Source organism: Carya illinoinensis, chromosome 4 (genome assembly GCF_018687715.1).
Source record: "Carya illinoinensis cultivar Pawnee chromosome 4, C.illinoinensisPawnee_v1, whole genome shotgun sequence".
Lineage (NCBI taxonomy): Eukaryota > Viridiplantae > Streptophyta > Magnoliopsida > Fagales > Juglandaceae > Carya > Carya illinoinensis.
Window position 1 is genome coordinate 12,581,657 of NC_056755.1, and position 70,827 is coordinate 12,652,483.

At 37.9% G+C, this 70,827-nt stretch overlaps 6 protein-coding genes and 1 pseudogene across 11 annotated transcripts; 1 reads left to right on the plus strand and 6 right to left on the minus strand.

The window, feature by feature from the left end:
* Positions 1-9,905: 9,905 nt before the first annotated feature.
* On the plus strand, positions 9,906-14,437 carry LOC122307585 (linamarin synthase 2-like). Of its 4 annotated transcripts, none has more exons than XR_006241783.1 (4): positions 9,906-10,621; positions 10,840-11,771; positions 13,421-13,833; positions 13,925-14,437. XR_006241783.1 is itself a non-coding variant. In XM_043120539.1 (3 exons), the coding sequence occupies exons 1-2, from the start codon at positions 10,108-10,110 to the stop codon at positions 11,763-11,765; spliced, it is 1,440 nt and encodes a 479-aa protein (XP_042976473.1). In that variant the 5' UTR covers positions 9,906-10,107; the 3' UTR covers positions 11,766-11,771; positions 13,421-14,437. The 4 variants fall into 4 exon arrangements, 2 of the variants coding, with proteins under 2 accessions (XP_042976473.1, XP_042976472.1); XR_006241784.1 differs by having other exon boundaries at positions 13,443-13,833; XM_043120539.1 differs by having other exon boundaries at positions 13,421-14,437.
* On the minus strand, positions 13,835-14,433 carry LOC122307586. The gene has a single exon (XM_043120540.1). The coding sequence runs from the start codon at positions 14,431-14,433 to the stop codon at positions 14,050-14,052; it is 384 nt and encodes a 127-aa protein (XP_042976474.1). The 3' UTR covers positions 13,835-14,049.
* A 4,967-nt stretch (positions 14,438-19,404) lies between the features above and the next one.
* LOC122307795 (linamarin synthase 2-like) lies at positions 19,405-21,340 on the minus strand. The gene is made up of 2 exons (XM_043120891.1): positions 20,712-21,340; positions 19,405-20,493 (listed from the first exon to the last, which is right to left on the minus strand). The coding sequence occupies exons 1-2, from the start codon at positions 21,223-21,225 to the stop codon at positions 19,568-19,570; spliced, it is 1,440 nt and encodes a 479-aa protein (XP_042976825.1). The 5' UTR covers positions 21,226-21,340; the 3' UTR covers positions 19,405-19,567.
* Positions 21,341-30,337: 8,997 nt separating this feature from the next.
* Positions 30,338-34,056, minus strand: LOC122308339 (haloacid dehalogenase-like hydrolase domain-containing protein At4g39970). Of its 2 annotated transcripts, XM_043121610.1 has the most exons (11): positions 33,618-34,053; positions 33,437-33,530; positions 32,619-32,663; positions 32,456-32,506; positions 32,176-32,250; positions 32,042-32,075; positions 31,619-31,674; positions 31,479-31,538; positions 30,889-30,948; positions 30,716-30,762; positions 30,338-30,625 (listed from the first exon to the last, which is right to left on the minus strand). In XM_043121610.1, the coding sequence occupies exons 1-11, from the start codon at positions 33,992-33,994 to the stop codon at positions 30,577-30,579; spliced, it is 948 nt and encodes a 315-aa protein (XP_042977544.1). In that variant the 5' UTR covers positions 33,995-34,053; the 3' UTR covers positions 30,338-30,576. The 2 variants fall into 2 exon arrangements, with proteins under 2 accessions (XP_042977544.1, XP_042977545.1); XM_043121611.1 differs by lacking the exon at positions 31,479-31,538 and having other exon boundaries at positions 33,618-34,056.
* A 2,008-nt stretch (positions 34,057-36,064) lies between these two features.
* On the minus strand, positions 36,065-37,223 carry LOC122307037 (EPIDERMAL PATTERNING FACTOR-like protein 1). Its single transcript, XM_043119639.1, has 2 exons — positions 36,735-37,223; positions 36,065-36,637 (listed from the first exon to the last, which is right to left on the minus strand). Exons 1-2 carry the CDS (start codon positions 36,867-36,869, stop codon positions 36,368-36,370), a joined length of 405 nt encoding a protein of 134 aa, XP_042975573.1. The 5' UTR covers positions 36,870-37,223; the 3' UTR covers positions 36,065-36,367.
* A 2,233-nt stretch (positions 37,224-39,456) lies between these two features.
* LOC122307589 lies at positions 39,457-44,522 on the minus strand. Of its 2 annotated transcripts, none has more exons than XM_043120547.1 (3): positions 43,638-44,518; positions 40,196-40,306; positions 39,457-39,929 (listed from the first exon to the last, which is right to left on the minus strand). In XM_043120547.1, exons 1-3 carry the CDS (start codon positions 44,292-44,294, stop codon positions 39,861-39,863), a joined length of 837 nt encoding a protein of 278 aa, XP_042976481.1. In that variant the 5' UTR covers positions 44,295-44,518; the 3' UTR covers positions 39,457-39,860. The 2 variants fall into 2 exon arrangements, 1 of the variants encoding a protein (XP_042976481.1); XR_006241785.1 differs by lacking the exon at positions 39,457-39,929 and adding an exon at positions 40,433-40,838 and having other exon boundaries at positions 40,197-40,306; positions 43,638-44,522.
* A 16,759-nt stretch (positions 44,523-61,281) lies between these two features.
* On the minus strand, positions 61,282-61,391 carry LOC122308647 (annotated as a pseudogene).
* Positions 61,392-70,827: the final 9,436 nt, after the last annotated feature.

The following is a 70,827-nucleotide window of genomic DNA, read 5'->3' on the forward strand; positions in this document are numbered from 1 at the left end:
TCTTGTATTGTTATTTGTTTGTATCAATACTCTATAGAGAAACAGAGAGATATAAAGAAGAGTTTCTAATTTGAATGAGATGACTCACACACCAATTTCATTTACAAAGTAAGAATATATACACGTTGAAAAGCTTGAGTTAAGCCAGAAATAAAGCTATTCTATAACTGCCTAATAAGTATATATTTACAACTATAAGCTGTACGATTTACACATTAAGAATTTGATATTGTAGGATCAGTTTTGCCAATTAGTTGCTTGAGCTGTTGTGCTTGATTGCTTAATTTTGGGAAGAGTTACAACTTTCCTTATATACCCCCGCAAGATGGAGGTGTCATCAGTAACTCCAATCTTGGAGCGTAAATTCTGAAATCGTTGTCGAGATAGGGGCTTTGTGAGGAGATCTGCAAGTTGGTCCAAGTTGGTCTAAGGTGTGAACATGATTGACAGTTATACGACCCTTCTTAACAAGATCACGGACAAATAAGAGATTAATTTCAATGTGCTTCATGCATGTATGTTAAACAGGTTTAAACTGAACTGAGTAGTTCCAATGTTGTCACAGAAGACTTGTGGGTATTGCATGAGTTTTATACCAAGTTCATTGAGGAGGGAATGGAGCCAAACTGTTCCATATGTTGCTGCAGCTAATGCACGAAATTCAGCTTCTGTTGATGATCTAGAGACAGCTTTTTCTTTGCGAGCAAACCATGAAATTGGGTTGGAGTCAAGAAAGGTGATGAATGTCGTGGTTGAGACTCTTGTATCAGTGTTGGCAGCCCAGTCGGCATCAACATATGTGACTAGTTTTAATGGACTATTCTGCTAGATGAGGATGCCATGGAACAATGTATTCTTGAGATATCTTATGAGTCTTTTTGCTGCAGTCCAATGAGAAGCTATTGGTTTGTGCATGAATTGTGAGAGCCTGTTGACTATAAAAGCAATGTCAGGTCTAGTTAGGCATAGATATTGCAATGCTCCAATTATGCTTCGATATTTAGTGCTATCTGTAGGTCGGATCCATCATTTAGAGCAAGCTGCTTGCTTGTTGACATGGGTGTTTGAATTTCTTTTGCCCCATCCACTGAAGTCTTGTTAAGTAAATCTCGGATGTATTTGTGTTGTGAAAGGAAGACACCTTTTGGTGTAGGAACAACTTCAATACCTAGAATAAAGTGTAGATTTCCCATGTCTTCCACAGAGAAATTGCTGCTGAGTTTTTCAATGATGCTTGTAACAAATGTCGATGTATCTCTTGTGATAATTATGTCATCAACGTACACAAGCCAGTAGCACAAGACATTGTTAGATGAAAAAATGAAGAGAGATGTGTCTGTAGCTGAGTGCATGAAGCCAAAGTTGAGTAGTGCATCTCGAAAAGCCTTGTACCATTACCGTGGGGCTTGTTTCAAGCCATAGATGCTTTTGTTTAGTTTGCAGACAAAATGTGGCTTGGATTTGTCTTCAAAGCCTGAGGTTGATGCATAAACATTGTTTCATCAAGGCTGCCATGAAGAAATGCATTGTTGATGTCGAGTTGCCGAAGTGACCATCCATTCATTACTGCAATCGAGATTATCAGCCTAATGGTTGTTGGTTTTACAACTGGAATGAATGTCTGGGAGTAAACTATGCCTGGTCTTTGGTGGAACCCTTTGGCAACTAAGCGGGTTTGTGCCTACTGATGGTGCCATCTGGATTTCTTTTGATCCGAAACACAAACTTGCAGCCTACAAGGTTTTGTCCAGAAGCAGGAGGAACAAGATCGCAAGTTCCATGATTGAGCAATGCTGTAATTTCTTCAGACATTGCTTGGCGCCAAAGGGGATCTTTGAGTGCTTGACTAACACATTTGGCTTCAACCAATTCAAGTAATGGGTGTTTGGTGGTGGTATGAAATTGTTTTGAACAAAAAATATTGTTCATGGACCTAGTAGTCATGCTATGAGTCCTTTGAGAGACAACGGGGGGTGGAGAGTTTACCTGAGTTGTTGCTGTATTGTCTGGATTCACAGGAGTGAGAGAGCTCTCTTCTTGAGATGGTGTGATGCTTGGCGCTAGTGAAAGTTGGTTGTCAGGTAATACCAAATGCAGTAGTGGTCCAGAGAGGTAGGGAGTGGATTCGTGATGGGCCCCAAGGTGGACCAAATTGTAAAGATCTTTTGCAAGTTTTATACGGGACAATTACAAGATCAAGAGATAGGGAGATCAAATAAGCTATGCATGGATGGGGGTGGAATCCACTTGAGACATGTTTAGCAAGAGCTCAATATTCAAGATGGGCTTGAGAGGAGGAGATCCAGTTTTCATCCATGTAATATGATACAGAAGACACGATTTGGGCCTATTGTTATTGAAGGCCTTTGACTTATTTATTTCATTAAAAGAGCTTATTTTATTAGTTTAGAATAAGTGGGCTTGAGGATGTCAACCCACATATATGTCTTATTTCTCGTTAACTATAATTTTTGGGAAGGTCTTGTATTTTGGCCAAGAGTTTATTTGGAAAGTTATTATTTTATGTGAACTACAGTTTTAGAAGTTACTATAGCGGCATTGTTCACGCTACAGTACTGCGGCTCACTTAGGATTTTGGGAGATTGTTTATTTAAATCAATTGTATTATCATTTGAGCAGATTAGATATTATTGAAATTGATGAATTTTATTCATTGTGAGTTGAGTTTATCTCCTCTTGTTCTTGATTAAACGTTTGAACTTATCAAAAGTAAATCACAACCTTTGAGACGCTTCTCTTTTGTAATTTGATTTCTTGAGACGAGTTCTTCAACGGGTCTAGATTTTCATATAATCTACGTTCTTGAAACGATATCTCATCAAGTCTAGATTTTCCATCCATTGACTTGAGTTTGGATTTCTTGGGTTTATTTTTTCCAATATTGTTGTTGGGTCTCAAGGCGAGTCAATTGGGGTTCACATCATTTAGTATCAGAGCAAGGTTTCTAACCAGGTCTGATTCTATGTTTTTATTCTTGTATCTTTAATTTTAATTCTAGGGCTTCATTGTTTTAGGGTTAGGAAAAAAAAAGTCCAGAAATTTGTTTTTCCTAACGCTGCCAAAATTACTCTATCATTTTGGTTTCGTATTCATTATCATAGGGTGGCTAAATTCCTTGTTTGAGAGCTGCCAAAATTTGCACCATCTGGGATTTGAAACTTCTAGGGTTTTATTGATTCCTTTTTATTTCCTTGTCAATTTTTATGTGTTTGAATTCAATTGTTTGATTATCACAATTGAATATTTCCATTTGTGGTTGAATTGTTGAGAAAAGAAGATAACATGAAGAAAAAAAAGAAAAGAAAGGAAAAGAAAAGAAAAGAAAAAAAAAAGGAAAAAAGAAAAAAAAATCCAAATTTTTATTTTATTGATTGAGCCTTATCATAAAAGGGGCTGAATACATATCATTATAGTTGGTATATTGTCTTGTGATTACTCTTTCCCTCGTATCATTTTCTTGAGTCTTGTGTTATTTTATTCTTTCTGTGTTTCTCTTATTCTTGTTTCTTGAGCCTAATTACTAGTCAGAATAAGATAAGGTTGTATTGTCTTGATTTAGTTTACTTAGTTCTGAAAAAACTTGAATGGAAAAACTCTAGAGGTAAAAGGTAAGAGAGTGTGAGATCATTATTGGGAAATAATCAATTAAGAGTGAAACACGAGTGGAGTGCCATTATTTGAGTGTAAACACATAAGGGAGAGTGTGTGAGGTCTTTTTCTAATAACATTCTTTTTTGTGTAGCACGTACAATGTCTCATTAAAGTGACTTATAACTAAAGGGGATGTCAAATAATTCCTTTGTGTTACAAGCCATGCAACAACAATTTGAGTGGTTGAACATAGTGTTGGGGGAAGTGAGGGATAAGATGGATCAACAAGGTGCATTGATTAAAAATTTGCAAAGTATGAGAGATTGGAGACGTGGGCCTAGTATTGAACATGAGTATAAGAATGAGGAGTATGGTGAGTCTCTTGTTGTTAGGCGTGCTCTCAATACACAAAGTAAGATAGATGATATAGAGTAGCAGAGAGAGAACATTTTTCATACTAGATGCCACATCAACAACAAGGTATGTAGTATGATTATTGATGGAGTGAGTTATACTAATGTGGCTAGCACTACTTTAGTTGAGAAATTGAATTTACCTACCTTGAAACACCCTAAACCATACAAGTTGCAGTAGTTGAATGATTATGAGGAGGTTAGGGTAAATAAGCAAGTGTTAGTTTCTTTTCCAATTGGGAGATACAAGGATGAGGTACTTTGTGATATAGTGCCTATGCATGCTGGCTATATTTTGTTGGGGAGGCCGTGATAGTATGGTAGAAGGGTGATCCATGATGGGGTCAAGAATATATATAGTTTTGTAAATCATGGTAAAATAATCAAACTTGCTCCTTTAACCATAAAACAAGTCTATGAGGATCAACTGAAGCTAAAAAAATGAGGTTAGTCAAAAAAGAAAGAAAGAAAGTGAGGATGATCAAAAAAGAAAGAATGAAAGTGAGATTGAAAAAAAGAAAATAGTGAGGCCAAAATCTCAAGAGAATGAAAGAGTGAAAAGAACGAAGAGAGTGAAGAAAAAACAGAGAGTGAAAAGAAAATAGAGAGTGAAAAGAAAAAAGAGAGTGAAAAGAATAAAAAGACTGAAGAAAAAAAAAAGAGTGAAAGGAAAAGAGAGAGTGAAAAGATAAGAGATAGTGCAGAAAATGAGAGGAAAACAAAAAGAAAGGTGAGTTTTTATGCTAAGGCAAGTATTAATACTAATGAACTTGACGTACCTTTACCTAGTATTGTTGTTTTTTTGTTACAGGGATATGAGGTCATAATTCCTAGCGGTGTGTGCTTAGTGGATAGCCACCTATTAGAGAGATAGAGCATTACATTAACTTTGTACCAGGTGTGACAATCCCTACCCAACCTTTCTTTCAAGAACATGAGTTCTTGATACATTTGAAGGGACAAGATAAGTTGTTGACTAGAATGCATGCTAAATGGAAGGAATGTATTGAGACTTTCCTCATGAAATCCAATACACACATGGAAAGGAAAATATTATATTTGATGCATTATCAAGAAGGTATTATCTTCATTTTGGATGCAAAGTTATTGATATTTGAATATGATAAGAAATTGCATGCTTGTTGATGACTTTGATAGTGTGTATGGAGTATGTGAGAAAGCATCATTTGATAATATCTATAGACTAGATTGTTACGTATTTAGAGATAATAGACATTTTGTGCCTAATAGTTCTATGTGTGAGTTGCTTGTGCTTGGAGTACATGGAGGTGCTTTGATTGGACACTTTGGTGTAAAGAAGAGTTTAGGTGTATTGCATGAACACTTTTGGGCGTGCGGTTTTTCATTCATTGAGATCGCATATAATTGGAGTAGTCATTTTAGATTTTAGATGTGTTTCATGAACGTTTGTGGGAGTATCATTTTACATTCATTGAATTGTTGTATGAACGTTTGCGAGAATATCATTTGTCATTATTAGAGTTTGCATATAATATTACCATGCATACTACTATTTCTCAGTCATCTTTTGAAGTTATTTTTGGATTTAATCCAGTTATTCCTTTTGATTTAATACCTTTACCTATTGATGATAGAAGTAGCTTGGATGGACATTTCCAAATTTTTGATAAAATTAATGATACTTCATATCTAGTAAATCTTCCAGATAAGTATCATGTGTCTACTATTTTCAATGTTACTGATATTTTTCCCTTTGATCCAAATGGAGATTTGAGGACGAATCCTTTTAAGGAGAGGGGGAAGGATGGGCCCCAAGGTGGATCAAATTGTAAAGATCCTTTACAAATTTCATACGGGGCAATTACAAGATCAAGAGTTAGGAAGATCAAAGAAGTTATGCATGGATGGGGGTGTAAGCCACTTGAGACGTGTTTAGTAAAGGCCCAACATTCAAGATGGGCTTGAGAGAAGGAGATCTAGTTTTCATCCACGTGATACGCTACGGAAGACACGACTTGGGGCTATTGTTATTGAAGGCATTGGACTTATTTATTTCCTTAAAAGAGTTTATTTTATTAGTTTAGAATAAGTAGGCTTGAGGATGTCAGCCCATACATATGTCTTATTCCTATTGAACTAGAGTTTTGGGAAGGCCTTGTATTTTAGTCAATGGCTTATTTGGAAAGTTATTATTTTATTTGAACTAGGGTTTTAGAAGTTACTATAGCGCGGCACTGTTCACGCTACAGTACCCGTGGCTCACATAGGGTTTTGGGGGATTGTTTATTTAAACCAATTGTATTATCATTTGAGCATGTTAGACATTATTGAAATTGATGAATTTTATTTATTATGAGTTGAGTTTATTTCTTCTTGTTCATGATTGAACGTTTGAACTTATCAAAGGTAAATTACAACCTTTGTGGCATTTCTCTTTTGTAATTTGGGTTCTTGAGACGGATTCTTCAATGGGTCTAGATTTTCATATAATCTAGGTTCTTGAAATGATTTCTTATCGAGTCTAGATTTTCCATCCATTGACTTGAGTTTGGTTTTCTTGGATTTGTTTTTTCTAATATTGTTGTTGGGTCTCAAAGCGAGTCGATTGGGATTCACATTAATTCGGTTACTTTGAACTCTTGGGTTGTCTATTTTTGAGATTCAGGATATATAGTCTCATCAAAGGTGACATGCGAAAGACATATAGACGCTGAGTTGGTGTATGGAAGCAAAGATAGGCACTTTGTGTAGTCGAGTAACCCAAGAACACACATGGAACAGACATGGGTTCAAGCTTGTTCTTTGTGTAAGGCTTAAGCCAAGGGAAACATAAGCAACCAAAATATCTGAGTTTGAGATAATTTGGTGCTTCATTAAACAAGATTTGAAAAGGAGATTTTTGGTTAAGAACTGGAGATGGCCACCGATATATTAGGTATGTGGTTGTAGTAAAGGCATAGGACCAGAATTTGGAATGAAGACTTGCTTGACTGAGGAGAGTTTTACCTATTTCCACAATGTGTCTATGGCATTGCTCGGAGACTCCATTTTGTTGAGGAGTGTGTGGGGCTATGGTGTAATGGCTGATGCCATGAAGTGTCAAAAAAGATTGAAGTGCAATGAATTCTCCTCCATTATCAGAATATAGACTCTTGATTTTAGCATTGAATCGATTTTCAACCATTTTGTGAAATTGAGGAAAAACGATTCTCACATTAGATTTATTTTGTAGAGGGAAAAACCAAGCATACTTGGTGAAATGATCAATGAAGATCACATAATATTTCTGACCGTGAATGCTAGTTTGTGGGAATGAACCCCAAACATCTATGTATATTAAATCAAAAGGAGCTGAGCTTGTGAGACCATATTTATGAAAAGGTAATTTGTGAGATTTATTGATAGAACAGGAACTACAAGCATGAGAAATAGAAGTGTTGCTGACAAGAGGAAGTGAAAATGACTTTATTAGTCTTACAACTACTTTGGGGGAGGGATGGCCAAGGCACTGGTGCCAGCCAATTATTGATGTGCGTTCATGAACCATTGCAATGGGTTTGAGTGCACTAACTTGTGGTAGGGGGTTAGACGCCATTCTCACACTTGCCTTGAAGAAGAGTCTCCCTCGTCCTCTGATCCTTAACAAAAAAAACATTGGGATGAAATTCAAGAAACACGTTATTGTGTTTTGTAAAGTGGTGAACTAAGATTAAATTTTTGTTAATACTCGGAACACAAAGAGTGTCTTGAATTTGAAAATTTCGTGTAGGAAAAGGCAAAGTGAGAGAACTTGAATGAGTCATTTTCAAATCTGAACCATCCCCGATAAGCACCTCATCTATGCCATCAAATTCCGAGTGCAATTGCAGGTTTGACACTTGAGATGTGATGTTATGAGAGGCTGAAGAATCTATTAACCACCGCTAGTCTGGGCTGGAATTTGTGGTTGTGCAGTGAGCCGAGACTTTCTGAGATTGTAGCTGTAGACAATATTTGAAAACATGTCCAAGTTGCTCACAATATTGACACTTTGGCATGTATTTCTATTGTTTGAAGTGTCAGGGTTTAGACTTGGAATCATTTTTCTGATTGAATGAAGTGATGATTGCTGTTTTTTGGAAGGCCTGAAGTCCTTAACCTGAGTGTTGTTCGCAGTGATCACCAGTGATTGATTATTGTTGTCTAGCCTCTTGAGGTAAGACTCATGGCCTATGAGAATATCATGAAGTTCTTCAAAAGATAAAGAGGATTCTCGAGCACGTATGGGTGCTACCATTTCTTTGTACTCATGGCCTAAGCCATTGAGAACAGATAAGGTAATGTCATCAGCAGAGAGACGAGCATCAATGAGAGCCCATTCATCTGCAGTGACTTTTATAGAATGTAGGAATTCTGTAACTGTGCGTGTACCGCGCTGAATGAGAGTAAGATCCTCCTTAAGTTGCATGACTCGTGTTCTGGAACGACAGGCATATAGCTTGGTCGGTTTGCTCTAGGCTTGAGAGGATGTTTTTGAGGCTGCTATGAAGGGTATCACAGCATCTGACACTGAAGTGAGAATGATATTCAGAATTTATTTATCTTGTCGAAACCATAAGGTATAAGCAGCACTTGCTGCTGCATCAGGATTCGTGGGTGAAGGTCGTGATGGGCATGTGAGGGTTCCATCGACGTAGCCATATAGATTATAGCCAAGAAGAATAGATTCAAATTGTGCATGCCAAGAACGATAGTTTGTTGGGGTGAGTCTGGTGGTAATCTGCTGATTGGCATTGATGGCCACAGGGGAAGGTGCAAAGTTTGCCATTTGTGGAAGGTAAAGAAGGATTAGAATTTACTTGTTGGAGAGAGGGCAATCTGATACCATATGGAGAAACAGAGAGATAGAAAGAAGAGTTTCTAATTTGAATGAGATGACCCACACACCAATTTCATTTACGAAGTAAGAATATATACACGTTGAAAAGCTTGAGTTAAGCTAGAAATAAAGCTATTCTATAACTGCCTAATAAGTATATATTTACAACTATGAGCTGTACGATTTACACATTAAGAATTTGATATTGCATGATCAATTTTGTAGCAATTAGTTGCTTGAGTTGCTGTGCTTGATTGCTTAATTTTGAGAAGAGTTACAACTTTCCTTATATACTCGATGCTCTTGATTTTTAAAATAATTTTGTAAGTGACATTTGAGATTTGATACTGAGTTGCAACCTGAAATTGTCCCACATATCAGCCGGTAGGGGTACTACTTTGCCGCCTGAGTAGCATAGCACTGCTCGTTTATATCGCTAGTTGTTTTTGTAATTTTTTTTCATATTTTTATTTATATTTTTTAATATATTTAAATATTTAAAAAAAATTAAAAATATATACTAATATACTTAAAATCACATATCAAATCATTGAAAAAGAAAAAATTTGCCGAATAATATACTGTAGCGGTAACGGGCGGCATACGAGGTTTATTCATCGGCCGGTAGGCTCTTTTTCACTATGAACATCCAGTACATGTTAAAACGTGCAGGTTGTTTGTTAGTGCGCGCCAAATGATGTGTCCATCGGTTCTGGAGCCAATGAATTTTCTGAGCAGCATAATTTTGAATTGACTTTAGTGGTGCCGTCCTAGACAGCCAATGAATTTTCTGAGCAGCACAATTTTGAATTGACTTTAGTGGTGCCGTCCAACTTTGTCTAGGTCTTTACATCTCCGGGAAATTTATAGCATTGGGGAGTCGGTGACCACTTGGCTGTCACCTTATAAGCAGTAAAGGTTATAACCACATGGTCATGGTCATTGGTGACCATTATTTATTGAAAACTACCAAAAATATAAAATAATCTCATAAATAGATTTCTACAAACTAACGTGGCAGTGCCACATAATTTATTTTTTATTTTTTCAATTTCAAACTCAGCCCCACGTCTCTCCTCTGTTCCCAACAGCCCCTGCGCCCCCAAGTCTCCCTGCATTTCCAAACCCCCAACTCCATCAACACTATACCATCTCGCACCTCCACTGCTGCCAAGTTCCATATTCCTCTTCCATCGTTTCTTTTCTTTTCTCTTACACAATTGGCTGCAGGCTGCGATAAAGATGGGTTCAGTAAGAGTAAAGAAACCCCATGCAGTATGCGTTCCATTCCCAGCACAAGGCCATATGAACCCCATGATGCAATTAGCCAAGCTCCTACACTTCAAGGGCTTTTATATAACCTTTGTCAACACTGAGTTCAACCACAAGCGCTTAATCCGGTCCAAAGGAGCAGATCACCTCAAGGGCCTGCCAGATTTCAACTTCGAAACCATACCGGACGGGTTGCCGCCTTCTGACCGTGATGCAACCCAAGATGTCCCTGCCCTTACTGATTCCATAAGAAAGAACTGCTTGGCACCCTTTAAAGAGCTAGTGCTTAAGCTCAATTCTGTACATGAGTCTGAAGTGCCTCCTGTTAGTTGCATAATATCGGATGGGATTATGGGTCTTGCAAGTAAAGCTGCTGAACAATTAGGCATCCCGGAGGTACAATTCTGGACTGCCTCGGCTTGTGGCTTCCTCGGACATCTGTCCTTCACTGAACTCATCAAAAGAGGCTTTGTTCCCTTCAAAGGTACTTGGATTATTTTTGTTTTCAAAGCTTCTTGCATGGTGCTAGAGGCTGTCATAAGATTTAATAATAATAAAAAGGAGTCATATATATAAGCACCTCTGGCTAGATCAATCATAACTGAAGGAAAGAGAAGCCTCCATCAAGAAGTGACTGAATTGTAATCAATTAATTAGTTTTAACAACTTATTTTATATCGAGATCTCTTTCAAGTGTTGCAGACAAAAGCTTCATGCATGATGGAAAGCTTGACACACCAATCGACTGGATCCCAGGCATGAAAAACATCAGGCTCAAGGACCTCCCTAGCTTTATCAGAGTCACGGACACTAAGGATATCATGTTCGACTTTCAGGGGTCAGAAGCTCAAAATTGCTTGAGTTCTTCAGCGATTATCTTCAACACATTTGATGAGTTTGAATATGAAGTACTCGAGGAAATTTCGGCCAGATTCCCTCGCAATATATACACCATAGGCCCGCTTTCCCTGCTAAGTCGGCAGGTCCCTGATAGCCAACTAAAGTCTCTAAGTACAAGCTTATGGAAAGAAGACTCGAAATGCCTCCAATGGCTTGACAAAAGAGAACCCAATTCAGTTGTTTACGTGAATTATGGCAGTGTGACTGTTATGACAGAACAACATCTGAAGGAGTTTGCATGGGGGCTTGCAAATAGTAAGCACTCATTTTTGTGGATTGTTCGGCCTGATGTAGTGATGGGAGACTCGGCAATTTTGCCTGAAGAATTCTTTGAGGACATAAAGGACAGGGGATTGATAGCAAACTGGTGCCCCCAAGGCCAAGTTCTGGCACACCCATCTGTGGGCGTTTTCCTAACACACTGCGGGTGGAATTCCACTTTGGAAAGTGTTTGTGGTGGTGTGCCTATTATTTGCTGGCCATTTTTTGCAGAGCAGCAAACCAATTGTCGATACGCTTGCACTAGTTGGGGGATTGGCATGGAAGTCGACAATGATGTTAAACGTGATGAGATTGAAGCACTCGTTAAGGAAATGATGACTGGGGATAAGGGAAAGGCGATGAGACAAAAGGCAGTAGAGTGGAGAAAGAAAGCAGAGGAAGCTACTGATATCGGAGGCTCATCTTACAAGAATTTTGAAAGGTTGATTAAGGAGGCTCTCCATTAGTCAATGGTAAGTGTAGGGAAAAACAATAAAAGTTGAGCTATTGTCATAGAGATCCATCTGGTCGAGTGGGAGGTATGCGCCCGTGAATCGTTACATTATTTGTTGCTATTATTGTGGATCGTTACATAATAAGTAAATATTGTAATATTGTAGAACTTACTCCGTATGTCGACTGTCTTTCTCCTACCTAATCTAGGGGTGCAAGTTTATTAGTCCGGACCGGATTGGATTGATAAGTATATCGGTCTAGCTCAGTTCGTATAATCTTAAAATTTCGATTTTCAGACCGATCTGATGTGTGGTTCTTTTGGAATGTATTGGACCGACCAAAAGATATATATAGATTTATAAAAAATTATATATATATATATATATATTACTTTATATAATAGTTATATAAGTTAATTATATAATTTTTATATAATTTATTACAATTGATTATATATATTTGGAGCTTTGATAACATTACATTTTTCATTCATTTTTTCTATTTTTCGTTTTTAACTTTATCATGATGATTTTTAATTCTTGTAAATGGATATGGATAATTTTGATAATTTTTCTAACTTTTTTAGGCTATTTTCAAGTACAAAATGTACAAATAAAAATAAATAATTGATGTTTAAAAGTGTAAACATTGTAGACTAGATGGGCTGAAAATAAACATGAGAAATGATTTTGAGTTTTTTGTATGATTGACCCATTTTACATTGGCCGGATCGAATAGGACCGACGGAGTCAATAGCTAACGGTCTAGTCTGGTTTATAGGAATAATTGGTCCAGAAAAAGAGCAGATTGAAATTTTCCAGTTGGTCTAAAACTAGACTAAACCAGACCAATTACACCCTTTCTGATCCATTAGTCACGGTTTATTTGTCGGCAATTAATTATCATTATTTTTTAGATTCAATTATGTTGTGTAATTCTTGAATTGTTTTCAAGTAATATTCAATTACTTTTTTGGTTTTTTACTTTCATTGTAATGAATAAGAACCAAAAGAAGTGAAGAGGAGGAGAGAGAAAGAAATGAAAGAAGAAGGCAAGTGAAAAAAATAATGAATTCTAAATAATTAGTTGGGTCAAAATATTTGTTTGTCTAAGATAAAAATTAGATGTTTTTTTTTTTCTGAAATGATAAAAATTAGATGTTGAGTGAATCTTTTTAATAAATTATTTTTTAAAACTTTGCATTAACTGAATGCTGATGGAGAGTAGACTTTACCGATTATAGTAATTTAATTAGAAGTGATAAACGACGAGAGATAAGGGAAAGACAAATGTTACTATTCGTAATTATTATTTTATTTTATTCTTATTAAATTAATTGAGTTGTTCTATTTATTACAAATTTGTTATAAAAAATATAAAATAAATAAATATCATGTATGATGTACGAAGATAATAATTAATTAATAGAATTATTCTATAATTGAACCGAGTTTGGAACCCTATGAAATCCCATTGTATATGGGCTTAGAAACAACAAAATATGATGCTTGAGAAAGAAAATTGAATTGGAGTGAATATGATTATATTTCTTATTATTAATAAGTTTAAACTACAGTTTTTTTTTTAATATTTTTATTTTTAATTTTATCCTTAATTTTATTTCAAAATTACGGACAGTTTGTTTTTATTTATGTTTTCTTTCAAGCTGAACCTCTCTCTCTCTGAAGCTCACGAACCCAGCTCTTTGCCAAAGCCTCAAGATCCACTCCCTCTGCAAACAATAGGCAATGAAGTGCCGAAACTCTCTGGAAGCTGTGGGCGAGACATCTACCTCCGCTCTGTCGTCTCCGGCCTATTCCACTCTGTCGGTCTCTCCCGATTCAACCCAGACAGCGCCGTAGACGATGGTTTCGTGGCCGCCGTTGGGTCGGGCCTCACCGGCCTAATCGTCTTGGCCAATCAGCTCAACCTCAACCGGGTGTTTTCCTACCAACATGTCCAAATACACCACAGCAAAACTCAGAAGAAAACAAGCACCTGGGAGTTACAGAAGAGGATGAAGGTCATGAAAAGGAGACAAAGTTAGAACTACTTGGCCGAGCCAGCAGGCCATTCTGGGTACGTCTGATCATATTTTCTGCATTAATATTTCTTGAATATTTGCATGCCCAATTGACCTATACATGATTTTTTCAACTTCCTGGACCAGTTTCGCCGGTACGACCGCTACATATCTGTTATACCCTCATATCTTATCGCTGGCGAGCTAGATCGTTGCAGGCTCTGGCTTTTGCTTGTAGAATAAGTCCACAATTATATATGTACACAAGCTGTTCAAGTAAGGCCTTTTGCTATGATTTCCAGTCTCTCAAAGAAAGATGCAGACTTTTCCATCAAGTTCCCCATCTTTCTCGCCTTCTCGCCAGTTTCCACCAAGCTTTTCAGCTCAGCCTTTGACCTGCTTTCGAGTTCCGCCTCGAAGCGTCTAAACTCGTCCATGGCGCTCTCCAAAACCGATTCAAGGTAGTCCTCGGCTTGTTGCAACTCGGTCTCGGCCTCTTCAACTTCCTTTTGCTGTTCTTGTTCCATGGCTGCCCATGACTTGTATGCTTCGATCTCGAAGAGTTTCATGAGATCTTCAATGGTGGATGGATCAAAGCTCTTGTCTTGCAAGGCTTGATCTGAGAGGAGGGTGAAATGGTAGATGAGAGCTTCCATCTTTCTTGTTGGTCTGAATTGTGCAGATCTAGCTTCAGTAACGAGAAAGGCTAAAAGCTGGATGGTAGGCGAATCATATAAAGCAGGGGTATTTTTGGTCCTTTAAAAAGTATGCCACCCACACTAAAAATAAATAAATAAACTTTTAGAAAAATATATAAATCACCTGAAATTAAAATGAAAGATACTATGCTTTATATTAAGTATATAAATATTATATATTTTTTAAAAAAATAAATTAATTTTTAATAATAAATTCTGTTATTTTGTATTAAAAATACTCGATTTATAACTGTATGCATGTGGAGGACAGCTTATTTTCCTTACGTTATCATCTCGTTCAATGTGAGGTTTATTATCAACTGTTGTCCTTTTGAAATTTGAAGAGAGAGAAACCTTTTGAGAGAGGTCATACCATCTTTTCTCTTCATAAATAATAGACACTCATAATTAGAGGTGTCGTGTGTTAAAATATGTATAATTATAAAAGAACGGTAAGGATATCATTATTTTATTATGATTAGACTTATCTTATTGGATGTAACTACGGTAGCTATCTGTATGGTTCGAGAAAGTTAGGAACTTATTCATCAAGCAGGCCGAATCCATGCATCATTTATTGCAGTGGATAGGAATAACGTTTAATAAAAAAATTCCCATCCGTCAAAAAAAAAAAATTTTTTAAAAATTCCTTAAAGCATTCCGTAAATAACGGTGGAATCAAAATCATCTTGCTCTTCATCCCCTCGAGACTTTTATTACCATATTGTATTATTCCAAATTATCGATGCCAAGTACGTACTGCAGTGATCTGACCTCCAACGTCTCTGAAATTAAATTTAATATTATATAGATATATAATTTGAGGAAGTGGGCATCATTGTGTCATGGAATTAAATATGCTAATGACATGGAATGATGAGAATATATATTATTATATGACCCATAATGCTTCTAATAAAGACAAAATAAATCGCCGAAAGCATGCCATCAAAAGTACTCTGCAACTAACTAATTACTTATCAAATTTTTTTTTTTTCAAAAAAAAAAGGAGCGGATCACGTTAGAAGAGAAATAACTTTTTACGACTAAAATTTTATAATTAAAAAAATTATTTCTGACAATTTTTATAAAAAATAATCCTTTCAATTACAAAATTTTAATTACAAAAATCCATTTATGTTGTAAAAATTGGAAGCATGCATGAATTTTGTTTTCACCCGTTTGACAAGATCCATAACCGAAGAAAACCAAAAGTCTCTTATAAAAACACAGTAATTAGATGCATGTATTGACTACTTTCACCTTTTATCCAAGAAAGAAAAATATAATATTGGACAGACGACGTGACTCGATCTCTAGGTTTAGGGGTGTCCCACGTTGGCTATTGAGAAAAGGAATGAAAATTGCAGTATTAAAGGGACACATGATTAATAATATTTGATGCATGACCAAATGAATGCTACAAATTAGGTTTCAACGTCTTTTAAGTGACAAGTGAAAGGGTAAGGCCAAGAAAGAAGATATTCAAAGATATCCCGTACTCTGTATATATACCTACTATCTAACTTTTTGTCGAACCAAATTATGAATCAAGACCACCCTGCTTTTGCTGTACGTTAATTAGACAATTATCTTTCTTTCTTCTTCATTTGCTTTGTCTCTCTTCGTTTTCTTTTTGCCCTTTTAGGGTTGTTGCTCTCTCTCTCTCTCTCTCTCTCTCTCTCTCAACTTCAACCAAATTAACGTCACTTTGATCAGTACTGTCAATTACTTTGTGGGGGAGTTTACCACTTAATTTCACATGCATGGACGTGATCGTGAAGAAGAAAGTTTTATTTTTATTTTTTTTATTCGCACGCCATCTATTATGTGAGTAGACAGAACTATCTTGGCTATCTTGGCTATCTTAGCTTTATTTGACAATTACGGTGATTTGTATATATAATAGTATTTGGTTTGGATGGAAAGTGGGCAAGTTGAGTGTAGTAGGTCGATTCATGACGCTCATCTAATCTCTATCGAATAAAAAAGTTTACAGGGAAAGTTGGTGCTAAGTCCCTTTCTCGAAAGCTCCCTCCTACCGACACATCTAAGAGCTTTCGCTCGGATTTGGTTTGGAGGAGACAAAGACCTATTATATTTGTTAGTTTTAAAAAATAAAGATAGACAATTTCAGAAAATATAATAAACGGGTAGCATAATGTATTAAATATGATGTTATATCATGTTCATAGTGTTGCGAGTAGAGCAGTTAATCTAACAATGTAACGGGTCGAAGACAGATTTAGTTGAGCATCCAAACAAGTCGTAATTCACAAAAAAAAAAAAAAAAAAACCAAAAACCGTTTTAAGGACGGCTGGTTTTCATTTGGTGGGACAGAATCCACTTCTGAGCACAAAAATATTGCATGTGGGTTCCTCTTGTGTGTATTGTCACGTACACAAACATCCCACATTCCTCTAACGAAATAAAAGTAGTAAAAATATAGTTGTAAGCACAATTGTGTACTGATCTGTACACCAATGTGATGTGATTGATCAAAAAGTAGATTTTATTGAAAACAATGTTAATTTAAATTTAAAGTATAAATGAATCAGTATTGGTACACAGATTAGTACGCGACTGTGCTTGCATATAACAAAACTCATAAAAGTATTCCCCATTGAGCCACCCCGACTTCTATCATTTCGCTCCTCACCTTCTCTTTCCTCTCACTTCTTTTCTCTACTTTTTTTTGCCCTATCTCATAGGGTTTTCATGTCCTGGTAGTTTTGTTACTCTCATGAACTCCTGGCCTAAAGCTCTGTACAAAGAGATTTTGGCCGTTGTCTTCTTTGGGTTTCTCTTTTTTGTTTTCTTTGGAGGGTTTTCTGGTGGAAAACGGTGCGGATTCGACCTCCTGGGTTTTTTCAGCCGTACCCATGTCTAAGATCTTCGATTTCAGTGGTAAGCTCTCGATTGCCTTAGAAAAACATAAGCGATATACTTTAAATATTCTTCTAAATGACATAGTTAGTAGAGAATTCATCAAAATTAAGCCGTTACCTCTGTCTCTCTCTCTGTTTTTTTCAACAAAAACGGTGGCCCTTTGTTTTAGACCAGCTAACTCTGATCCGTAGAATTTTTACAGGCCTTCTATAGTTGTCAAGCGCCGCAACTATGATACTACGTTGCTCTTCTGTAGTTGTCAGGCGCCGCAGCTATGATACTACGTTGCTCTTCTGTAGTTGTCAGGCGCCGCATAGCTATGACACTACTTTGCTCTTCTGTAGATGTCAGGCACCGCAGCTATGATACTACATTGCTCTTGTCTTTTGTAGAGAAATACTTCACAAGAGATGAGTAGTCATAATTTTCTCTATAAAAGAATTATTCAGTTCATCTTCTTTCGCATCTCATCTTCTTCACTTTTCTGAAATTAGTCTGCATTCTTACTCTGCAATCTCTTTCTGCTTTCTCACTTTGCAATGGCTCAGCAATCTTCTCATTACCACTACATGAGGTATCCTGCACCTCGTTCACCAGTTGTTTCTGCTTCTTCCGTAGGTGCTATTATGCAATCTAATAATGATCTGACTAATAAGTCAGATAATGAACTTATCTACGAGCTTGTGAGTCTCGGTACCCGATACTCATCAGCCATTGTCGTATATTCTCAGCGACTACAATCCAGGACTGGTGGGGTTGACAAACTCCACGAGAATATTGCTATCCTTCAGCGGCTTCTTATGGAGTCCAACATAAAGATGGAAGCACTAAAGCGAGATAACAGAGATTTAAAATTTTTGCTTAAATCTTCTTTTCGAGTGGCTACTCCTTTAGATAGGAAAGGCATGCAGATTTTTGAAGAGCAAGAGCGTTTAAAGATTGAGGCGAAAAGCCTCAAATTTCTGTAATTTTGCTTCGACATAATAAAATAATACTTCACAAATATTCATATTTGTATTTCTATCTTCTGTTAGATCTTCTATGTGTTCCATTTTATTTTTCCTTTAATAATGCACAATTTCTTACAAAACCGTAATATGAATCTGAAATACTAATTGTATTTAAGATATGGTATTTTAGATCTAATAATTTTATTCATCTCCTCCATGAATGTTCTCTAAATCCCAATTGAAACTTGTCATTTTATAAAGTTTTTAGTTACAATTCACTTGTAAAATCTTTACTTGTTATTTGAAAAAATTCCAGTGGATCAAGATATCAACAATCATGACAGTGTTGCTGCTCTCCTCTTAAACATGTTGATTCACATGAATAACCTCAATTGCTCCAGTATACTGAATGAGATGTACTTATTTCTTTTGTTCTTTATTTTAGGACATTTTGAACTTTTGCCATTTATTGTAGTAATAACATAATTAAAGATGAACTGATGACTACTGCATAATATGCACGGAATTCTACCTGCAGTGTACTAAAATGAAGTAATTTGTTATGTTATATGTAATCAACACATTTCCTAATCAATTTGTGCTATTATCTGCTTCTACAAATTATTGATATGCTTTAGTGTTTCCAGAAGAGCAAAAGCACATAGTGAAACAGTTTCTGAATTTCAGGTCAATGATAGAGAATCCCTCATTTCTCATTAACTTCTAACCGACACTTACTTATCAAATGACACCTAGACAAAAAAATAAATCCATAACTCATTTTGTTGTTTATATCTGTGCAGTGTAATATTTTGTTGTTTATATGTTTATTATGAAGAGGAAGAAAATTGTTAAAATATAGATGAAATTCTATCTATTTATAACTAAATTGAAAAATTTTTAAATTGTTACACTTAATAAAAATATCAATTTGGCACACGTGGATCGCACGTGCTGCTTTACTAATATATATATAATCATGAATATATTTACAGGATACATATACAACCTGAGATACAGATAAGTACCAAAACTAAAGGAGGATATTGAGAGAGAGAGAGAGAGAGAGATAAGTATGAGGCTATAAGATAAACTTCCACGGTAGGAGAAAAATAGTCGATATCCATAAACTCCACAATAATAGCAACAAATAATGTAGAATCCAGCTCACAAGCCCATCCCTCCCACTCGACCAGATGGATCTCTATGCAATAGCTCAACTTCTATTGTTTTACCCTACACCTACCATTGACTAATGGAGAGCCTCCTTAATCAACCTTTCAAAATTCTTGTAAGATGAGCCTCCAATATCAGTAGCTTCCTCTGCTTTCTTCTTCCATTCTACTGCCTTTTGCCTCATCGCCTTTCCCTTATCCCCGGCCATCATTTCCTTAACGAGTGCTTCGATCTCATCACGTTTAACATCATTGTTGACTTCCATGCCAATCCCCCAACTAGTGCAAGCGTATCGACAATTGGTTTGCTGCTCTGCAAAAAATGGCCAGCAAATAATAGGCACACCACCACAAACACTTTCCAAAGTGGAATTCCACCCGCAGTGTGTTAGGAAAACGCCCACAGATGGGTGTGCCAGAACTTGGCCTTGGGGGCACCAGTTTGCTATCAATCCCCTGTCCTTTATGTCCTCAAAGAATTCTTCAGGCAAAATTGCCGAGTCTCCCATCACTACATCAGGCCGAACAATCCACAAAAATGAGTGCTTACTATTTGCAAGCCCCCATGCAAACTCCTTCAGATGTTGTTCTGTCATAACAGTCACACTGCCATAATTCACGTAAACAACTGAATTGGGTTCTCTTTTGTCAAGCCATTGGAGGCATTTCGAGTCTTCTTTCCATAAGCTTGTACTTAGAGACTTTAGTTGGCTATCAGGGACCTGCCGACTTAGCAGGGAAAGCGGGCCTATGGTGTATATATTGCGAGGGAATCTGGCCGAAATTTCCTCGAGTACTTCATATTCAAACTCATCAAATGTGTTGAAGATAATCGCTGAAGAACTCAAGCAATTTTGCGCTTCTGACCCCAGAAAGTCGAACATGATATCCCTAGTGTCGGTGACTCTGATAAAGCTAGGGAGGTCCTTGAGCCTGATGTTTTTCATGCCTGGGATCCAGTCGATTGGTGTGTCAAGCTTTCCATCATGCATGAAGCTTTTGTCTGCAACACATGAAAGAGATCTCGATATAAAATAAGTTGTTAAAACTAATTAAGTGATTACAATTCAGTCACTTCTTGATGGAGGCTTCTCTTTCCTTCAGTTATGATTGATCTGGCCAGAGGTGCTTATATATATGACTCCTTTTTATTATTATTAAATCTTATGACAACCTCTAGCACCATGCAAGAAGCTTTGAAAACAAAAATAATCCAAGTACCTTTGAAGGGAACAAAGCCTCTTTTGATGAGTTCAGTGAAGGACAGATATCCCTGGAAGCCACAAGCCGATGCAGTCCAGAATTGTATCTCCGGGATGCCTAATTCTTCAGCAGCTTTACTTGCAAAGCCCATAACCCCATCCGGTATTATGCAACTAACAGGAGGCACTTCAGACTCATGTACAGAATTGAGCTTAAGCACTAGCTCTTTAAAGGGTGCCAAGCAGTTCTTTCTTGTGGAATCACTAAGGGCAGGGACATCTTGGGTTGCATCACGGTCAGAAGGCGGCAACCCGTCCGGTATGGTTTCGAAGCGGAAATCTGGCAGGCCCTTGACGTGATCTGCTCCTTTGGACCGGATTAAGCGCTTGTGGTTGAACTCAGTGTTGACAAAGGTTATGTGAAAACCCTTGAAGTGTAGGAGCTTGGCTAATTGCATCATGGGGTTCACATGGCCTTGTGCTGGGTATGGAACACATACTGCATGGGGTTTCTCCACTCCTACTGAACCCATCTTTATAGCCAATTGAGCTTAGATATTGGTGGAACCAGAGTTCTAGGATGATGATACGTAGCTTAGTTTGCTCCTTTTATACAGAAAAAAATGCTTTGGTATTAGCCCTAAAACGGAATAAACATATCTCATAAAGTGTTAAGAGACGTAACGAAAATAAATGCATTTATGGAACATGACAAGTGACAGCTAATATCAAGGAGTTCTCAGTCAACCATTCACCTCGAGGTTTCCACAATGACAGAATTTCACAGGAACTTAAGCTTAAACATGATAGCTTTGTTACATTTTGAAAGATGCTTGTAAACATTAACGAACAGTACTTCTCTTTTTTTTTTCTTCGCGAACAGTACTTCATGATGTCACTTCCTTTTTTATATATTAATGTGATTAATGCATATTCAAAAGTATTCCGGTGGAGTGTACCAAAGGGAAAGAGCATGTGCCACATAATAGTTGGCTGAGCGGATTGTCAGGACCGAAGTATTAATTAATTGCGTATCTGACCCTTGTATTGTTATTTGTTCGTATGAATACTCGATGCTCTTGACTTTTAAAGTAATTTTGTAAGTGACATTTGGTATTTGATACTGAGTTGCAATCTAAAATTGTCGGGCCGGTAGTAGCACCGCTCGTTTATATCAATAGTTATTTTTGTAATTTTTTTATATTTTTTTAAATATCACTTCCTAATCATTAAAAAAAAAAAATTGCCAAATAACATACTGTAGCGGTCACGGGCGGCATTCGAGCTTTATTCATCGGACGGTGGGGATCTTTTTCACTATGAACATCCAGTACATGTTAAAACGTGCAGGTTGCTTGTTAGTGCGCATTGTGCCAAAAGATGTGCGCATCGGTTCTTGTGCCAATCAATTTTTGAGCAGTACAATTTTGAATTGACTTTTTCGGAGCTGGCCAACTTTGTCTGAGGATATTTAAAAGACCAATCCGGAGTTGTAGGAGCGAAATTTATGGATAATGCTTTATCCACATAAGGTGACCACATTCGATTGTACTTTTTTTTTTTTAATATATATTTTTTTATTTAATAATTAAGAAAATATTTTTAAATGATATTATGATTTTTATTTATTTTTAAAAAATATTTAAATATATTAAAAAAATACATATAAAAATTAAAAAAAAAAAAATTGTTTTACCTTTTCGGTAGCCACCTTCGGTGGCGTTTCTTTGTGGCGTCCGAAATTTATAGGATTGGTGAGTCGCTGATCGCTTGGCTGTCACTTTATAAGCAGTAAAAGTTATAATCACTTGGCTGTCATCTTATAAGCAAATCAAAAAATAAAAATCTGAAAAAGAAAAAGACTTACTTTTAGAATCTGGTGATGAGCTCAAAGGTAAATATATAAGATAGGGCTGAGAATTAGGAGAGAGAGAGAGAGGTATGTATCAATAAAATAACTGGTAGTGTGGAAGTGGGTTGGCAATGACGTCAGTGTCTACCCCGTCGATAAGAACTGGCGGCAAAGCTGGGTGACTTTGAGTCTAGGGGTTGGGATTCGGGACAGGGAGAGGAGGGGGACTCGAGGCTAGGTGGAATGCATGGATAAAAATGGAAAATAAAAAAAATAATAATAATTTAGATGATATGACATTCTACTATCAGTTTATGAAAATTTTTTGTAGGATTCTTGGATGACTCTGACAACCCTCTAAAAATAATGATAACCAGTTTGTTAGTATCCTTTATAGAATTTTTGTGTGGCTCTAGCAATCCCTCTTATTTATTTGCTTGTTTATTGACATTTCAAAAGGATTAATATTGATATGGAAACATTTCACTTACCATAAAAAATATTGATATTTTAATTTTGTTTAGTCTGTTAATGAGTTTTATAAAAATTGTTATGTTTTGCATCCGCGTCTTATAAGCGGTAAAATCTTTTCATGGTAAACTCTTCTTTTTTTTCTTTTTTTGAAGAGGACAGCACCTTCATATCTTCATTAGAGACCATCACTTTTAGTAAAGAAATACAGTAAAAGCATCAAAATAGTATAAAAAAAAAAAAAAAAAAACTGACAAATAAAATCTCTAAAAACAAAAAAAACTAACCAACCAACTAAAGTCGAATATTTGGTAGACCCAATTTCTCCATTTTAAAAGACCCTTTGAGAGGCCTTGGTAGCTAGGCAACATTAGCCGTGCACCCCTCCGCCCCTAACATAGCAAGAAAATTTGCCCATGTTGAGTGCAATGACTTTTCCTTATCTTCCTTCCTTGCTTTACATCTCCTATTCCATAAGTACCAAATCAAGATACAAAGAATAATACCAAAAAGAGACTCTACTTGTGAATTTTTCTTAGCCTTAAGAAACCAACTCTCTACTCGAATCCGCCACCCACTACCTCACATGGATGTCGTACCAACCGAAAAAAAGGCCCACTCCCACATCTCCAAAAAATTCCCTTTAGCCAAAACATAGTTCAAGTCTTCATACCCCCCGTGTCACAACAATTATTTCTGGAAACAAGCAATATACCAAGCTTACAAACTTGATTATCGACACTCAAGACACTGATAAAAGCTTTCCAGATCATAACTGAATTTTTTTTTTTTGGTAAGGACAAATGCCAAACCCAGTTAAACCAGTCCACCTTTAGGACTTGAAATTGAATATGACTCCAAGCACTTTTAGTTGATAAATTACCATCCACATTATCAGTCCATGCGAGAATATCATACACATGTTTATATATTCCTAAATTGTCCACCACAGCCATTGCATTTTCCGAACCCACCAGTCGAAAGATAACATTGATATCCCAGCCATACTCCAGTTTGCATTCTCTAATGGTAGTTTTCGGAAATGGAACATTGGAATGATAGTTAATTAAATGGCTCCCATTCGACCATTTATAATACCAAAAAAATATTTTACCCCCTCTAACCCTCCAACGAGAAAGATTAAGAATCAAAGAGGAAGGTTAAGAATCAAAGGTAAACACTTAGCAATCATTTGCCAATTCCTATATCCCTTATTTGTATCTACAAACGAGACATGGTTATTCTTCACATATTTTGCTCTAAAAAAGAATTCGTCCATAAGAAATTCTCATGAAGCAATTTCCAAGAAAATTTTACATATAGAGACTGTTGAATCTCATCCAACCTCTTAATTCCCAAACCACCTTCCTCTTGATCTGGTAGACACATTTTATCGCATGCTCTCCAACTAGGTTTATTCTTTCCTTCCATGGAGCCCTAAAAAAAATTCCTAAAGTAGGTATTTAATAGTTTGAACACTATCCTCAGTACCTGAAGAGTAGATACCAAATGAATAGGCATACTTGATAAAACTTGTTTGATCATGATCAATCGGACGCCTTGTGAAAGCAACTAAGATTGATAGCCATCAACTCTTTTTCGTACTCAAACCACTAGGTCCTCCAAATGTACAGCTTTCAGTTTTTTTGAGATAATTGGAACTCCCAAGTATCAAAAAAAAAAAAAAACTGTCTCTTTAAAACTATAGACTGAAGAAGAACATGCCGATGAGCAAATGTAATATGTTTTGAGAAAATGAGAGAAGATTTCTCCACACTTACAATCTATCCCAACCATGACTACTCATATGTTGCAAAAATTCTCAATATGTTTCAAAGGGACTTGAGATTACCACTTGTAAAAATAATTATGTTATCCATGTATAAAAGGTGCAAGATAAGCGGAACCCCTCTTGGATGAGCAAAAGATTCAATTTTACCTTCCATAAATTCCCACTTTAAAAGCCAAGATAAGATTTTCATGGTAAACTTTTGTTTGTACCAAAACCATTGAATCATATGGTTTCGAACTCTCCAATCTTAGTTTCACAAATCTTTCAAATCATCTCGTCTCAATATCTAAACACCATTCAAACACAGATATTTTACAATTTCAAAATTTCAACTTTTTTATCTAATCATTACAACTTTTCCAAACTTTAAAAAAACTTATATTTTAACCCTCTTATAACTTTATAATTTCTTTATTCAACTTTTTTTCTCTTATTTTCACAAATTTCAAAAAAAATCCTAACTTAAATTATTTCACTACTATATACAAATTATCTCATTACTATTTATAGATTTCTTATCTTATCTTATCTAATTTGTGTAATCAAACGAGTCAATTGTGTTGCTATTTGTGTTTGTAAGTTATATATATATATGTACCATTTCCAACAAGGAACTGATAGAAAAGATATTCACATGTCAAGGCCTTGAAACCCAATTATAAGTGAGGGTTTGGATAGTGAATTAAGATGAAAGTTGAAAGTTGAATAAAATATTGTTAGAATATTATTTTTATTTTGAGATTTGAAAAGTTAAATTGTTTATTACATTTTGCTTAGAAATTTGAAAAATTTGAAATAATTAGATGAAATAAAATAAAATGAATTAAAGTCTGAATCCAAACAAGACCTTAAAGGTTAATTATAGAAGATCCTAAAACCAAGTTATAACTGTTATATGTGGTGGAAACTAGACCTATATGGATTGAGCAATAATCCTAAATTATTTATAAAATGCAAACTTATTTTTTTTCTTCAGGGTTTAGTACCAAGGATGAGCACCTTAAAATCTTTGAAGTATTCTACTTGGTGTTACCATGTAGGGGTGACAATACGCAATACAATTTATGAATTTAACAGGAATACGATACGAAATTAGCGAATTTGGATTTGATATTAATGAGTTCAACTTAAAACGGGTTGACTCATTAAAATAATATTTATGGATGTGTCAACCCACATAATCCGAAATCAACCCATTTTGACCCATTTATATTTTATTTCAAAATTAAAATTTTATTATATTGAGTTATAATATTGATATTTTTCAGTATTCTTATATATTTATTATTGGGATTGTAATTTTATATCTATGATCATATTTATTATTATAAAATTTGTAATATTGGTTTTATTATATATTAAAATTTGAAAACTGTTAATATTTTTTGTAAGTATGTAGTCTTTTTTTTTTTTTAAAGATATTGTGACTATTAATAAATATAGATTTTAACGTTTAAGTAAGATTATGTTAATAAGGTCAAACGGATTATGAGTGTTAGTTCAACCAATTTATATGAAACAAGCTTAAATGAGTCATGTTATATTGACTTATTTATAATTAATTGTTAAACATGTAACATGCACAATCCGTTATCTAAATGGATTGAGTTAGAATTTAAAAGTTTGACATATTTAACTTAACAGGTTAGATTTTGATTGATCTGCATAGTCAAATATTCATGAGTACTTGACATGAACATAACCCCAAAATACGATTTGTCACCCATATTAAATACCATATTTACTATAGGACGGTGCTACTCCTAGAGAGAGCCCACCGAAACGCCCATCATAGAGGCAAAAGTTTTCTCTTTTTTTGTTGTTTTTTTTTTACATAATTTTTTAAATTCATTAAATATTTTTAAAAATAAAATAAAATTCATAAATTTATTAAAAATTTAAGTATTAAATAAAAATTAAAAATAAAATAAAATCCTACAATCGGTGACCACCATCTGTGGCCACTTTATGTCGGAGAAGTAATTCCCTTTAGTATATTGAACTTGATATCTCTCTCTCTAATCTCTCTCTTCATTTGTCATGGTTGAATTACTGTCAGATCTACGACCAATTCATCCATTGCTTTGTCACTATATCTCTCAATCGCTCTAAGCTTCCTCTGAGATTTGGTACTATATTTTGAATTTTCCTTTTTTTTTTTTAATATGTATTAACTACTTCTGTTCTAGCCTGAAATGTAGCTTGTCTTTGTTGCTTGGAGTTATCACAAAGATACATGACAACTTTCTTCAGAAAAAGTTTACTTATCATTCTTATCCTATACATCAAACATAATTTTTTTTTTCTTAACAAATATGGTATAAAGATAATGAGTAGAAGAATTCAATTACTTTAATAAAAATAAAAATAAAAAAATAAATGTATTATATAGTATATAAAATGATAAGTTCATTTCCTTTTCTATAACGTTGAGAAAAGCTATAATTGATCAATAATCATAATCCTAAAATAGTCAAAAGTGTGCAAGACTTAAAAATAGAAAAAGAGAGAGAGAGAAAGAGGAAAAGGATATCGAAAATAGAGATGGGCCACATTTGCAGGTAATATTAAATGTGCAAGCAAGGGTAAAAAAAAGTTGTCAACTGATCCATATCTAAACATTAAAAACTTTCGATCTATGGAATTTTCCAAGCGATTATGGCAGTAAATCAACTAGTCTATTCGATAGTTTGCTCGATACTCGATGGATTAAACTCGAATCAAATTCAATCGGTAAACGAAATGATTGTTCATAAAAGCAGATATCCATTCGATTAGTAAATGACACATATTTGACTAAACTTGACTTGACACGGTTAAAGTTTGTTAAGGCCAACTCGTTTATATTCAAATCGACTCATTAGTTTGACTCGATTAAAACTCATCTATATTTTGATAAATATATACATACACTTATGTATATAGACATAAATATATATATATATATATTAGCTAATAATATAAACATAGCACTTTTATAATTAAATATATAATATGTAACCTAATTACTTATGTCTATATATTGAATATATGATATCATATTATAATTTATGTGTATGTATTAATAATTTATGTAGGCATATAATATAGTTATTATAGATAAATATCAACTAGTTACATATTAATTATTCATAAATTTTTAAAATCTAATAATTTAATAAAGGTTCTATTTGTTAGTTGTATAAATTTTATATCATAATTTTTACTTTTTATTTATCTAATTTATTAATTATTAAATTTTATTAAAAAAATTAACAACTTGTGCTGAGCACTCAAGCTTGTTTTTTGATCGAACTCAGGTCGAATTGAAAATTTAACTTATTAAGTCGAGTTCAAACAAAAATTAAATAAAATTCTTGAATTTGAGATTCATTTTTTCAGTGGAGCTGAGTTTGGCAAGCCGAAGACCGGCTCGCTCGATTTCAACCCCACAAAGTTGCCTGTAATGGACTAGGAGATACACATACGCTAGCTCGAACTACTTTTCATCACGTGTAGGTGGAGATCAATTTAATTGCGCGTCGTCACGCCTTCAAACTTCAGAGTCATGCCACATGATTCGCCTACCGACAACAACAGCTATAATTGCTATATATATTTTACGTAGTATTCTAAACGCAACATTGAATTGTTCTGCATGCAAGCTAGCTTGTCAGTCTGTCGGATATACTCGCTACACTGTGACATGAAAAAAAGTTGATTTCTAAGAAGTGTCTAATTTTTTTTTTTTTTTTTCTTCTTCTTCTTCTTCTTTTTATAGGTCAATAACGATGTAAAGGATGAATTTTCCCAACCAGCTAACAAATATAATGTTAGGAAAATACTAAATGTATTTAAAAAAATTTATAAAAAACTTATTTCTTGAAAATCATAAAATTTAAATTCAAAAATTTAAATTTCAAAAGAAAACTAACAAAATGAGTCTTGTAAGTAAAAGTATAAATAAAATTATAAGTACATATAGCATTACTCATAATGTTATTGTATTTTGTTAATGCCAAAAATCGCACAACAGTTTGAAAGGGGAGAAACATCCATGGCCTGCTATAACGATTTTGACCCCGATTGGTGTAGTCTGAGCCCCCGGCATGGTCTAGTACGACTGTGCATACTTCCATGATGATTAATGAAAAATAAATACTAAGAATATAAGAAAGATATAGACACATAGATTTATGTGGATCAACATGTTATCTATGTCCACGAGGGTTTTTAGTAGATGTAAGAGTACTCCACTATACTATGTTTATTTACAGTCTCTTATAGCTTCTTTCTTCTTTCTGTATAGTGGAGATCTAAAATATATATTCAGGAAATTCTCGTCGTTGGAGCTCCAGTCATGATAGCACTAGTTGTGGAATCAACAAAGCATTTTAGCTAAAATTTAACTAGGCTAAATTAAAGCTTACTATAATGGACTCAACAAATCTACAACATTTTTAACTTTGATCATTTTCACTAGCCCCAATCTGGCCAGCCCAAGTTGCTGGCCAAATATTATTTTGGCATAAAAAAATCACTCTTTCCTTCGTGATTCAGTCATATCATGTCTACACCATCTAGTTGTTGGTATTCTCTTGAGGACAACCATCCATGCTGCTTTTTCTTGTTAGAATGAGGAAGTGGACCGGTTTTACCCTTCATTAAATGCCTCATCCAAGCAACTTTGAAAAAAATATATCAATTGAAAAAATATGACCGTTGCTAAAAAAAGACCATTAGAAAATTTTATCCGTTAGAATAGCATGAACGTTAGAAAATTAATGTGTAAATTTTTAATAATAAATAAATATTCAAATTACAATTAAAATTAAAATAAATGAAAATGTCAAAATCAATATTTTAATAGAATAATGATAGATTTAGAGAGTTTATTAGTTGGTGTTGTTAAAAAGTGGTTGGCTAAATTTGTAAAGGTAAATTTCCTAATCAAATTTTGGCTAAACTTCATTGAGTTCACTACTAATACTCTAAGATTGAAAAATTTGACGAAGTGGTTGAAGTCCAAAAAGTTCCCTTCCAAATTGTCTAGCCGCTTCCTTTTATATGCCCATTCTTTTTGCATGCCTCCAGGAAGTGGTGAGAATTTGCCACCTTCCCTTACAAATTTTTTCTCTCTCATTTCCCTTTTCTTCTTTTTCTAGACATTCTTTATTCTCTCATTTCTATTTTCTTCTATTCACTCATATTATTCGGACACCCTCATTTTGCTTGCTCCTTGCTTGCTCCTCATTGTCTCTCATTCTTCTTCCTTCTTTTGTCTTTTAGTGAGAAGACCTCTCTCTTGGACTAGAACTAGTAAGCTTTTTGGGCTTTGTATGTTTTATCCTCAACATATCTATTTAACATTTATCGTAAGTATATTTTTATTTAAAATTTGTCAAATCAGCCTGCGTATCTAGAGATGATAAAATTTAAGATAGAAAGTATCATTATTCTAGTTTAATTAGGTGAATTTTTTAATGTTTTTCACGCTTTCGACAGAAGAAGAAGAAGAAGATGTTACTCAGTAGTTTTGATCAGAAGTATCTGGAGCAAGAGTGAGAACGAACTTTGTAAAATTGTTACGAGCTTACAATCACATTATTTATGGTAATTCAAAACAATGGCCATCAATTCTGGCCGCCCATCCCTTTTGCTCATGACTTTTGTGAGATGATAAGGGTATTTTTTTCAGCTAAAGATGAGTGAATGGGGGTAACTTCAATCGCAGCCAAATTTAGATAATTAAAAAACTAAAAAAGCCAGCCACAAGCAGTTTGGACAAATCTAACTGGCAGCAACAACATTTTGAAGTAATAACTCCAAGTCTTCCAATCTACATGGATGTTTGGAAACCTATGTAAGCTGTCAGGTGAAACAATAAACGATTCCAACCATATATAAATGAAATGGCTATAAACCATACCTAACATTACTCAAATCAGGATAGATGGCTATTGCATCTTTGAAATCCTACATTAAATAAATGGATAAAAAATTAAGTCATGAAGCAACTATCTGGTTATGAATTGCCAGCATATCTCAGATATTGTATCCATAATTTTCTTTGTTTAAGAGCTACAGATGGAAAGGCATGACCTGGTTAGCTGTTGACGAGGTGTAGGTAATCACACATGACATCCCAGCTCCTGTTGCTGCCTACAAAGTTAGTTTAAGTCAGGATCTATCATGGTTCAATATGTAATGGCCAAATAAGACAATTTGGAATGACAATAACTCAAAATAATTAGTGGAGCTAGTAGAATGAGTAATGTTTATCACAACTGGAACTGTAAGAGATAATTATATAATAGGGTTCACCGTTCTCCAAGGTTTTAACTTTTAACCCTACTTTCAAGGTCAATGGTGTTATGCACTTGTTGAGACTCTGCAGGTATTAGTTTAAGCATTTTCATTTGATATTTTAACACCATCAGATAGTCCAGTAAATTCTTGGACTCCAAGTACTGGCCTTTTTGTATTTGTTTTGGTTCGAGTCCGTTTGAATTGATTTTGGTTTTAGTTGAGAGGTGGTGTCAAGGATATATGTATGGATATATGTACTTCTAGCCCCTCCCCACTCCCCCTCTCTCTACCTGCTAGCATAACATTTAAATTGAAGCTCTAAAATTCAAAATTCCTCATTTAAGCATCTAAAGCAACTGATTTCTACAGATCACAAGATCTACCTGTAGTCCAATAATGCTATCCTCCACTACCAAACAATCTTGCGGGGACACGCCTAGCCTCTGCAAGTTAGATCATTCTACAGCGCTGATGATCATGATATCTATTTTCCAAGCAATAGAAAGCACAATGGTAAACTTACCTTGGAAGCTGTCAGATAAATTGATGGGTCTGGCTTCTTTTCCTTCACATCATCACCTGCAACCCGAAAAGAAAGAACAATAACACATATGAATGTCAGAGTTACAAAATATAGTTTATGCATCAACATGTACATATGAATATTATATACTTTGGAAACAAATTAAAAAATTAATCAGAACGCATGCCAACAGAAAAAAACTTCAATATTACCAAATCTTAGTGGACTAGAATTGTGACCAAATCAAAATGGGCACAAAATCAAACAAAGAGAACAAAATTATGTATGAATTCCAAGTTCTTTACATCGATGTTCTTGTGCACATATGGCAGATGGATAGAAGAATAAAGTATACAAATAGTCAAGAAGTCTCTCAGATATGATATGCCCAAAAGACAAGGAATACTCCATTTCAAGACATACCCGCGAGAAAGCAATCAAGACTTTGAAAGCGCTCCTAAGATGAGGATGAGGAAAACACGACCATGAATCAATATATGTTGTAAAAACAGAAAAGTACAGATTATAATAAACAAAATTCCGAAGAAACAACTTACAATTCCTATAAGGTTTTCAAGACAGAGTATAACCGAACTTTTTGTTGCTGCAGAGCAAACAGCTAATTTTTTACCCTAAAATAGCCAGAAGAAAAAGAAATCATCACTATCAATTAACACATATATCCACTCAGGCACAGAATCTGCCAGTATCGATCTAGAGACACGGACCAAGTTACTAAACCTGTGCAAAAAAATATGAAAAAAGGGGACGATCAAGAAAATGTTACTGCATTCAACATGACAACATGATTGCATTTTTCTCGTAAGCTTAACTTACAGCAGCCTTGGCCTCATCCATCAATCTCAAAACCCCAGGTCTAGGTTCCACCTGGTGAAAACGGTATCAGTCTGTATTCTAGTTTCCCATCAGCACAATTGATGATAAAAATAAATAAATCAACAATATAATTAGTGAAAAAGAAACGTAAACATCTCCTTACAGTTCCAGATTTGATTATTTCTTTGTACCTTTCAGTCTTCCAATCCTACAGTACCATAAAAAGATCAACATAGTACCTGCCTAAAATTAATATAAACTTCTATTCCAGGTATAAAACTGATCATTAAAGAATAATAATTATTTACAACTTTTTGAGTATGCACGCATCTCTGTATAAATGCATTGAAAACCAATGGATAATTTCAGACTCTTGAGCTTCTATGCCATGTACCATCTCAAAAGAAAGAAGACCGCATTCCATTGGCAAGGCATAAAAGCTTTGGATTCACTTGCCACCTCATGCATAGAGATTTTGAATTCATTCTGAAATGCATTTCTAGAGGTCCATTTCGGTAAATACTAAATACGGCATTCACGAATTTCAAGGTCTAGTTGAACTACAATGCTTATTATGATATTATCCACTCGTCGCATGGAAAATAGGAGTAAGCAGCCAAGCAGGGAATAAATAATTCTCAAATTTTTCTCTATCTTTCTTCATAAGAAAGCACTAGGTTAAATGCAAAATTTTCTTTCAAAAAGGATCAGTTTACAAGACACTACTACTCCATTCGACTAAAGGCCAACAACAGCGCTAAGGTTCATTGATTCAACTTCTTATTTCGTTATCAGCACCTACAAAATGGAAATTTCAAATCAAGAACTCGGATTTCTTTCTCCTTGATGGCGGATTACAAAATCATCTAATACTTCTCTCACTCAAATTTAAAATCTCATGCATATAGGATATTCACATTTTCCCTGCAGCCAAACAAGTAGAATTATTTAAAAGAAAAAAGCAAGTGAAAAAGACAGTACCTGAAGAGTATCTATCAACTTGACTCGGTCCTCATCGGCCTCTGGAGGCTTGTCGAATATAGTCGATGACGGCCACCCGTGCTCTCCAAAGTACCTTCACAATCCGAAATCCCAATCAATCAACAACACAATGAAAAAATATAAAAGTAAAAATAAAGAAAGAGGAAAAAGTAGAGAGAACCATCGCATTTTGGGTTTGCCGCCTCCGATGCGATTCTGGAGCTCGTCGTAGAAGTCGGAGCCCCAATTGAGAGGGTGTTGCGATTGAGCAGACGAAGGGCAGCGGACGTTGAAGTGAGCGAAGGCGTCATTGTAGGCCTGGCGGTGCAAGTGCTCGGACTCGAGGATCACGCCGTCGCAGTCGAATACGAGCGCTTGGAATTTATACGAAGACGAAACCGAGAGCCGTTTCTCGGAGGTGAAAGATTTTCGGAGGGTTGGGAGGCGAAGAGTGGTGGCGTAGTGGAGAGAGTTAGGAAGAAGATAGTTTGCGGCAGCAGAAGAAGAAAAAGAGGAAGGGGAGAGAGGGGGGCAGTAGAGAGTTATCGCGCAAGCCATGGCTGTGTGGCCTCCAGCACTGCTTCCGCTTTTAACGGATTTAACGACCGTCAACGATCATTAAATACGAATCGCTCGACTTTGTAGCGGAGATACATGAATTATTACGACAAACCCACCACTCTTTTTCTGAAGATCTTTAATTAATAAAAGTTCTAAAATAATTAAATAGTAAGCAGTAACCGGCGTGAGTCTCATCCAGAGGCTTTGCTGTTGCTAAATGTAAATATAAATACATATTTAGTTAATCATTTTACCTTTTTTTTTTTTTTTTTTTTTTTTTTTTTTTTTTTTCTGTATCGAATTTGCTAGACACAAATTTTTTGTTTATTATGAACGGTATTTTTACATATTACCAGATCTACTGTTTACCATTTATCCTTTATGTTTTTTTTCTCTTATCTCAATTTTTTCTTTTTTTCCTCACATTCGACAAACCCTTATGTCGACAGACAAACGCTCGCAGCTCACTCTCTCGATGGCAAACAATGGAACCTTCACACAATCTCAATGAATCTCGAGACGATTTAGGTATGATTTTCTTCCTCTATTCTCTATTTCTTCATTCTCTCTCTCTTTGGCCAAGTGAAGTTTTCTATCTCTCCCTCCCAAAACTCTAATCCTCTATTATGATTTTTAAATTTTCAATCTCTCACAAGGATGCTGCACTTCATCCATCGACAGCATTGTTCGTCACCCTTTTCAAAACACTTGCTTGGTTGATGTTCTCTAGTTACAGCTAGGGTAAAACAATATTCTTTGTTCTTCATAAGGATTTTTATTACATAGATTTCAGTTTGTTGTAATCGTTGTTTGGAAGCTTTGTTTGATCTAGATTAGGATTTTGATGTCCGAGATGATTTTAGAGATGAATTTAGGGTTTCGATTTTCTATTTTTAGGGATGATTTTAATTTGATGAAATTGGTGTATATTTGTTGATGTTCAATTTTAAAACAGCACAATTGGTGTATATTTTTAGATCTTATGAAGTGGGTTTTAATTACAAAATATATAAATAATAATAATTTTAGGAAAAAAATAATTTATTATTATTTTGGTTAAAAGATGTATAATCTAATATGAGAGTCTTTCTTGAATGGCAAAGACAACCACCAAAATATGTGATTTTATATTTACATTTGGCTACATCATTGCCAATGCTTTGAGGCGCCGTAGCACAGGAAGTTCATGCATCTTAATAATAAAAGTAATGCATAACCAATATATTAGGTGTGTAATAAGTGGCAAGAAGTGTCAGATTTATGTAAAGATTTTAGAAAATAATGTAGTTTGATAATATCATAGAATACAATACATTTATTTTACTATATGAAATCTTTTACAATCTTACGTATGATATACAAGTTTGTTCACGAGGTATAATAAAATTTTTACTTAAATCGAACATTTTTCAAGGCCAAAGTGATGACGAAAAGCGTCTCCCAGGATGCTATTAAAAACAAGAGAAATGATAGTTACAGTCGTGATTGTGCAAGCGGCATACAGTCATTTTGAAAAAAATAAATTAATATGGGATCCACATGAAAAAAAAACTAACTTTTTAATTGTGGACTCCACTTTTTTTCAAAACGATTGTGCAGTATTTAAAATTCCACGACTATACGTCTGTAAAAACAATCTTAGATTTTGGGGGCAGAGCACTCACCAAATTCCAGTTTCAAGGAACAAAACCACAGATCGATGTTTGACAGTGCGTGTAGCAGTCGATGCAACTGTGCTGCAGATTATTTAGGAAAGCATTTAAGGAAAAAAAATCCCAAAAATCTGAAAAAGGAAATACCAATTACCAATATCAACAAAATAACCTTCAATCGCTTCGGATGCTGAGGCATTTTTGTCCCTTCGATGGTGATTTCTAAGAAAGGCAGCGGAGATATTAGAGGGTGCACAGTGACATGGGAGATGGGCCATGTGAATCCCTAGAAGATAAGGAAAAAGGAATCACAACCCTAAAAAAAACACACATTTTGGAATGTGGGGGACAGACTGCAATTAAAACCAATAATTATAACTGAAAGATCCCTGGAAAATTAAAGTAGGGCTATTAATTGAAACAAACATAGAGAAGATTGATATACTAAATTTGTAGGAACAGAGAAAACAGAGCAACGATAAATATAAATACAAATTGAGAAGCTCAGTTGCGATCTGATCTTTACATTGTATAAGATTTCAGTGTATACAGGTAATGATGATAACGTTGACATGTCCTGTTTTTTGAAAAAAAAAAAAGGAAAAAAAAGGAGGAATTTCGATTATCCTCTTAGACAAAAACTACACATTTCAAAAAAGGAGATGAGGATGAATGGCTCTAGGCCATTTTGACATGAAAACTTGGTTTGCAACTTTGTCTATGGGTTGAAGAGATGGTTTTGGCAGCGGCATTTCCAACCCAAAGGCTTGTAATTGGTGTAGCTGTTGCCTCGTGGTGATGCGTCAAAGAACTCCATGGGAGTGGCTCGAGCCAGACGACTCAAACCAGCAGCAGAAAGTTTGAGTGCGTTGGCGTTGCCTGGTATGGTAGGCACCTGAACTGCCATGCACGGGTGGCACTCGTTGCACTTGTTGTGGCAGCTCGGAGGGGTCGATCCCAGCCTACTTTTCTCCTCAAACAACCACCCCTGAACACCACCCAAATTCCATTATAATCAAACAAAATAAATAAACCCATAAAATCACAGAGCCAAAAGCACCAACAAACAATTATATACAACTTACCCCAGGATCAGAACTTGGAGGCTGTTGTTTCTGCTGGTTGAAGCAAGAGGCTGGAGAGAAAAGAAGATACTGGACCAAAACAACTAAGGTAGTGGTGCGAAGAAGACATGAATTAATTGAATTTCTCATGGTCATTAGAGAATATGGTCATGTCATGTCACCATGAAGTCATGCCCAACCAAGCAAGCCAAGAAACGAGGATGTAAAAATTAACTACCTTTTTCCAGTCCCAGAAGCAAACCAAACCAAGATAGACTGAGATAAGTCTTGGGGTTTTTTTTCCCTTCTTTTTCCTAGGGATTTAATAGAGGGAAGGAAGGGGAGGTGCATAAATTGGGTGGTTTTGGGGTTGGGGGTCTGACCATAAGGAGCACTGACAGCGTTGCAGATTACAGCAGAACAATGAAAGGAACAACACAGGAGCAAAACAAATTGGGATGAGAAAAAACAGCACAATGAAGGGCCCTTGGCCACAATTCTGTTAGGCTAAATGAGGATCTCTCCGTGTATGTATATATATATACATAGTATAGCTGCGTAGAAAGCGAAAGGATCGATGCTGGCATGCTGCTTATCCCAGTACATGCTGAGGGGGGTAAAATTAAAGAAAAAGTTGGGGCACGTAATAGTTGAAAACGAGCATTTAATACAGCAGGCTCACTTCTGTTTCAGTTTTCAGAATTCAGAACTTTTGGGTTGGACTGCGACTGATGTAATAATTAAACAGGAGAGAGGAAAACGAAGATTTACAGCCAGAATATCATAAATAAATTACATATTAAAACATGATAAATATTTGTTTGTGTTTATATAATATGAATGATATACTCTGAAGAAAATTTGAGTCGATTGATTAGATCAAGATTATCGGGGTCGGGTGTGGTTGGAACTACGAGGGTCGAAAACAAAACCCGGCACCTAAATGCTGATCATTGTCTTCTTCCTTTCTTTCATTACTCTTGTGGTAAAAAGACTGTCAGAAAACAGTTTCAGAATTAATTTTTACAGAATATCATTATTTTTTTGGCCTTTTGCATGTCTTCTGATTCTGTGCAGTGATTCTTGCAGATCTCAATCAGCCAAAGCTGCCAACAGATAGAGAGTGAGTTTTCATAGAGACTAGTACTAATGCAGTAAGCCGCAAGCCAACGTAAGACCCTTTTTCTTTCTCCCTCCTCCCACAGAACTGTACCAGCTGCAGTAAAGAAGAAAAAGAGAAGAAAAGATCACTGCAAGCTGCATGCTAAACTTTTCACTTTCTGATCTGGTTATAGTCCTTATTCACAGTTTCGTGAAACTGTAATTATCATTAAAAAAAAAAAAATTGTTCTCTGCGTAAAGAGTTGTAATTAGCAGCGATTCCGTCGTTGACTCTGTTCCCAGAGCAAAGTGGTGACTGACTCAGAGGAACACACTCAATATCTGCTTCTCTCTGCATGCATCTTCCAAAACTCTGCTCTCTTGGGTAATATTTTTGTTTTATTTTCGAGAAACTGAGTGCGTATGGTTGTGATATTCGGAGTAGGGTTTTTGCAGCTCCCCGACTGGCTGTAGCAGAATTGCTCATGAAAAGGTTACCTCTGCAAATCAATGGATACACTTCTTCACGAAAACCTTCATGGACGCAAACATATGTAGTGGTCAAAGCTTTCCGCATTAATTACCGTAAAAAAAATTTAAATTTATTAAAAATAAATTAGATCTTTCAGAAGAACAGATTTATACATATACCCCGTATGCATGTAGTTAATTAAACCCTCACACACACACATATATGTATATATATAGCGAAGGAATTATACAAAATAAACTCAAATTAAAGTGTCTTTTAAGTTTTCATATCATTTTCTTAGCTTTTAAACTTTTGTAGTTTTTGTATTTTTAATTTGTTACACACACAAGTACCCTTTTCACGAACATTTTTTTTCTTTATTATTATTATAGAGGGGTAGATTACAGTTCTGCATGTTCTTTTGTCAGTTAACAGAATGATCATCCAAACACAAATGCTAAACCCACCGAATGTGGTTTCGAATCTGTGTTAAAGTTTTTTATTTTATTTAATGATTAAAGAAGTATTTTTTAGTGATGATGTGAATTTTTTTATTGTTTTAAAAAATATTTAAAAAGATAAAAATAAATAAATCAAAAAACAAAAACAAAAAAAAAAAAACTCTTTACCGAGCTCGTGCTACAGGTGGATGCACTTCTCTTATCCAAATCGATAGTTAGCAACCGGAGAATGTGATTACAGATTGGGGGGTCGTTTGAGAAAAAATTTCTATTTTTTATTTTATTTTTAATTTTAGGAACCGGAGTGATAATACAAAACTAATAACAATCATATTTGACCGAATTCAATAAAAACCGGTTTTTTTTCCCAGTTCTTACGCTACAATGATGAAGAATGCTTGATGCCCCAACGTATCTTTTTATGAATAATATTATGTATAATCACATAAATGCTTTGCAGTTACTTTTTAAAAAAGTAAAATTTACTGTTAAAAAATTAATTTTTTTATATAAATCTTATATTTATTCATTTTTCTCAAAATAATTACACAAAACTTACACACTCATAACTACAACTATCATTTCCCTCAAAAATTGTAAGCAGTTGCCCACTCTCTAAAATTAGATTTTGGACCAGACTAGCCTGGTGAAATGACCAGAATTTGGCCCTTCCGGGGGAGTCCGGTACCATTACATCATCAACAAGGCATTGATAACATCAGCTGCAAATAATTTCTTCTTGCATTTAAGTATTGGATCTGAGTCTGTCATAAATTCAAACATTATCCGCAATATAAATAACAAAACTATCCAATTTATTATTCCATTGTCGTGTTTCCTTCAACCTCCAAAGTGGGGATTGAAATTTCCCAGAGCCGAAAATGCCATAACCCAAAGTAACTCCAACTGCCTCAGACAAAAATTTGTTTCTGTTACTTGACTTCATGTTGCAAACAACATTAGAAAACTTCCTTCAGCATTTTGTTTGGTTCAAAAGGATAAGCTGTTTCCCTTGCTTGTATCAAAGCTTAAATTTGTTGTTTCCTTCTGTTTTAACCCCTCTTCAGCCATATTGCATGTTTCAATTGTATCTTGTTCTCGGTCTCATACCTGTTAGCTTTCCCATAGCTTCCCAGTCTTGCCAATTGCAAGAATCAGCTCAAGCTGTTTTTGCTGCTGCTCCTATAGATAACATTCAATAAAAAATTCAGTATACAAGCATTTTAGCACCATAAAATTAAGTTCAAGAAAACATCCATAGTTCTCACCATCAATGAGATCACTGCACAACCTTTAAATAAATGATCGAGATATCAATAGGAATGACCTTACACACAGATATATAAAAGAGAGTCCATTCTTGATATCAAATCTGGTGAAAAATAAGTCATCAAACTAAAAAAAATATTGTAGCCATTGAATTTAATATACAAATGAGTTTCATTTACCTGCATGGCTAGTAGCACCTTTTGAATTTCACCAAGCTCCTTTTCCAGAATCTCTTCTTGTACCGCTAACATTCGAGTGGACTCCGAGTTCTTTTGAGTCAAAGCTGCAGTCTGTAATAATTGAGCCAAACAGTTTGGTATCAGTTGAGTTGGGAATAATGCGTAGTTGAATTGAGTTCATTAAAAAAAAAAAAAAAAAAAATCAGAATCTGGAATTGAATTAGTTAAAGAAGTTACCAAAAATCAACGGATTAAGGCACAATTTGAATTGAGTTCATAAAAATTGAGATTGGGATTGAGTGGGTCATACTCCAGCAGGTGATAGATTTTATGGCTTGATAATAAAGTCCCTTTGTAGCAATCTAGAGGTTTGGAGAATGGTTCCTTGGTGTTGGATGTGGTGTATTTGAAGGGACCGTAATGCTTGAACTTTCAAAGATATTGAGATGACAGTATTAGAATTAAGAACCATTTATGTTCAAAAATCTCTTTATGTGTGGATGGCAGCACACAATAGCTCCTGTCCCTTTAGCTTTGTAGAATTCATGGATTTGTGGTCTTTTTCTTCGTCCCTCTAGTTGGGCATTTCTTATTGTATACTTCCTGCATGACTGAATTGTGCCCCACGCTTTGAATAAATTACCTTGTAAAAAGAATTTATAAAAATTTAGAAACTGGAAACTGAATCAGTTAAACTAATTACCAAATATCGACGTGATATAATATTATACCTAGGCTCAGAACTGTCCAACTTATAAAACATGCATTCTAGTGCTTGAAGTTCCTCACTTCAGGGAAGTGAACCAAATTGCTGATCACTTGGCTAAAATGGGGGCTAAGGGTACTTTTAAAGAGTTTCTGTCTGTTTGTGATGTTCCTCATGAGGTTAGAGGCTGCGTGGCAGCTGGCTTGCCTTAGGTGAGATGTAAATAGCTTGTTTTTATGGATAGAGGATTGCAGAGTTGCTCATAGTGGTGCAGTTTTGTATGCTTTCTTGTTTGTTTTCTCATTAAGTGTACCATGGCTTAGCTCACGCCCTAAGTGAGCTGTGAATAGTTAGAAGCTCTTTAAAGAGGAAAAAAAAGTGCCTGTAGTTCCAAACCAGTGGTAACTCCTGAACCATGCCCCACTTCAAGGCTCAACTAATATCATTCTTTCAACCTTGTATGCTCATAATCTTAAATGCCACTGGTCTAATGGGAAGTTTCACCTCCATGAAAACAGCCCCACTGGATATAACCACACAAGCCAACCAACGGAAGTCCTATTGTCAATATCCTCAAATATCTACATTCCCCTTATTTATCTCTTATGAATTCATAGTCTACTGCCTTCAGCTTAAAAGTGCATGCCAAGAATCCATCTTTTTCAAACCTATTTTGAAATTCCTAGAATCCAAAATAGCCCTACATGACCCCTATGTTGTCAGCTAAACACCAAGTTAATACTAGCATACACAAAATACACTTACCTTGAGTGAACTATTTAAGCTATGCCAAAAAGAAAAAAAATTCATGCCTTTTTCTTTTTCTTTTTTTAATTTTATTGGCACCAGGTGTCCAGGAACAATGTCCTGACTAATCTCGGGGGTGCACAGGCCCTCGGCAATGAGTTTTCCAGAAGTGCACTTTGGATAATTCAAGGAGAAAATCCCCAAATCCAATGGCCCTTAGAGATTGTTTGCACCCAAGGGGATTTGAACCTTAGACCATTGGGGGGAGCATACCCCCAAGCCCAAGGCCTTTACCACTTGAGCCAACCCCTAGGGGTTAATTTTAGGGTTTGCAAGTATGTCCTATGGTTTGCAAGTATATTCCGCAAGTTTGTATCTACAATTCCTGCCTTCTTCGGTACCAAAAAAAGACATGAAAAATGTAGGAGCCAACATATTTCCTAGGTTTGAAATCAATTCACACCCACTATTCTCTCTAATCTTCAAAATGATCAAATAGAATAGAATCAAAACAGGCTTTGAGCTTCAAACTAGGTCAAGAAATCAAACATGGAACAAGTATAGGCAGCATCATAGATTGTGCATCTATCTACACTGAAATCCACATCCACATAAAATGCAACATACCGATACTGAGAAGGAAAACTTTATTTTCTGCAGTTTTCAGTGCATTCTAAAAGTCACAGAATGTTCCCACCCAAACTGAGAAGCCAGGAAAATTTATCCTAATGAGTATGCTATTCAAGAATTATGCTTGTATCTTTTACCACAGTGGTTTAAAAGTTCCAAATGATCAGGCAAATGTTATACAATTTAAGGACTATGATATTAGTCATAAGAAGATTATTTTTCAGTGCTGGTACTGCAAAGGCAAGGGATTTAGGAGCAAGGGGATATGGATACAATTGAGGTTAGACCAGCTTGAGAACCCCTCGGGCTTGGCTCAAGTGGAAAGAGCTTTGGTCTTGGTGGTATGCCCCCTTGTCTAAGGTTTGAAAACTTGAGTGCAAACAATTTTTAGTGGCCATTGGACTGAGAGAATTTTTCCTTGAAACACTTGAGGTGCACTCGTGGAAAACTCTTTGACAAGGGCATGTGCAATCCTAGGATTAGGAGACTTTGTTCCAGATACCCAGTGCCAATCAAAAACAAAAAAGAGATTAGACCAGCTTGGGACTGATTTGATCATACTGCTGGTATGAATATATACGGGAAAAAGCATTTGCAATGGTTTATGATACTATATGTAAACAATTAGATCCAATATCAACACATTTTGTCTTAGGTTATAAAATCAATTCCCCATCAAATAATGAAGTAAGGTTAACTAATCACTGTCTGACTAGAGCTGCATACAATATCTAAAAGTGTTGAACAGCATATAATTCATTTGGGAATTGCCTCTGCGGCAGAGCCAGATTCTACAAGCAAAAGCAACGCAATTTATAACTCGACAAATGACCACACAAACGATGATGCAAAAACCTGTAGTAATTTAGTGCAATAGTTCCTCATCTGTGAAAAGTGTAATGCCAATCTGATCATTAACATAACTTCTCTCCTAATCCGTAACTAGTCAAACATGATGTGAACTAACATCCTCAATAATTGATTCATTTGTTCTGCTATCTTTTCTTTGTGATCTCTAGCTTGCACTTCTTCCTTTATTCATTCAATTCCCAAGTTTCTCACATGATCTTCGCCACTTTGACATTTTTCAAAGTGATTATATGATTTTCCTGGTTTTTCAATATAAAAATACGTTAAGTACTTCAATTTTCTTTTTCATTTCATTGAACCACGTAGTTTCTAGCATGTCATTCGATCCCGCCATCCAACTTAGCCCCTCTACACAGAAACGATAATAAATGGAAAATCTCTTTTTTACATCGAGGTTGAAACAACTATCAGCCTTCAATCCCCATCTACAATAGGTTAAAATAAATTTAACCAAAGTAAAAGCAGCCCATGAATCAGCATATCTATTACCTCAGCTATGGGCTCCTTGAGAGCCTTGCGCGTGACCCGAAACCTTATCCCCAACTTCTCAAGCTGCCTCGACAAGACCCGAATTATAGTCTCGGAGCTCCGCAAGTCCTCCTCCAATTTCTCGACCCTCTCCAGCAAATTCACGTGCACCCCACCCTTCACTGTTTCCCGACACATGCCCCTCCACTGCCGCCTCCGAATCCACGCGCCGATAGCGGCCCCGCCCGCCAAAAACACGAACCCCCACACTGAAACCCTGTTTCCTATTTCCACCAGAACCGCCTTCTTCGAGCTGGAGAGAACCGCCAGATTCGCCAGGAAACCGATCGAAAGGACCGCCACGGATGAAACGAGACAGAGCAACTCAGCAATAGAAAGAAAAGAGTCTAAACCGGAACCTCCGAGGACGTCGTCACTCCGTGCCGCAGCTTGGGATCCGTAAACTCTGAGACAAATCGGGTCGTGGGTCTTAAAGAAAGCGAGATTAAAAGGACGAAGGGATAAGTGGGTTAGGTTTTGAGAGGAAGACAGGCAGCGAGAGATGGGTGGGGGAGAGAGAGTGCGGGTATTGGGAGGGGAAGAAGAGGTGGTTGTGGTGAAGGAGAGGGTGGAACGAGAGGGGGAATTGGAGAAGAGGTTTTGGAAAGCGAGTGACATTTTTCGTTTTTCCGGGGACAGTAATGGCTATGAGAGTGTGTGGGGGGTTTCAGTTGGTCATCAGTAATGTGGTGGATAGGATACGGAGGACATGGCTAGAGGGTTCTTGGGGAAGATTTGGCGCCTCTCCTTTATGGCTTTATACAGTTCAGAGTCCACACAGAGATGAGATAAAGAAGTGGAGAGAGAGAGATAATCCGCGTTTGCTGCCTTTTGCAGCTTAGCGCGCGGTACGTCGTTTGTACACGAGCCGATTCGACGTTTAACGGTAAAAGGACAACAAGAAGGTGACGTGGCCCAGCTGAGGGCTTTTTACGTCTGCCTACACTAGGGCTTGCAATTGGACACTTTTATTTAGTCAGCCTCTCAAAGAGCCCAGAGCCCATAGTGAAATTGGGCCCTTTTATGTCGAGCTGAGTAAATAAGAGGTGTTAAAGGCCACCCATGCTGCGATATTGGCTTGGATGAGAGAAGGGCACCAACTTGCGCTAATAGGGAGCAAGTGAAGGCCATTTGAGTTGGAGAAAGCTTAGCATGATCCATCTTGCTACGGCAAAGCAAATCAACTATGTACTACAGTACTTGCATTGTATGAGGAATAAACCATTATTAGATTGAAATGCTTTCAATCCAAGAAAGAAGCTGAGTGTGCCAAGGTCTTTAACTACAAAGTCAACATGAAAAAGCTTAATGAATGAGTTAAAAACAGTAGTGTTGGAGCTACTGAAGATAATATAGTCAACATAGATGAGGATTAGATTACTAAAAATTTCTTTTTGAGAATGAATAAGGAGGAGTCGACTTTTGAACCCACAAAACCAATCACCTGAAGTTGATTGCTCAACCTTGAGAACCAAGTTCGAGGGTGTGAGGGGGTAAAATCTCAGGGTCCAAGAATCAGGCCTAGCCCACCTGGTTGGGTGCTAGAGGACAAAAATAGACAAGATGTGTGAGAAGGCATGGAGTGTAAGAAGGGTCCAGGAGGTAGGGATTGGATGCATGCATGAGTCAGGAAGTGGGGTAGGCTGTCAACAGGGGTCTCTCTCTCTCTCTCTCTCTCTCTCTCTCTCTCTCTCTCTCTCTCTCTCTCTCGAGTTTTTTTTCCTCAACTTCGACTTCATCTTCTCCTTCGATCTCTAGACAGAAAGCTCTAGTGCAAGTGTTCACCTCTAGCAAATACACTCAGGATCATCATTGTACAGTGAAAAATGAGAGACCATGAAATATTGTAAACAAGAATATCATAGTGAATTTCTCAAACGCCCATGGATGTAGACATTATGCCGAACCACGTAAATATATGTGTCGACCTCTTTTATTTCCTTTGTGTTTATTTTCCTTTCACCAACATGAATATACATACTGTCACCGTACAGTAGCACCAAATCGCTATCGGGGGCATCAAACCATGTCGTTCGAGACTTGTATTGTCTCAATGGACCGACCAAGATTCTTTCTCCTGTTCTGGCCTGTTGTTCAATTTTTACAACATTAATAGTGGTGTCATCTATAAGATATATTCACTTTCTAAAGCCGGAGGTGTGAGAATGACGATTCTTTAGTTCGCTACACAATCTCTAAACGAACCATTGAAACTTCCTCTAGATAAGTAAACTCAGCTGCCTTACTCTTATTTTTATTAACTACGTTGTGAAAATGGGGCTGGCCTAGAGGGGCCTGCACCTGGCACTTGCAAAGTAAGAGACCGGGCCGTTCACCTTCCAAGCTCGAGGGTTGCATTTTGTGTGCAAGACACTGTGCCTGGTAGGCACAACAAATGTCACATGGCACTGTGCACTTAACTGCACTTAAGTGCACAGTATTGTGCACGTATGAACCATGCATGGCAGCGCAACAGGTGCACGAGATGTGCACTGTGTTCCTCCCTGGCCGCCCAAGCCATGGGCCTGTTGGAGGGAACCTCCAGCCACTGTGAAGGCTTACGGCATTCTCTGTCGTAGCCAAAGTGGTCGCTGGGAGCGACATTCGCACATGGCGTGCATGATGGGCACCTTCTAAGTTGTTGCCCCGTGCACCCAAGTGATTCACAACAGTAGCTGTGAGCCCACCTGGTCCTTTGGCAACCATGCCTAGGGCCTCCGGAGGTTTCTGTCAATTTGAGACCACCCCCGAAGGATGTAACACTGCCAAGGGAGCTACGCGCGCCCCCTTGCACGCTGGAGGAGACGTGGAGCCCAGCCCCGTCGTGGCACGACTACGCCGACCACCTCAACCAGCTGACAATGGCTGAGAACCGTGTTGCCCGCTAGCATGCATTTAACTTGTGAGCTCCACAAGCTCTCTGTCCATCACCACGTGACCGCTGGGGATTCTGAGGGTGATCTAGGATGTCGTTGACCACCCCAGCCAGCTAATGGCGTTATTTGTTGTGCATGGGGTCAACACGATGGATGCCCACAAAGCGAGTTCATACCCGCTTCGCAACCGAGTGGCTCATGGCTAGTAGCCATGAACCTGCTGGACCCGCTAGTGTCCACCGAGTGGTACGTCGGCAGTTTTTGAACCTCCTTGCTAAACCAGACTAATTGCCCCCATCAACAAAAGAAATGCATGCTGTAGAAGGTGACGGGGCTGTGTTTCAAGCACTCGTAAAGCCCTTTCCCCAGTCACACAGAGTTTGCTCAGACTCGACTCAGATTCACCTGCCTGGACTCTCCACCAGTTTGGGACTCAGAACTCCACCACTCAGGAAAGACCCATGGCTCGGGGAGGTGTTTGCTCTACTATGAAACCTAGTGGCAGGGGCCTCACCATACAGCTTTGCAGCCCAGCAGCAAGGCCCTCCACCACTCGACTAGGCAACTGAGCTCCACCTCGGACAGTCCCCACATGCATGGACTCCTCACGTCACAGTTTGGAAACCCTAAAATCGTGCCCCTCGTCCAGTCGCCATGCACTACTCAGAAGAATTCCAGTACCACTCAGGAAACGGGGGCATCCCTTCACCACTCAACTCGGCAACATAGCAGTAGGGGCCTCACCACACAGCTAGGTAACACAGTGACAAGGCCCTCCACCACTCGAATCAACAACCAAGCTCCACCTCGGACAATCCCCACGTGCATGGACCTCCTCATAGCTCGGGAAATCATGCCACTCGTCCAGTCACCATGCACCACTCGGAAGGACTCCACCACTCGAGAAACGAGGCACGGGACTCCTCCACTTGGAAGAACTCCACCACTCAAGGCACAGACTCCATGTGTGGCTCTGAGAATCTCCACGCGGCTTGGGAAACACCGTAACACAGCAGTCATGCATAGGCTTGGGCAAACCCCCATGGTACGGGACTCGACTTGCAGACATTCATGGGCTTGTATAGACCCCCCCAACGGTGCACTTACATGCGGATCAGACTCAGTTAGCAGACATGCATGGGCTTGGACCAGACACGGTGCACTTGCATGCGACTCGAACTCAAACTAGCGGCACATAGCATAGCTCAGAACTCTACACCACCTGCACTGGACAAGGACTAGCGGCACTACAATGGACTTGGACTAGCGACCCCTTATCTAGCATAGCCAAGACCCTAGACTTGCAGTGAAATTGGGTCCATAGACTTGTTGAGGGGAAATGTCAAGTCTCCAAGACTCGCTAATCCCCCGTTTAGCAAAGCTGAGTCCCTAGACTCGTCACAAAGTCAGGTCTTTAGACCCGCTATGGGGTAAGCCCAACTCTTCGAGACTTGTCGATCCCCTCATTTAAGAAAAAAAAGTCCCTAGACCCATTACGAGGTAAAGCCAAGTCTTTGAGACTCACCGACTCTCATCCAGCAAAGTCGAGTAGTCCCTAGACTCTCAGTGAAATCTGGTCCCTAAAACCACTGTGGGGTAAGGCCAAGTCTCTGAGACTCGCCGAACCCCTGTCCAACAAACCCGAGACCCTAGACCCACTACAGGGTAACATCAAGTCTCTGAGACTTGTCAATCCCCCATCCAGTAAAGCCGAGTCCCTAGACTTGCCACGAAGTTATGTCCTTTGACCAATTGTGGGGTAAGGCCAACACTCCAAGACTCGTCGACCCCCCCGTTAAAGAAAAATGAGTCCTTAGACTTACTATGAAGTCGAGTCCCTAGACCCGTTGTAAGCAAAGGTCAACTCACCAACCCCTCGCCCAACAAAGCTGAGTCCTTAGACTCGCTGTGAAGTCGGGTCCTTAGACTCGTTACGTGGTAAGGCCAAGTCTCCGAAACTCGCCGACCCCCAATCTAGTAAAGCCGAGTCCCTAGACTCGGGGCGAAATTAGGTCCCTAGACTGGTTGCAGTGCAAAATCAAGTCTCCAAGTCTCCAAGACTCCCCAAGCTCCCGTCTAGCAAAGCCAAATCCCTAGACTCACCGTGAAGTTGAGTCCTTAGACATGTTGGGGGTAAGGTCAACTCTCCGTGACTCGCCGACCACCCTGTCCATCAAAGCCGAGTCCTTAGACTCGTAACAAAGTCAGGTCCTTAGACCCACTGTGGGGTAAGGCCAACTCTCCGAGACTCGCCAACCCTTCCGTCCACCAAAAGTCGAATCCCTAAACTCGTCTTGAAGTTGGGTCCTTAGACCCGCTGTTGGGTAAGACCATTGTCCGAGACTCGCTGACCTCGCCATCCAACAAAGTGGAGTCTCTAAACTCGCCTTGAAGTTGGGTCCCTAAACCCAGTACGAGGTAAGGCCAAGTCTCCAAGACTCGCCGACCCCCAACCAGCAAAGCCAGATTTCTAGACTCGCTAGACCCACTGCGGGGTAAGGCCAAGTCACCAAAACTCGTCGAAACCCCATCTAGAAAAGCTGAGACCCTAGAATTGCAACGAAGTCGAGGTCCCTTGACCAGCTACGGGGTAAAGCCAAGTCTTCGAGACTCATCGATCCCCCGTCCAGCAATGCCGAGTCCCTAGACTCTCTGCGAAGTTAAGTTCTTAGACCGGCTGTGGGGTAAGGCCAACTCCCTGAGACTCGTCAACCCCCCTCCCTCGGTGTTAAGAAAAAACGAATCTCTAGACTCGACATGAAATCGGCTCCTTAGACCCGCTGCAGGGTAAGGTCAAGTCTTCGAGACTGGCCAACCCCCGTCCAATAAAGTCGAGTTCCTAGACTAGTCACGAAATTCAGTCCCTATACTCGCTGCGAAGCAAGGCCAAGTCTCTGAAACTCTCTGACCCTCTTCCAGCAAAGTCGAGTCTCGAGACTCGCACCAAAGCCGAGTCTCTAGATCCACTGCGAGGTAAGTTCAAGTTTTTTAGGCTCACCAAACCCCCGTCCAGCAAAACTGAGTCCCTAGACTAGCTGCGAAGTCGAGTCCTTAGACCCGCTACGGGTTAAGACCAAGTCTCCAAGACTCGCCGACCCCCTATCTAGCAAAGTCAAGTCCCTAGACTAGTAGTGAAGTCAAGTCCCTAGACTCGTTGCGGGGCAAAACCAAGTCTCTGAGACTCGCCGAGTCCTCATCCAGCAAAGCTGAATCCCTAGAATCGCTGCAAACTTGGGTCCTTAGACCTACTGGGAGGGTAAGGCCATCTCTCCGAGACTCACCAACCCCCATTTCCATCAAATTTGAGTCCTTAGACTCACAGCGAAGTCTGTTCTTTAGACCCACTGTGGGGTAAGGCCAACTCTTCGAGACTCGTTGACCCTCCGTCCAACAAAAGCCGAGTCCTTACACTCACAGTGAAGTTGAGTCCCTAGACCCGCTCCTAGGTAAGGCCAAGTCTACGAGACACACTGACCCCCGTTCAAGAAAGAAGAATCCCAAGACTCGCCACGAAGTCCGGTCCCTTGACCCTCTACGGGTAAGGCCAAGTCTCTGAGACTCTCCGACCCCATGTCCAGCGAAGTCGAGACCCTAAAGTCGCTACAAAGTCGGGTCCTTAGACCTACTGTGGGGTAAAGCCAACTGTTCAAGACTCACCAACCTCCCCATCTAACAAAGCAGAGTCTTTAAACTTGCCGTGAAGTCAGGTCTCTATACCCGCTACGGGGTAAGGCCAAGTCTCCAAGACTTGCCAATCCCCATCCAACAAAGTCGAGTTCATAGACTCGCTAAACCCACAACGAAGTAAGGCCAAGTCCCCGAGACTCGCTGAACCCCCATCCAGCAAAGCTGAGACACTAGACTCACAGCGAAGTCGAGGTCCCTTGACTCGCTACGGGGTAATGCCAAGTCTCTGAGACTAGTCGATCCCCCGTCCAGCAAAATCAAGTCCCTAGACTTGCCGCAAAGTTATGTGCTTAGACCGGCTATGGGGTAAGGACAACTCTATGAGACTCACCAATAGCTTCCCCCCGGTTGAGGAAAAACGAGTCCATAGACTCGACGTGAAGTCAGCTCACTAGACCCGCTGTGGGTAAGGTCAAGTCTCCGAAACTCACCAACCCTCATCCAACAAAGTCGAGTCCATAGACTCGCCTCGAAGTTAGATCCCTAGACCCGTTGCAGGGTTAGATCAATTTTCCTAAACTCGCCGACTCCCATCCAGCAAAGCTAAGTCCCAAGACTCGCTACGAAATCAGGTCCCTAGACCCACTGTGAGGCAAGGTCAAGCCTCTAAGACTCACCAACCCCCCATCCAGCAAAGCTGAGTCCCTAGACTCGCTACGAAGTCGGGTTCTTAGACTAGTTACATGGTAAGGCCAAGTCTTCTAGACTCACCGACCTCCTGTCCAGCAAAGCCGAGTCCTTAGACTAGTTGCAAAGTTAGGTCCCTAAACTCGTGGCGAGGCAAAACCATGTCTCTGAAACTCGTCGAGCCTTCGTCCAGCAAAGCTGAATCCCTAGACTCACCACGAAGTTGGGTCCTTAAACCTACTGGGAGGGTAAGGCCATTTCTCCGAGACTCATTGACCCCCCCCCGGTCCATCAAAGCCGAGTCCTTAGACTCGCAGCACACTCAACTCCTTAGACCTACTGTGGGGTAAGACCAACTCTTCGAGACTCGTTGACCCCTCTATCCAACAAAAGTCAAGTCCCTAGACTTGCCGAGCCCCGTCTAAGAAAGACGAGTCCCAAGACTCGCCACGAAGTTGGGTCCCTTGACCCACTGCGGGGTAAGGCCAAGTCTTCAAAACTTGCTGACCCTCTATCCATCAAAGCTGAGACCCTAAACTCACCGTGAAGTTGGGTTGGTGGACTCATTACGGGATAAGGCCAAGTCTCCAAGACTCGCTGACCCCCTGTCTAGCAAAGTCGAGCTTTAAACTCGCTGCGAAATCGGGTCCTTAGACCTATTGTAGGGTAAGGCCAACTGTCCGAGACTCGCCGACCTCCCCATCCAACAAAATCGAGTCTCTAAACTCACTGTGAAGTCGGGTCCCTAGACACGCTATGGGGTAAGGCCAAGTCTCCAAAACTCGCCAAACCCATCCAACAAAGCCGAGTCCCTAGACTTGCTAGACCCACTGGGGGGTAAGGCCAAGTTCTCGAGATTAGCTTAAACCCCTATCTAGCAAAGCTGAGACCCTAGACTGGAAGCAAAGTTGGGGTCCTATGACTCGCTACGGGGTGCCAAGTCTCTGAGACTCGTCGATCCCCCGTCTAATAAAGTCGAGTTTCTAGACTCATTACGAAGTTATGTCCTTAGATTGGTTGTGGGGTAAGGCCAACTCTCTGAGACTTGCTGACCCCCCCCCCCCCCCCCAAAATTCAGGAAAAACGAGTCCCTAAACTCGACATGAAGTTGGATCCCTAAACCAACCAAGTCTCTGAGACTCGCCGACCCTCGTCCAGCAAAGCCGAGTCTCTAGACTCATTGCGGGGTAAGGCCAAGTCTTTGAGACTCACTGACCCCCATCCAAAGTCAGGTCCCTAAACCCGCTGTGAGGTAAGGCCAAGTATCCGAGACTCACCAACTCCCCATCCAGCAAAGTGAAGTCCCTAGACTCTCTATGCAGTCGAGTCCTTAGACCCGCTACGGGTTAAGGCCAAGTTACGAACCAACGTCTAGGAAAGCTGAGTCCCTAAACTCACCCCGAAATCAAGTCCCTAGACTTGTTGTGGGCAAAACCAAGTCTCCAAGACTCGCGACCCCCTGTCCAGCATAGCCGAATCCCTAGACTCACTGCTAAGTCAGGCCTTTAAACCGACTGGGGGGTAAAGCCAACTTTTTGAGACTCGCTAACCTCCCGTCCAACAAAACCAAGTTCTTAGACTCGCCACGAAGTCAGGTCCTTAGACCCACTGTGGAGTAAGGCCAACTTTCTTAGACTTTCTAACCCCTTCATCCAACAAAAGCTGAGTCCCTAGAGTCACCGTGAAGTTGGGTCCCTAGACCCGCTACAAGGTAAAGCCAAGGCTTTGAGACTCACCGACCCCCATCCAGGAAAGACGAGTCCCTATACTTGCGATAAAATCAGGTCCCTTGACCCACAATTAGGTAAGGCCAAGTTTCGGAGACTCGCCAAGCATAGCCGAGACCCTAGACTAGCTGCGAAGTTGGGTCCCTAGACTCATTAAGGGATAAGGCCAAGTCTCTGAGACTCACTGACCCCCCGTCTAGCAAACCTGAGTCCCTAGACTCGCCATGAAGTCAAGTCCTTAAACTAGCTATGGGATAAGGCCAACTCTCTGAGACTCACCGACCCCCCCCCCCCCCCCCCCCCCCCCCCCCCGCGGTCTAACAAAACCGAGTTCCTAGACTTGCTGTGAAGTCGGGTCCCCTAGACCTGTTATGGTGTAAGGCCAAGTCTTAGAGACTCATTGACCCCTATCCAACAAAGCCTAGTACCTAGACTCGCCGCAAAGTCGAGTCCCTAGATTCACTACTGGGTAAGGCCAAGTCTCCAATTCTCACCTACCCCCATCCAACAAAGCCGAATCCCTAGACTCACCATGAAGTTAGGTCTCTAGACCTGTTGCAAGTTAAGGCCAAGTCTCCAAGACTCGCTAACCCCCGTTCAGGAAACACGAGTCCCTTGACTCGCCAACCCACCGTCCAGCAAAGTTGAGTCCCTAGACTCACTACAAAGTTGGGACCCTAGACCCGCTGTGGTGTAAGGTCAAGTCTCTGAGACTCGCTGACCCCCCCAGCAAAACTGAGTCCCTAGACTCACAGTGAAATCAGGTCCCTAGACCCGTTATGGTGTAAGGCCAAGTCTCAGAGACTCACCGACCCCCTATCCAGCAAAGTTGAATCCCAAGACTCACTATAAATTTGAGTCTCTAGACCTACTAAGGGGAAAGGCCAAGTCTTTGAGACTCGCCCTCGTCCAGCAAAGCCGAGTCCCTAGACTCGCTGCAAAGTCGGGTCCCTAAACCCCCTACGGGGTAAGGCCAAGTCTTTGAGACTCGCCGACCCCAGTCCAGCAAACTCGAGTGCCTAGACTCACCAAGAAGTTGGGTCCCTAGACTCACTACGGGTAAGGCTAAGTCTTCGATTCTTACCTACCCCCGTCTATTCAAGTTGAATCCCTAAACTCGTAGTGAAGTTGGGTCTAAGGACCCGCTATGGGTAAGGCCAAGTTTTCAAGACTCGCCAGCCTCTTGTCCAGCAAAACTGAGTGCCTAGACTCACCACGAAGTTAGGTCCCTAGACCCACTATAGGATATGGCCAAGTCTTCGAAACTCACCAAACCCCCCGTCCAACAAAGCTGAGTCCCTAGACTAGCCGAGAAATCGGTACTCTAGACCCACTGCGAGGTAAAGCCAAGTTTCCAAGACTCGCTAACTCCCATTCTAGCAAAGTTAAGTCCCTAGACTCGCTATGCAATTGAGTCTTTAGACCCACTGCGGGGTTAGGACAAGTCTTTGAGATTCGTCAACCCCTCGTCCAACAAAGCATAGTCTCTAGACTTGTCAACCTTTTGCCCAACAAAATTGAGTCCTTAAACTTGCCGTACCAAGATGGGCACCAAGCTCGCGCTCTATGATGTTGAGTCTGTCTCCTGCTCACTGTGCCAAGTTGGGCCCCACGTTTGTTCTCTACATGGTCGAGCTTGTCTCTCGCACGCCTTGTCCCAATGAGCCCATGCTCACTTTCTACGAGGACGAACCAGACTTCAAACTCATCTGAACTCTGCGCTTGCACCTTATGCAATCACACGCACCTCCAACCTCAATTCACCCTCAGAGGCATCTATTGCTTAACACAAACATAATATTGTTTTCTTGCTGACGATTTTTATTGCATGTTTTATCTTAAAGATTCTCAAGGTCTTTTGTTAGAACAAGTTGTCCTTAAAAATCACGGCGTGCTATAAGGGGTAAAATCTCAGGGCCTAAGGATCAGGCCCAGCCCACCTGGTTGGGTGCTAGAGGACAAAAATGGACAACAGGAGTGAGAAGGCATAGGGTGTTAAGGGGTGCAGAAGGTAGGGGATGGACGCATGCATGAGTCAGGGAGTAGGCTGGGCTGTCAGAATGGGAGTCAGGAAGGCATGGGGGGCAAGGGGTCAGAAGGCAGGGTAGGGGGTGTCAGGAGGTATGTGGACAAGGGAGTCATTTAAAAGGGAAAAGCTCCCTCTGGCTCTCAGGTTCTTCTTCCTCAGCTTCAACATCATCTTCTTCATCTCCCACTTCAATCTCTAGACAAAAAGCTCCAGCACAAGTGTTCAACTCCAGCAAATACAATCGGGATTACTATTGTACTGTGAGAAATGAGAGACCATGAGAGACTATAAACAAGAATATCATAGTGAATTTCTCAAACGCCCGTGGATGTAGATATTATGCAGAACCACATAAATATGTGTGTCCACCTCTTTTATTTCCTCTACGTTTATTTTCCTTTCACAGCCATGAATATATGCACCATCATCGCACATCAGTACCGGACTGCTACCGAGGGGCACCAGACTACGTCTTTCGAGGCTCGTATCGCCTTAATGGGTCGAGAAAGATTCTTTCTCTCCTTCCAGCCTATTGTGTGATTTTTATAGCATCAACAAAGGGCTTACTTGAGACCATATAATACCTTATAAATGTGGCAAACATGATGAGGCAACTGAGAATGAGAGAAGCCAGAAGTTTAGGTCATATACATCTCTTCATATTGAAAGCCAAGGAGGAATGCATTTTGAATATCAAATTGTCAAAGGCACCAACCTTAGGATATGGCAATGGACAACACAATTCTAATGGTGGTTGGTTTAACAACTAGAGAGAATGTCTCAAAGTAGTCGATACTTAGTTGTTAGTGATAACTCTTGGCTTCAAGTCTTGCCTTGTAGTGTTCTATAAAGCCGTCAGCATGTTGCTTAATGTGAAAGACCCAACTATTAACATATAACATATTAGTGATTTTCTATAAATAGAAATAGAATATTCTAGAATTAGGTTATTAGTTGTCAGTTACACTTTTTCTAATTTACTGTAATAGAATTGATTCTCCTTGTATATGTATAAATACACAACACTTCCAATATGATATATATAACAGAATTCATGAATACACAGCAGTCGCACATGGTATCAGAGCTGCTCGACTTGTCATGTTTGCCAAAAATCTAGTTATGTAGCCCATCAATGTCATCACAGGTTTAACCATTTCTACCAAACTGAGGCTCCTCAATATTTTTCCGCTAATTACACCACAAACTACACTAACCAAAACCCTTCGTCTGACACCACTTGGTACCCCGACTTGGCAGCTACCCACCATATCACAAATGATCTAAACCACGTCAACCTTTCCAGCAAGCAGTACACTAGTAATGAGGCCATTCGTGTGGGTGATGGATCGTGCCTTCCAATTCAGCACATCGGTGACTAAACTTTTTTTCTAACTCTTCCTCTTTTCATTTGAATAAATTGCTTCATGTTTCATATATCATTAAGAATCTTATTTCTGCAAGTAAATTCTGCAAGGATAATTCCTGTTTCTTTGAATGTCATGCCACTCATTTTTCTGTTAAGGATAATCAGACGGGTACTTCCCTACTCACCGGTCCAATGCATAATGGTTTTTACGTCTTCCCTTTACTAACTCTGTCACCTATGTCTGTTCTTCTTGGTGAGAAAGCATCTCTCTCGCAATGGTACAAGCATCTCGGACATCCTTCACTCGATCTTGCCTCTCACATTTTGCACTCAAGGTGTTTGCCATTGTCCCTCAAAGAAGATGACTACAAGTGCCCTGTGTGTCTTCTTGCTAAAGCTCACTATCTCCCTTACTCTCCTAGTTCAGCCCATTACAAAAGGTCCTTAGAGCTTGTTAGTGCATACCTTTGGGACCTATCTCCTGTAGTTTCTAGAAATGGGTTCAAATACTATATTTCTCTTATAGATCATTATACTCAATTCACCTAGATTTTCCCTTTGAAATTAAAGTCTAATGTTATTCAAGTTTTAAAAAAAATTTTAACTTCCATTGAACGTTTATTCAATTCTAAATTGCTTGTTCTTCAAACTGATGGTGGTGGTGAATTTACATTGCTAACATCTTTTTGTCAAAAATTTGGAATTACACATCAATTCTCTTGTCCACATGCTCACCAGCAGAATGGACTAGTTGAATGCAACCATCGACATATTGTCGAAATAGGGCTTGCTCTTCTAGCCCATTCCTCTCTCCCAACACATTTTTGGGTTGATGCCTTCAGAACTGTTGTTCATTTAATCAATATGCTTCCTTCAAAAGTGCTTCACAATAAATCACCATATTTTTAAGTTTACAACAAAGAATCCGATTTTTCCCTTTTGAAAGTTTTTGGATGTGAGTGCTAGCCCAACTTACAACCTTACAACAAAAATAAACTCATGTTTCGGTCCAAACCATGTATTTTCTTGGGCTATAGTAGCACTCATAAGGGCTATAAGTGTTTGGACCCACAATATTAAAGATTTTATATATCCAGAGATGTTACTTTTAATGAGGCCTCCTTTCCCTTTTCAAACCCGAAGCCCAATCTTCACAATCCACTAGAAATACCCACTTCGTCAATAGCCCATACTTCCTTACCTCTATTTCAATCCTCTATCTTACGCCCAGGTCTTGGGTCCGGCCCAAGTCTAATCTCTTCTTCTAAGTCTTCCCCTCTATCACTTAACCTTAATTTAGAATCTCCCCTTCCCAATCCCTTGATTTCTCCTTCTCTAGAACCTTCTTCCTCTTCTCCCTCTCTCATCTCTACTCTTTCTTCCGGACCCTCACCAATTCTTCATCCTCCTAATTCTCCCATGATTACTCAAAGTCAAACCAACACCCTTTGGCCGCGAACGCTCGAGGATGGCATGATCCCTTACCCACCATGACAACATTGTCTTTTTATCACTGTTGCTATTTCGGATGATCCCTCCAGCTTCTTAGTTGCTAGTAAGTTTCCTTAATAGCAAGCAGTCATGGCCTAAGAATTTCATGCCCTAATCCGAAACAACACTTGGAGTTTGGTACCTCCTAATCTCTCTTTTAATGTTATCAATTGTAGATGGGTGTTTAGAACAAAATTTCACTTTGATGGTTCTTTTGAAAGGAGAAAGGCCCAATTAGTAGCTAAAGGCTACCATCAACAATCGGGCCTTGATTTCCATGACACTTTCAATCTAGTTGTGAAAACTACTACAATTCATTTGATTACTTCTCTTGTTGCTAGTCATGGCTGGCCTTTGGGCCAATTGGATATTCATAATGCCTTTTTACACAATGACTTACCTAATACCATGTACATGCAACAACCCCAAGGGTTCATTGATTTGAAATTTTCACACTATTTATGCAAACTGCACAAGGCTATTTATGGTCTAAAATAGGCTCCTAGAGCCTGGTTTGCCCAACTTAGTTCTTGGTTGATTGGATATGGGTTCTCTACTTCTCAAATAGATCCATTATTATTTATTTTAAATCATGGTGACTTAAAAATGTTCATGCTCATTTACGTTGATGACATAGCTGTTACTTCATCATAACCAAGTGCCATTGATTCTCTGATTTTTTTTATCTGTCTGCTACATTCCCTGTTAAAGATCTTGGCCATTTGTCTTCTTTTCTTCGGCTTGAAGTGGACTATTCTGGTTCTGGTCTCTTTTTATCCCAAAGGAACTACATTAAGGAGTTATTGGTCAGAAGCAATATGTTTCATTCAAAACTCGTTACTTCACCAATGGCAACTTCCATTAAGCTATCTCAGTATGATTCACCTCAATTTAAGAACAATACTCTATTTCAAGGTATTGTAAGAGGGATAGAATACTTATCCCTCACAAGACCTGACATAACCTTTGCTGTAAATAAGGTATGTCAGTTTATGCACTATCCAAAAGTTCCTCACTGGCTGCTGGAAAAAGGATACTTAGGTATCTTAAGGCTACACTTATACGGGTTGTTTTTAAGTCAAGATTTAATGTTTTTCTTCCAGCCTATACGGATGCAAATTGGGCAGGATGCCTAAATGGTAGGCATTCAATAGGAGGTTTTGCTTTTTTTTGGGAAATCACATTATTTATTGGATCTCCAAGAAGCAAAAGATTGTGGCTCGATCGTGCACAGAAGCTGAATACAACTCTCTCTTCCACTACAACTGAGTTGATATGGTTACAAACTATGCTTAAAGAATTAGGGATTCGATTGTCAAAAGCTCCTACACTATGGTGTAATAACATAGGCGCTACATTTCTATCTGCAAATCTAGTTTATCATTCAAGGACAAAGCACATGGACATAGACTACCATTTTTTGTGGGATAAAATTGCTGCTCAAGCCCTAAAATTTTCTTTCTATAGCTCCAAAGAATAGCTTGCTAATGTTTTTACCAAGCTCTTAGTTTCTAATAAGTTTCATTCTTTTCGTATGAATCTCAATGTTATTGACACCCCACTGGACTCGAGAGGGCTATTAACACATAGAAATAGAATATTCTATAATTAGGTTATTATCTGTCAATTACACTTTTATGATTTACTGTAACAGAATTGATTCTCCATGTATGTGTATAAATACACAACACCTCCTATATGAAATACATGATGGAATTCATGAAAACATAGCAGTCTCACACCAACAACACCCAACAATATTTCTGTTGGGTTTTAGAAGAGACAAAGACCAAGTTCATTATGGAGTAAGGCATTGAATTCAGTGACCATCACTTCTCGCCACTATGGATATTTAATAGCTTCAATAAAACAGGTTGGATAGGATGGGACATTAGTAGAAACAACCATTAAAGCACGAGAAAGTGGATAACGAATGGTACCTTCAGTGAAACATTTTGGCTTAGAGTAGTAGAAGAGTAAGTCGAAATTTTGGACATGCTAGAGGCTGAGTTACTAGCTGAATCTTCAACTGTAGTGGAGCAGACAAAAACAGACCTAGGTTAGCGAGGTAGACTAGGAACATATCTACCATATTGTTGTGGCTACGAGGTGCCTAGCACAATAGTGTTAGTTGCTACAAAATAAGTTGAGGGTAAGAGAGGAGAGGAAATAGAGGCAATATATATAGAGGTCGAGCTCAAATTTGAAAGAGTTAGGTAATGAAAGAGTTGTTCATTAAAAACAACATTCTTAGATACATAAACATGACCATAGGAGACATCAAGATATTTACATCCTCAGTGACACGAGTTGTAGCCAATGAAAATGCAAGTTTTGTATTCATGCTTATGATGGTTGTATGGGGTTAAGCAAGGCCAACATGCATAGCCAAAAACACCAAAGAATTTATATTGAGGTTTCTGATGAAACAACACTCAAATGGAGAGTGGTTATTTAAGATGGAAGTGAGAATACAATTTATTATATAGCTACTAGTGGTGAATACTTCTTCCCAAAACTGGGAAGGCATAAAGGAATGGGCAAGGAGAGACGGGCCTATTTCAACAATATGCGGATCATAGCGCTCAACGTGTCCATTTTGCTAATGGGTGTGTGGGCATGCAAGACGATGGATAATGCCATTGCTTTGACAAAAGGATTGAAGATGATGATACTCGCCACCATAGTCACTTTGAATTGATTTTATTTGTAAATTGAACTGGCATTCAACGAGTGCTTTAAACTTAAAGAAAATAGGCATAACATCATATTTGAGTTTAATTGAAAATAACCAAATAAATTTACTAAAGTCATCAACAAAGCATATATTGTAGCGATACCCAAAATGAGATAGTAAAGGAAGGTCCCCATACATCAGTGAAAAAGAGCTTTAAAGGTTTAGTAAACTTAGACATAGACGCAACAAATGGTAAATTATGGCTCTTGGCCATTTCACACTCAGAGCATTCAAGCTCTCTTTCATTGAAGATAAAGGTAGGTAAAAATGAGACACCACTTTGGACATAGCAGGATAGGTTGAATGACTAAGATGTTGATGCCAATCGCTAAGAGAAACATGAGCATCAAGAAGAGCCCAAGGAAAAGCGGAGTGAGAGGGTAGTTGCATGAAGTAGAGACCCTTATGAAGTACCATATGTGAAGAACAATCTTTGGTGAGAAAATGATTGACATGAAATTAAAAAAAGACATTGTTATCTCTAGCAAATTGTTGCACATAAAGAAGATTTTTAGACATAGCATGAACATGTTAGATGTCATTAAGCATAAATGTTTTGTTTGCAGTAAGGAGTTGAGAGGAAGCAATGTGAGAGATAGGCAAACCAATGCTATTACCAATCTAAATGTGATATGTACCAATGTCTTCATCAGATCTAAAATTGCTAAGATCAGCAACGAGATGGTGTGTTGCTCTAGTGTCAAGATGTCATTCATTATCGAAAACTTGATGGGGTCTAGTAGAGCTTGGGAAAAAGACTGAGAAGTGTTGTCATTTTGGTAGGAGAGATCAAAATAATTGAAGTATTTTAAGGCTATATCGCCAAACTTTCCACAAACCTGACATGTGGGACAAGAGCTTCCAACGATTGAGTTGGAGAGGAACCTTGTCCTTTACAAGAATTATTCCCCTTGGAACGATGTCTGGAACTAGCAGAACATTGGCCACGTCCCCTGTTGGAGTATTTCCAAGAGGCTAAGTTGGATGAAGAGTTTTTCAAATTGAAAGAGTGATGTTGGTGGTCCAAATGCATTTCATGAGAAAGGGGATGGCTATAAAGCTTTTCAAAACTCATAGGATCAATGTAGATGGTGAAAAATGTCACAAAAGGGTCATAATCTAAATCCAAACCAACAAAAATGAAGGAGGTAACTTCATCATCCATCTAAGGATGTCCGGTGGCAGCAATGGGTGTCACAGAGTCATTTCACACGCCAAAAATAATATAGAATGTATAAATTTCGTTTCCTCAAATTTGCCAATTGAGTATGGTTATGAATAGATATGCACACGAGAATGAGTGTTGTTCATTCTCTCAAAGGCAAGCCACCTTGTGAGAAGTGGTATACCCAATTATTTGGGCAAGAGTTCCTTCTATCAAGGAATACATGAGTATGTTGATCAAGATTTGATCATGCTTGAGCCAATACAAGTAAGCTAGTTGTGGTAGTCATTTGTGTTGAGTCTGGGAGAGGGGGATGGAGTTGAACCATCAAGATATCTAAAAACTTCCTAGCCATGTAAAAAGGGAACTATTTGTGCTTTCCAAAAGATGAAAGTTTCCTTGTCAAGTTTCATACTAATTGATTGTGGGATGTTGATTAAGGGAGAGATGGAGGGTAGCTTGAGATGCAGAAGAATTAGAGTTAACAAAGGAAGACATGATGACATTTGTAACAGCCCGCTAGAAATTTAATTGTGAAATTTCTATTAACTTTAGGAATCTCGTGAAAAACCCATAAGTTTTCACGAATCCATTAATCGTATAGGTTTTTGTCTAACTACATAGTTAGTGTTATTATTTACTATGGTATCAGAAGTGTATTTTTTATTATTGGAGATAGTTAGAAGTGTCAAAATGTATTATGGTTTGTGCCATTAGACTCGGAGGGTTATTTAAAGTCTTATGGCGCAATAACATTTTTTTATATTTTCGGACAAAACGTCTGTTCAAAACTGTAGATATTATTGGATAAAAAGAAATATCTTGAGGTAATTTTCGTGAATATTATTGGGTAAAAATATTTTGAGTTGATTTTTATAGATATTATTAGATAAAAATATCTTAAGTTGATTTTTGTAGATATTATTGGATAGAATATTATGAGATAATCTTTTATAGATATTTTGTGTGACGCCCCCAAATTCCTTTTGGGATAGGACGGACATTTGAAGTGTCGAGACATGCAACACAAGGTTACCTGCCCCCGTTCATGACATATAAGATGCAATAATCCTAACATGCATCTAACATTATGCAATATTCGCAGCGGATAATTTTTTTCTTTAGCAATACTATGCACCAAACTGAAAATATCCCAATACTTAAAACATACTTCATACATAAAGATTCATTGAATAACTAAGATCACAGCACTAATCCAAAATAGTTATGATCCAATAGTACTGGAGATGCAACTCCATCGTACAAGTAGTAATTTAACTACTATATTAACATTAACGACGCACTGTCGTTCAGTCGACTGTGTCTAGTTGGTCAGCTCCTGATCCTCCTTCAGGTCCTGTAACAAGATCTACCATTCGGGGGGAATGGTAATTGGGACTACCACAGTGAGATTTGATTACAAATCTCAGCAAGTTAACAAAAAACTTCCATACAGACTAATAATGCATGTATGACAGTAAAAGCATAAATGCATAATCAAATTCATAAGTAATTAAAGCATAACTTGACATACAACATAGCATAATTGACATAACTTAAATTGAAACATGAACTGAACTTGACTTACAACTTGACTTAGCATGAACTTGCTCTGAAACTTGAATTAACATGAAAAATACATACTCCACAGTTGTTGTGGCCCCATGTATTCTACACAAACTTGACTTAACATGAAAAATACATACTCCACAGTTGTTGTGGCCCCATGTATTCTATACAAACTTGACTTAACATGAAAAATACATACTCCACAGTTGTTGTGGCCTCATGTATTCTATGTGTAAATACATACTCCACAGTTGTTGTGGCCCCATGCATTCTACACATCACAATGCAGTTAAATACATACTCCACAGTTGTTGTGGCCCCATGTATTCTACATAAACTTGACTTAACATGAAAAATACATACTCCACAGTTGTTGTGGCCCCATGTATTCTATGTGTAAATACATACTCCACAGTTGTTGTGGCCCCATGTATTCTATACATCACTATGCAGTTAAATACATACTCCACAGTTGTTGTGGCTCCATGTATTCTACATAAACTGAATATACTCAAGATGAAACGTGACTGGAATATGAAAGGACTGAAGCCCTGACGTAACATAACGTGACTTGAACATAATTTGAAATACATAACCAACTTGAGATAGTAACATTTCGTAACATGGCATAACATATAACAAACAACATATTTAGCATGACATATTTGTAATGTATAGTAATATATGACAGAATATATTGTGTAACAGATAAAAATTGATGACAGAATAAATTCTGTATAATAGACAATTACATGATAATTTGGTATGGCATGACATATATGATAACATACATACATACACTGTAATTCTTTTACTTAGCACACATACACAGTAGACTGCTAGTAAGTTAAAAGCTAACTTACCTTGATCTCCGCGTTTCTTATAAAACCTCAAGCGCGATCACGAGCAACTGTAATTAGTGATTCTAAAAATTAGTACTAAATCACTAATAAATTGAATATGGAAAATACTAACTTAAATAGTAAAATTTCCATTTTACTCTTTACATGTGGGAAAATAACCGTTTAACCCATAACTTAAGGATTTTGCATACTAACTCCAAAAGTTTCCAAAATTTACATTCCTCATGTAAATTTTGTCCTAAACTTAAATATCAACTCAGAAAAATTAAAAACTAATCACAACTATTAAAACTCCATAGAGTCGAAATTCTCATGTGCTATTTCTATTGATTTTTGTTTCCAACTTGTTTTGATCAGCCTTTTGATCTATGACTTATAAATATGTGATCTTCAAACCAAACCATCACATGGTTTAAAAAGATGTCCTAAAACATATATAAGCTTCTAATTCAAGATCACATGGTTAAAATTAATCCAAACATAAATTTAGCCAAGAACATCCACACTTTAGCTTATTTGAATATCTCTTTGTATAAAATTTCATATCTTTGAAACTAACATCAAATATCTTTAAAATAATAATATAACATGTATATAAGATGCTTAGAATCCTCCAATAAAATTATCAAAGTCATTGGAATAGATTTAGACCACCAAAGAGTTAAACTTTCTCAAAACAGAAACTGTTTTTCTTCTTTCAGTTTCTAAGTTTCTAAATCTAAGAAAATCTTTCATCAAAACTTTTAATCATGCAAAACTCCTCAACCAATAGTCATATATACATGTTAACAATACTCCATAAAAATTTTGGACCAATATCTATCCATTAGCTTGGTCAAAAACTCCAAACTATAACATATTCTCCAGTTTATCTCCCAGAATGACCTTTCTATAGTTTACATAATATTTGACTGACCAAATGATCTTCAAATGGGGCAAATAAGATATCCATGTAAACTAGACTCAAAAAGGAACAACTTATATGAAGGAGACTTTATGATAAAATACTTACAAAAGCTTCAAAATGGACGTGCAAAAGAACTCCTAAAAGCTGTCCGAGAGAAAGTGTTTGATATTCTTTTAAAGGAATGTGTAAATGAAGATAAGTTCGTGGGTGATGGCTGGAGATGCTTATGGATGAGATAAGGGAGATGATAAGGCTGGAGTTGAGAGTTGAGTGTGGTTTTCTCCTACCCAAAATATCTATAAAAGATTATCTCAAAATATTCTATCCAATAATATCTATAAAAATTCAGCTCAATATATTTTCCAAATGTGGAGTAGACTTGGAAGAGTAAGGTGACTAAAATCTTTCCATGTGTATTTTAAATCTCTATTCTTAAGATATTTTTCAAATGTGTATTTTGCTTAGGTGTCATGATCTCACACCTTGATTTCCTTCACAATTCCATCTAATGGTTTCTCTTTGTGCCAAGTATCTAATACTATTCATTATGTGTGGTTAAGATCTTGCCAAGTGTCCAAATAAAATATCGCTAACCTAATTTGGACATTTCACATTGTGATTTTGAAAACACTGCGCTTAGTACATTTACCAAGGTTACTATTCACTCCAAAAATAAACGTAATAAGCTTAGTACTGAAAAATCCTAAATATTCAATTAAGCCTAGTGGTGTAGACTATAATGTATTCTGACACTTCTAACTATCTCAAATAATTAAAATTGCATTTCTGGCACCATAGTGAGTGATAACACTAACTATGTTGACAGGCTAAAACCTATGTGATTAGTCGATTCGTGTAAACTTACGGAGTTTTCACGAGGTTCTTAAAGTCAAAAGAAATTCCACAATTGAATTTCTAGCGGGCTGTTACATTTTGGGTAAGAGAAAACCACACTTAACTCTCAACTCCAGCCTTATCACCTCCCTTATCTCATCCATAAATGTGTCCAGCCAGAACCCATGAACTTATCTTCAATTACTCCTTCTAATAAAAGATTATCAAACACTCTCTCTCGGACAGATTTTAGGAGATCTTTTGCATGCCCATTTCGAAGCTGTTGTAAGTATTTTATCATAAAGTCTCCTTCATATAAGTTGTTCCTTTTTGAGTCTAGTTTATATGAATATCTTATTTGCCCCATTTGAAGATCATTTGGTCAGTCAAATATTGTGTAAACTATAGAAAGGTCATTCTAGGAGATAAAGTGGAGAATATGTTATAGTTTGGAGTTTTTGACCAAGCTAATGGATAGATATTGGTCTGAAATTTTTATGGAGTATTGTTAACATGTATATGTGACTATTGTTTGAGGATTTTTGCATGATTAAAGGTTTTGATGAAAGATGTTCTTAGATTTAGAAACTTAGAAACTGGAAGAGGAAAAACAGTTTCTGTTTTGAGAAAGTTTAACTCTTTGGTGGTCTAAACCTATTCTAATGACTTTGATAATTTTATTGGAGGATCCTAAACATCTTATATACATGTTATATTATTATTTTGAAGATATTTGATATTAGTTTCAAAGATATGAAATTTTATGCAAAGAGATATTCAAATAAGTCAAAGTGTGGATATTCTTGGCTAAATTTATGTTTTGGTTAATTTCTAACCATATGATCTTGAATTAGAAGCTTATATATGTTTTAGGACATCTTTTTAAACCATGTGATGGTTTGGTTTGAAGATCATATATTTATAAGTCATAGATCAAGAGATTTATCAAAACTAGTTGAGGGAAAAGTTTATGTTTTTGGACTAACTGTAAAACCAAAAACTCCAAATGTTAATTTTGTGATTTTGGTGACTTTAATTTGATGATTTAAAGCATGGTTGATGTTAGGATGATATTATGAATATGTTAGAAGTAAGATTTGATTTTTTGAAATTCTTGGAGATGTTTTGATTTAAGGTCAAAACTTGTGATTCAAGTGCTTGGATCTTTTTACAAAAAAATTTGGTGTTGATTATTAGATTTTTCTAAATTGATGTTTTAAGTATGGTTTTGAACTTAGGATTGGAAGATGTTTGTTGCAAAATTTTGGTTTAAGCATGAGTTTTGAAGTTGGAAGGAATTGCAACAAAAATAAAGGGAAATGGCCTATGGATGTTTCGACCATAGTGTGTTCTTCATAGTTGTGTTTTGTTTTAAATTTTTCTGAGTTGATATTTAAGTTTAGGACAAGATTTACATGAGGAATGTAAATTTTGGAAATTTTTGGAGTTAGTATGCAAAATCCTTAAGTTATGGGTAAAATGGTCATTTTCCCACATGTAGAGAGTAAAATGAAAATTTTACTCTTTAAGTTAGTATTTTCCATATTTCAAATTATTAGTGATTTAGTTCTAACTTTTAGAATTACTAATTACAGTTCCTCGTGATCGCACTTGAAGTTTTATAAGAAACGCGGAGATCGAGGTAAGTTAGCTTTTAACTTACTAGCAGTCTACTGTGTATGTGTGCTAAGTAAAAGAATTACAGTGTATGTATGTATGTTATCATATATGTCATGCCATGCCAAGTTATCAGGTAATTGTCTATTATACAGAATTTATTCTGTCATCAATTTTTATCTGTTACACAATATATTCTGTCATGTATTACTATACATTACAAATATGTCATGCTAAATATGTTGTTTGTTATATGTTATGCCATGTTACGAAATGTTACTATCTCAAGTTGGTTATGTATTTCAAATTATGTTCAAGTCACGTTATGTTACGTCAGGGCTTCAGTCCTTTCATATTCCAGTCACGTTTCATCTTGAGTATATTCAGTTTATGTAGAATACATGGGGCCACAACAACTGTGGAGTATGTATTTAACTGCATAGTGATGTATAGAATACATGGGACCACAACAACTGTGGAGTATGTATTTACACATAGAATACATGGGGCCATAACAACTGTGGAGTATGTATTTTTAATGTTAAGTCAAGTTTGTGTAGAATACATGGGGTCATAACAACTGTGGAGTATGTATTTACACGTAGAATACATGGGGCCACAACAACTGTGGAGTATGTATTTTTCATGTTAATTCAAGTTTCAGAGCAAGTTCATGCTAAGTCAAGTTTCAGATCAAGTTCATGTCAAGTCAAGTTCAGTTCATGATTCAATTTAAGCTATGTCAATTATGCTATGTTGTACGCTAAGTTATGCTTTAATTACTTATAAATTTGATTATGCATTTATGCTTTTACTGTCATACATGCATCATTAGTCTGTATGGAAGTTTTTTGTTAACTTGCTGAGATTTGTAATCAAATCTCACTGTGGTAGTCCCAACTACCATTCCCCCCGAATGGTAGATCTTGTTACAGGACCTGAAGGAGGATCAGGAGCTGACCAACTAGACACAGTCGACTGAACGACGGTGCGTCGTTAATGTTAATATAGTAGTTAAATTACTACTTGTACGATGGAGTTGTATCTCCAGTACTTTTGGATCATAACTATTTTGGAATAGTGTTGTGATCTTAGTTATTCAATGGATCTTTATGTATGAAGTATGTTTTAAGTATTGTGATATTTTCAGTTTGGTGCATAGTATTGCTAAAGAAAAAAATTATCCGCTGCGAATATTGCATAATGTTAGATGCATGTTAGGATTATTGCATCTTATATGTCATGAACGGGGGCAGGTAACCTTGTGTTGCATGTCTCGACGCTTCAAATGTCCGTCCGATCCCAAACGGAATTTGGGGGCGTCACAACATTAGTTTGATTGGTCTTTGATACTATAAGTGATTTGAGAAGAATAACTTTTCTTATTGATTGTATGTGAATATACACATCTATATAAAGAGTTTACATGAGTACAATAATAGTTGTTTGAATATTTGAATTATACAAGTGATAAGTGATAAGTGTTATCTCTTTAACTGATTAGATAAACTTAATCTTAAATTATTTTTGAGGTTGTTGCCGAGAATCCAGGATAAGGTTTATCTTCAATAATCTTCACCAGTGGTGAACCCTTTCTTGACAAGCATTTCAATAGTAAGACTGTTATTATATATGCCCTCATTCAAGTGTCTCCAATATTCCTTTTCTCAGAAATTTCAAAAGAAAAAAATATGTTTACTTATTAGTTTATATAGGTAGTCCCTATGTTGGTGCCACAAGTGAACCGATATGCCTTACCACTCATTGCCAGTACAATACTTCAGTTTCAACCATCTCTTCTTATAAAGAGATTTACTCTTTTTAATTTTTTCATAGCTTTGGTTTTATCTCACTTTTCTTCACTTTTTGCTTCAAAGCTACACCTCTTAGGGTGTCCTCATGCATCATGAGCTTCATATTCACCCTTTTAATTCCCTCTGCCATCTCTCTACCATTTTGCAGCCCTCTCATCAAGCACAACATGTCACCTTGTTCAACCAACACCTTGATAGATCTTGCTTGTTCTCCATCAGTAGCATGAAACTTTGCTCTTAAGAAACTCAAAGGCACCCATGTGATGGCCAAGACTACAATAATATTTAGGTGTCTTGGGATGGAAAAATGTGAGGGGCCCATTTAATGCGAAAGGGGACATACCATTCTTGGAGTTAAAGGAAAGGAAAAGATGAGGAACACTCCAATGGTCTAATGAATCAGCAACGGGATACCAAAGTTTCCAACATTTGGAAGAGCAAGCACCATGTGAAAGGCTCTATGACATATCTTAGAGCGAGGTGGAGATGAGTGTCTTAACCATGGTAGGCAAACTAGAAAAATCTCCTACTATGAGGACAAGAACTAGGAGTTGAAAAGGTGAGCTCGGGCAAGATACGAGCTACCCGCCCAAGGCGAGATATGATTACTCACCCAATACGAGCAATAGTCAATGACTGACCCAAACCAGACATGGGAACTTTTCTACACAAAAGGGTTCAGAAAAGTGGTAGTATCATACACAGAATCCAACTCTCCATCTGAAAGGTCACATCTAGAGTGGTGCTGTAATGAAAAGTGAAGGCACGGCAATTCGTGTCGTTGAGACTCAAAAGTATGGCCCGAAGCCACAAGGAGAACCCTCATTCAAGGAATGATTGAGGAGTTTGCCAGACCGTAGGAGTGTGCAGACCATACCTTGGTCACCTATCTCTATCATCCAGTATTATGACAAGACAAGGATGATGGACTTTTATCTAAGCAAACATGGAGTCAGAGATACATATAAAATGACATCTTACTGTCTCATTCTATTTAAACAACCTAGACATAAGACAAGATTTCACTTTTGAGACTTTATCCTCTAAGGAGCTTGAGGAGACAACTGCTATGGAAAGCAAGGAGCAGAGAGGCAATGAGAGCTTCTGACATAGGAAGGTAGGTTAGCTTCTTCACAGTACTGGGTAATGTAGGATGAATGTTGTATGTAAGAGGTATTGCATTATTTCTATAACTTCTCCCTTATTCTATGAGGATGAATAAATATTTCAAGTATTATGTTTCTAGCTATATTTACTTGTTGATTTCAATATTTTAAGTGTTTTCAATGTTTTAATAATTTTCAATATCTGACGCTAAGACCTTGTGCTGGAACCCTGGATATTGGTGTGTGTGTGTGTGCGCGCGCGCGTGCGTGAGTAGTCAATAGCATGAGTCTTTATTTATGGTATGGGACAGAGAATTCCACTTGACCATTCTACGAAGCATTACCATGTATATTACACGATAAAAAGAATGCCTCGTGGGGAGTGGGATGGAATGAAGTTGTATTTTGCCTCACCTAATAGCCGGGGTGTCAGATCCCGCATATCACGTGCTAGTGCCTTTGAGTTAGTTGGCTTGGTAGAGCAGCAACTCTGATGCAACAAGTCTCTATGTGTGTGGCAAATGAATGCCTATGAGCAAATATCTATGTAAAAAGTACATATGTGGTGGAAGAATGTTATTTGCAGAAATAGGCCAAATATAGGTTTTCTACTTATATGGAGATGCATTACTCCTCGCTATAATATTACTAATATGTTTTTATCTATTTTGTATAAAGAGAGGGCAACATCCTGAGAGGGTGATTCCTCCCCAAGTTTTGAGGATACACATAT

Excerpts from the sequence above, each read along its gene's own strand:
- LOC122307585 (XM_043120539.1), top strand. The coding sequence starts at position 10,108 with ATGGGTTCAGTAAGAGTAAAGAAACCCCATGCAGTATGCGTTCCATTC. Across the intron at positions 10,622-10,839 it reads AGGCTTTGTTCCCTTCAAAG|ACAAAAGCTTCATGCATGAT; the intron begins GTACTTGGATTA and ends CAAGTGTTGCAG.
- LOC122307586 (XM_043120540.1), bottom strand. The coding sequence starts at position 14,433 with ATGGAAGCTCTCATCTACCATTTCACCCTCCTCTCAGATCAAGCCTTG.
- LOC122307795 (XM_043120891.1), bottom strand. The coding sequence starts at position 21,225 with ATGGGTTCAGTAGGAGTGGAGAAACCCCATGCAGTATGTGTTCCATAC. Across the intron at positions 20,494-20,711 it reads AGGCTTTGTTCCCTTCAAAG|ACAAAAGCTTCATGCATGAT; the intron begins GTACTTGGATTA and ends CATGTGTTGCAG.
- LOC122308339 (XM_043121610.1), bottom strand. The coding sequence starts at position 33,994 with ATGGCTTGCGCGATAACTCTCTACTGCCCCCCTCTCTCCCCTTCCTCT. Across the intron at positions 32,251-32,455 it reads TGGATGAGGCCAAGGCTGCT|GGTAAAAAATTAGCTGTTTG; the intron begins GTAAGTTAAGCT and ends TGGCTATTTTAG. Across the intron at positions 30,949-31,478 it reads ATAGCATTATTGGACTACAG|GCAGCAACAGGAGCTGGGAT; the intron begins GTAGATCTTGTG and ends CTAACTTTGTAG.
- LOC122307037 (XM_043119639.1), bottom strand. The coding sequence starts at position 36,869 with ATGACCATGAGAAATTCAATTAATTCATGTCTTCTTCGCACCACTACC. Across the intron at positions 36,638-36,734 it reads CTCCAAGTTCTGATCCTGGG|GGGTGGTTGTTTGAGGAGAA; the intron begins GTAAGTTGTATA and ends GGTGGTGTTCAG.
- LOC122307589 (XM_043120547.1), bottom strand. The coding sequence starts at position 44,294 with ATGTCACTCGCTTTCCAAAACCTCTTCTCCAATTCCCCCTCTCGTTCC. Across the intron at positions 40,307-43,637 it reads TCAAGGAGCCCATAGCTGAG|ACTGCAGCTTTGACTCAAAA; the intron begins GTAATAGATATG and ends CAATTATTACAG. Across the intron at positions 39,930-40,195 it reads AGGTGCTACTAGCCATGCAG|GAGCAGCAGCAAAAACAGCT; the intron begins GTAAATGAAACT and ends TGTTATCTATAG.